This window comes from Drosophila obscura, unplaced genomic scaffold, assembly GCF_018151105.1.
Source record: "Drosophila obscura isolate BZ-5 IFL unplaced genomic scaffold, ASM1815110v1 contig_87, whole genome shotgun sequence".
Taxonomy (NCBI): domain Eukaryota; kingdom Metazoa; phylum Arthropoda; class Insecta; order Diptera; family Drosophilidae; genus Drosophila; species Drosophila obscura.
Genome location: NW_024542880.1, coordinates 2882005 through 2940492, shown reverse-complemented (window position 1 = coordinate 2940492; position 58488 = coordinate 2882005). Strand labels below are relative to the sequence as shown.

General features: G+C 43.4%; 2 protein-coding genes across 2 annotated transcripts; both read left to right on the top strand.

The window, feature by feature from the left end:
- Nucleotides 1-14942: 14942 nt before the first annotated feature.
- On the top strand, nt 14943-15956 carry LOC121405260. Its single transcript, XM_041595879.1, has one exon. The coding sequence runs from the start codon at nt 14943-14945 to the stop codon at nt 15954-15956; it is 1014 nt and encodes a 337-aa protein (XP_041451813.1).
- Nucleotides 15957-34125: 18169 nt separating this feature from the next.
- Nucleotides 34126-48649, top strand: LOC121405259. Its single transcript, XM_041595878.1, has 4 exons — nt 34126-34190; nt 34676-38433; nt 45971-46578; nt 48500-48649. The coding sequence occupies exons 1-4, from the start codon at nt 34126-34128 to the stop codon at nt 48647-48649; spliced, it is 4581 nt and encodes a 1526-aa protein (XP_041451812.1).
- The last annotated feature ends 9839 nt before the right edge of the window (nt 48650-58488 follow it).

Here is a 58488-nt window from a genome sequence, read left to right as displayed (position 1 = left end):
TCTGGGTATCAGCGTCCTCTCCTTGGCAATCTGCGCGAAGGATACATTCGGTATAACCCTGGATCGCTTCGCGACAGGTCCGGGCGTCTCTTGAGAGCGCTGCCTCTTCGGTTGGGCGGCCACCTTCTGTGGCTCCACACTGAAGTTGGGCAACACCACCGAGGCCCATTCCACTTTCTTCAGCCAGTCTGCTGTTGGACTGACTTCCTGGCTTGCGTTCTGCCGACGGAGTATGTGCCCAGCACTCCTCTTTTCGGCATAACTGAATTTTTTGGTTTGGACGCTGGTTGATGGTAAGCCATCACCCGCCGCTTCACCAGAAGGTTGAGCAGCCGCAATATTGCTTAGCTGCCCTACCATGGTATCAGTTTTGGGTGTTGTCTTTCCACCCATCCCAGGTTTGGGATGGGACCCACCCGGATTCATACCCGCGTCCTTCACCGTGCAGGTCTTTCCTGCTTCTGAGCGGATTTGGCCAGGCCTTTGGGCCGTTGCCTTCTCTCGCTTGGGATTGCTTCCTGTAGGCATTTGGGGAGTGCCTCTCTCGTTTTTGTTGTTGTTTATATTGTTGAATTTGTCCATATAATTCCCACGAGCTGCAGAGAAGGGGAACGGTCCACCCCGGCAGAGCTCTGCGTTACCCGGGTAAGGCATACTTAGAACAGGGGGCTGCCAAGTCCCTGAGCTCTCCGTTCACGACTGGGCTAGTTTTTATACCGGGCCCCCAGCCAGGCTGACTCTTGGCACGGGTCGAGTGACACCTTAGTCCGGCCCGGTGTGAGGTGAGTGTTGGGGCTGGGATGTGGGTAGGTGTTGTGTAGGGATGGGATTGTGTGAGCTACTTAATGAGAGGCGGCACCACAAGCGCATCGTCAGTGTTGCTGCGTCGCGAACACCCGCTGGCTGTCCGGGACTGCTTATTTCGGTACTCTCCCTCAGAGCCAACTTAGTTGGTACTCTTTAAGATGCCCGCTTATTCGCAGCTGACCTACCCACTAGGGTAGGCCGTTCGCTATCCGCAACCAGCGACCCGTCCGGTGGCCTCAGCTAGGCCCCCTCTGAGCCACCTCAAAGCCCAATAGGATCATCGGAAAGGGGTAACATAAATGAAACAAAAATACAAGTCAATGACGAACAAAACTATCGATCAGTTGCGAAATACCTCGAAAATTAAAAAATGAATTACTACACCTACCAACTTAAAAGTAGCAAAGGATTACAAGTGGTTATCAGGAATCGAACCAACAGTCCCAATCAATGAGATAATAGATGGACTTAACGATAAGGGCTTCGAAGTCAAAATGGCTATGAACATAATAAATATAAATAAAATTCCCCAGCCAATGTTCAAAGTAGAACTGACACCTGAAAGTATGCATATAAGTTAAAATGAAGTTCACCCAATATACAAGCTTCCATATCTACTGCACCGTATGATCATGAGGAACCACACAAACGAAATGGACCGGTCCAATGCACAAATTGCCAGGAATATGGACATCCGAACCCTATTGCACTCTACGGGCAGTCTGCGTTGCCTGTGGTGATGTTCATCTCACTGAGGCCTGCCCCGTAAATAAGGAGGACCCATCTGCCAAAAAATGTAGCAACTGTGGGGCAAACCATACTGCCAACTATAGAGGTTGTCCTGTCTATAAAGAATTGGAAAATCGCCTATACCAACAAATAACTGCAGCTCGAGACCCGGTCGTCCGACAAAACTTAACATATATACCATCAACTACGACTCCAGGAGTTTCTTTTGTTCAGGCGTTAAGCTACAACAACGGGTCGTACGCCTCAGTCTCTAAGCCGACACTTCAACCAACCACAGCTGGAGTAATGCAGAATCAGGCATCAAATCAGATCCCAGAAATCTCTGCCCAACATACACCTGCTAATCCATCCCAATTGCCTAGTGGAATTGAGTCAATGCTGGTAAATATAACTAACACAATGGTAGCAATACAACAAACGATGCAGGAGCTTATGCGCAAACAAAATCTCCTCCTGGAGCTCCTAATCAAACAGAAATCTGTTTAAATGGCCTGTCTGAATATATGTTTCTGGAATGCAAATGGCATTTCGCAGCACAAATGCGAGCTCTTACAGTTCCTCGCTCAACACGACATTGACGCCATTCTCATATCAGAGACTCACCTAACAAATAAATACTATTTTCACCTCGATGGCTATAACTTCTATGCAACAAATCATCCCGATGGTAAGGCACATGGAGGTACTAGCGTTCTGATCAAGAATCGCATTAGGAATTATCCATTGCCTTCATTTGATACACCTTATCTACAGGCAACAGAAATTCATATTGAAATTCAGAACGGCTACCTAAACCTAGCCGCAGTATACTGCCCACCACGCTTCTGCATTTCCGAAACAGAATTTGTAACATTCTTCGACCTACTAGGTGACCGATTTAAAGCAGCTGGTGACTACAATGCCAAGCACACCCATTGGGGATCTAGACTTACCAACCCGAAAGGAAGATAACTATATAACGCTATAATAACCCCACGAAACAAGCTAGACTTTATCTCTCCGGGCAAGCCCACATATTGGCCCACAGATCCAAACAAGCAACCCGACTTGATTGATTTTGCAGTTACACGAAGGGTGCTCTAAGCTCAGATTAATGTAGATCACTTAACAGATCTATCATCGGATCACTCGCCCATTCTACTTCACCTTTACGACCATCCACAGCTTTTGGAACGCCCACACTTTTTAACTGCTAGCAAAACAGATTGGCTCAAATACAGGAATTAATAAGCTCTCATATTGATAGCTGCCCAAACATTAATTGTAAAGATGACATTGATAGGTCAGTCGAAGCATTGGTATCCTCAATGTCACTGGCGGCAAAACACTCAACACCAATATTAGCATCTAATAAACTTTCCAACAGCAGTCGTATTTCTAGGCACATTGAAGTGCTGCTACGCGATAAAAGAAGGCTTCGCCGAGAGTGGCAAGCACACAGATCACCTGCCTTGAAAAAGCGGCTAAAAATAGCCAACCACCTACTACGCAAAGCCCTAGAAGATGAAAAAAACCGAGCTCAAATATCCTATATGGAGCAACTTTCCCCAACTAGCAAACGATTTCCACTGTGGAAAGCAAAATCAGGCGTATGCCCACCAATCGAGAGTGAATCACCATTGCGTACACAAACAGGACAGTGGGCTCGCAGCAACAAAGAGAAGGCAAATACATTTGCCGTCCATCTAGAAAACGTCTTCAAACCACACCCAGCAACAAATAGCTTTGTGCTCCCACCAACCAACAATCCCGAAGCTACTCCGCCTATCATATTCCAATCAGGAGAAGTCACAAGGGTCATTAAAGACCAAACCTCAAAGCAAAAGAAAGCTCCGGGCCACGATTTCATCTCCCCTAAAATGATCATAGAATTGCCGAGCTGTGCAGTGTACTTCCTTACTGTGATATTCAACAGCATGATCAAATGGGGCTATTATCCTCAAGAATGGAGGAAATCAGTCATCACAATGATCCATAAAGCCGGAAAAGACAAGTCCAAGCCATCATCATATAGACCTATCAGCCTACTGCCTTGCCTATCAAAGATATTTGAGAAGCTGCTCCTGAATCGTATCAAGCAACACCTACACATCAACGGTGCCATCCCGACTCACCAATTTGGATTTCGAGAAAAACACGGAACCATTGAACAAGTAAACCGTATAACCTTTGAGATACGAAATGCATTTGAAAGACGGTAGTATTGCTCCGCTGTTTTTCTGGATGACGCCCAGGCTTTCGACCGCGTTTGGTTAGATGGCTTAATCCACAAAATCAAAATTTTACTCCCACAGAACATCCATGGAATATTGGAGTCATACCTACAGTAAAGAAGTTTCGCAGTACGATCAAAGATTTCCTCTCTGAATATCATCCAATTGAAGCTGGTGTACCGCAAGGCAGCGTGCTTGGACCGACACTGTATATCATATTCACAGCAGATCTACCGACAAACAGCCTAACAACAACTTCGACATTTGCTGATGATACTGCCATATTAAGTCGCTCCAAGTGCCCAAGAAGAGCCACGGAACACTTATCATCTCATCTCGTGGGCTTAGAAACATGGCTAGCAGACTGGCGGATACATGTAAACGAGCAAAAGTGCAAGCATGTCACCTTCACGTTAAACAGACAAACTTGCCACCTTCACGTTAAACAGACAAACTTGCCCTCCATTATTTCTGAACAATATCAACATTCCACAAACCACCGAAGTAACATACCTTGGTGTTCATCTGAATAGGAGGCTTACTTGGCGTAAACACATCGAAGCGAAGAGAAGTCTACTTAAATTTAAAGTCAGTAATCTACATTGGCTAATAAACACCCGTTCACCACTAAAACTGGAGTACAAAGTACTTTTGTACAATGCAGTTCTCAAGCCCATCTGGACATACGGCTCCGAGCTATGAGGAAATGCTTGCGTTAGTAATTTAGAAATAATCCAGAGAGCTCAATCGAAGATACTAAGAACTATCACTGGCGCACCATGGTATATACGGAATGAAAATATCCATAAAGACTTAAATGTAGGATCAGTTAAAGATGAAATTGCCAAAGTGAAAGCAAAGTACCAGGCCAAGCTTCAAGCCCATCCTAATAGACTTGCGCAGTCTTTAACTTGGCACACTAGCCATACACGACTCCGGCGAAGAGACCTCCCCACCCAGCAATAATACTTAGCTAGGGACGTACTCTAAGTAATTAATGTAATTGATTAAATAAATATATATGAGGCTAAGATTTGTATACTTGTCGTAAGTCTCTAATAGGGAAGACTCGATAAATAAAAAAATCCCGTAATAATAAAAAAAAAAAATAACAAAACATTTCTAAGCCCCAAGTCTTTAAGAAAAAGTTGGTTTTGTTTCTTGAGGAAAACTCGTGTCGAGTAGTGTTGTTGATCATAGAGATGGAATTCAAGCCCTGTTGGTATTGCAACTGATTTTGACCATTGTGAGCGTTTTATAGTTTCTTTTAACATTATATGTTAAGCACAAAGATATACAGGGGTGCCACAGAAATCACTAGTGAAATGGGAAACCGCGCAGAGGATTTCCGCTACAAAATTTCCGCCGTGCCACAGAAATCCGATCGATTTCATTTTTCTTAGCATTGTCACAAACCAAATTCGAACTAAGGCTACTAAGGCTGACACCTTTAAAGATTTAATTCGAATAGGGATCATTTTGCAGTTTTTTTTTTGATTTTATCATATCAAAACAATTGTTTTTTAATTTTTTTCCTTTTATGATATAAAATAATTGATTTTTCAAAGCTGTACTTTTATAATTTCAAAGCAAAAAAAAATCCCATAACAATGTAATCGGAAACTCTAGCAGTTGTCTGGAAACTCTGCACGCATGGTAGCAATCAGCTGTTAAAAAAAAACACACATCTAAATTTTACGGTAAACTTAATTAAAATGTCTTTAACGGGACTGTTGGCCATCGAAGAACCACGGAGGCAACATATTAGAATACAAACCTTGCAGCGCAGGCTTCTCAGATGCGCATCGGACTCGTTTTCACGTTCAGACGATACGTATGTGGTTTTTGTGATTGTCTTCTCAAACTACTGCTAATTTCGTTCATTACAATTACCAATTTTTGGTATAATGAACCCTATGCTTCTATTTGTGCTGCCATGGGTCTGCGCTTAGCCGAACAGGGGTTTTTGACATAAATGCAATGGCAATAATGTGTAAAAATGCTTTGCTAGTTTTGTTTTGGCATTTTTGCCACCTGGTAGAACTACAAATAACTACAAATGTAAAAAAGGTGGCATTACTGTATTAATTTCGAAAGTCCGAATCGCCCTAGGTGGCCACCTCGCTCTGGAGCGGATTGAGAGCGGAATCGTAAAGTGGTCACTTCCGTTTGTGCCTTGAAGGTGGTTTGATGTGTTTTGCTCGCGCTCCGGAAAAAAAAAAAAAGGAAAGAACAAAACTTTGGTTCAAAATTAAATCCATCAACACGGAATACTAGCCGGTTGTTTGTTTAATCGAGCTTCTTATATAAATATTGAATAAATTTGAAGGATTACAATTTTATTAAAGGATTAAGGTGAGTCTTGTGAATTGAAAGTTTTGGTGAAGCAGAGTGTGAAAGTGGCTGACGCCATGGCGTCGAGCCAGAATTGTGAGTCGATGGAGGATATCTCGTCTGATATGGAAGAGTCATCTGATTTCTCAGCACCGGACAATTCCGGTAAAGCAATTAAGAGAAACGCGATAATTAAAAAGGCAATTTGCAAGGCTCAGCGTATGGACAAAAATGTGTCAGGAAGTAAGGTTAAGGTGAGCTCTTCAGACTTAAAAGACATGCTTCATACTGAAGTTGTTCAGAAAAGTGGTGTTCTAGATGTTGAGACAAGGATTAAGCAAGGGAATATAAATACAAGTGATGACTCAGCAAATCAAAAAAAATGGACGGAATATAAGTATGACGTTAGTTTTGTTGGCGAAGCGGCTGTCATTTTTAACACTGGTCAGGTGGAAAATATTCAAAATATTAGGGTTAAGAATGGTCTGTTCTTCTACGAAAAAATTAAAGGGCTAAAGCTGCCAGGGCTTTGCAATATTGTTGCTTTAGGCATTTCGTCTTACAAGGTATATTTCCAGAATGGAAAGTTTGCAAATGAGGCTGTGAGGAACGTTAATTTAAAAAGCATGAACATATCAGCGTATATACCAGGGGATTATGTAGAAACATATGGAGTTATTAACGAGAAGGAACGTACTCCCGTACTCAGTCTGTATATACATTTTTGAGCTAATGATTTTTTACATTTTACATTTTTTTGCTACATCTGTTATCTACATCTACATCTACAATGTATATTCCACATCTAACATGTAGATTGTACATGTACCATTTATATTCTACATCTCCTCAGCTAGCGGTTGCTCGCGCACTGAACGCAGAGTGTGCGAGCGAGAAAGAGAATCAGTAGCGTCAGCAGCGCTGGAGAAGGAGAGGGAACCAACAGAAAATTCAGGTAAAATCAGAGACAGGGGCTACTGAAGTAGTGTGGGAACCCACTCTATCAGTGAAAATTGGTTTTTCAAATGTAGAAATCCCATCTCATGTTGTTTTGAATTACTGCAGACTAGAAGTTTCTCATTTTTTACGAAATATTTTACAGTGTTTTAACTGTGGACGGATTGGTCACGGTTCAAGAACGTGTAAAGCAAAGAAGCGTTGTCTACGTTGTGGTGCGCCGGAGTGCACATCTCCGAATTGTCAGGTGCACAAATGCATTTTATGTAACAGTAATGAACACACGGCTCGTGATAAGAACGTATGTCCAAAATGGGCACTTGAGGAAAAAATAATGAAAGTTATGTGTGTAAAGAAATTGTCGAGGAAAGAAGTGACATCCCAATACTCGATAAATAACACTACACTTTCAGAGGTAGCGCTTGTTTTTTTCACATAGCTCTAGTATCTTACGTCTGGTTGTAAAGAAATTTACTATTTTTAAAAGGTAATTAAAACAGCTAGAAGTTAAGCCCAAATACTTTTTCAGCTTACCGTCTGGGAAATATAAAGCATTGAAATGCAAAAATGATGATTTTTGTGCGGTATTTTTTACGAAATTTTGACTTTAAAAACTCAGGAAAAGTCGAAAAAAAATTATATCTTGTGTCCTCTATTTTTTTGTGTATAGGTGCGTTAATTTGGCGTCGTTTAAGGTATCGCTCATTAAAATCTATGGAGAGACTTTGGAGCTAAAATTCGTTAACCAAACCTAAAAAATGGAAAAAATTAACAAACGAGAAGGAACGTGCGAGTCGCTTCTGGGGACACGACTCTACTTATACCCGTACTCAGTCAGTATATACATTTTTGATCTTATGATTTTTTAGAATTTTAGAAAAAAAAAAAATTTTACATTTTACATTATTTTCCTACATCTGATATCTACATCTACATCTACAATGTATATTCTACATCTAACATGTAGATTGTACAATGTACATGCTCCATTTAGATTCTACATCTCCTCCGCTAGGGGTTGCTCGCGCACTGAACGCGGCAGAGTGTGCGAGCGAGAAGGAAAATGAGTTTCGTTGTCGTCGTCGGGAGGGGGGACAGGGGAAGCAACTGAAAATTAATTTCTTCATTCTGGCTATAATTATGATCCGATCTGATTCAGATTCGGCAGTCTGGTAGGTATGGGCATTTTCTACGATACTGCGTTTTTAGTTTTATCGTATCTTTAAAAATGTGCCTGCCACAGATTTTCGTCCTTTGTGGGGGCGGAAGGGGGCGGGGCAAAATTTTGAAATACACTTGTAGCAGTTTCATATCACATGAGTGTGGAAACCAAATTTGGTTGCCCTAGCTCTTATAGTCTCTGAGATCTAGGCGCTCAACAAGACGGACAGACAGACAGACGGACAGACGGACAGACAGACATGGCTCTATCGACTCGGCTGTTGATGCTGATCAAGAATATATATACTTTATGGGGTCGGAAACGTTTCCTTCTCTGCGTTACACACATCCACTTTTACCACAAATCTAATATACCCCTTAACTCTTTTTTGAGTACGGGTATAAAAATACCTTTTTGAAGGCGGCGGGCCCAACTGCCAATTGGGAACAAAGCAAACAAAAAAGGGTTGTACATTTGGAACCTGATCGACCAACCTTCGAAAAGGTATGTGAAAAAAAAAAAAAAAAAAAAAAAAAAAAGCGGGGGGGGGGGGGGGGGGGGGGGGGGGGGGGGGGGGGGGGGGGGGGGGGGGGGGGGGGGGGGGGGGGGGGGGGGGGGGGGGGGGGGGGGGGGGAAAAGGGGGGGGGGGGGGGGGGGGGGGGGGGGGGGGGGTTGCGGGGGGGGGGGGGGGGGGGGGGGGGGGGGGGGGGGGGGGGGGGAAAGGGAAGAAAAAGAGGGAAGAAAAAAAAAAAAAAAGGGGGTGTTTTGGGGGGGGGGGGGGGGGGGGGGGGGGGGGGGGGGGGGGGGGGGGGGGGGGGGGGGGGGGGGGGGGGGGGGGGGGGGGGGGGGGGAGGGGGGGGGGGGCCGGGGGGGGGGGTGGGGGGAAAAAAAAAAAAAAAAAAAGGGGGGGGGGGGGGTTTTTCTTTCTTTGTTAAAAAAAAAATTTTTTTAAAAAAAAAAAAAACCCCCTTCATTTTTTTTAGTACGGGTAAAAAAAGCGCTACCTCTGAAAAAAGCTTAAAAAAAAATACCAGTTTTCAAACATTCTTCAAAAAAAGTTCTGCCATAAAAAAAAAAAAATATCATCAAACCATTTCTAAGCCCCAAATCTTTAAGAAAAAGTTCGTTTTGTTCCTTGAGGAAAAATCGTGTTGACTAGTGTAACCGTAACAAGCCAAAGCACAATGGAGACCACATTCGTCATACGCTCGGTTCGGAGAAAATTACATCAACAAAACATCAACTGAACGTCGATACAGCTTGCACACGAGTTTTGCAGGCTGGCTTTAGAGCTGGCTCCAGGCTCTCTTGAAATTTTTTAGAGCCAGCTCTAGAGCCAGCCGCTCTCTTGTATGCATACAGCATACGAAGACACACGAAGTTGGTTCTTTGCCGCTGCGACAGCCGAGCCGAGTAGTCGCGACGACTGTATGTGTGCACATGCATAGGTTTTTTACAGCGCTGTCGAAATATATCCTTCACTTTATAAGTGTAAGTTAATTTTGCAAGACGCTTACCACCCCAATATTAAACGAGAAGGAACGTGTGAGTCGCTTCTGGGCACGCGATTCTACTTATACCCGTACTCAGTCAGTATAAACATTTTGAGCTTATGATTTCTTTGAATTTAAAAATTGAAAAAATTTGTTTGCGACATCTGTTATTTACATATACATACACAATGTATATTCTACACCTAACATGTAGATTGTACGGGGCGAAATTTTGAAATACAGAGTCTGGAAACCAAATTTGGTTTCTCTAGCTCTTATAGTCTCTGAGATCCAGGCGCTCATCGAGACGGACAGACGGACGGACGGACGGACAGACGGACATAGCTATATAGACTCGGCTATTGATGCTGATCAAGAATATATATACTTTATGGGGTCGGAAACGTTTCCTTCTCTGCGTGTGCAGCACTTTTACCAAAAATCGAATACATATACCCCTTAACTCTTTGTTGAGTACGGGTATAAAAATACATACATATGTAATATATTTAATACATGACTTCACATTGGAATAATTGTCATTAGGGCGTGAGACGTATTCAACGACTAAATAAATTCGTTTCTCAACTCATAAAAAGGTTTTCGTCTCGAAAATCGTCCGCTTCGCCCAAGTACCCACACACATACGCAGTTGCTGCCCTGCAGTACGGATAAGCGATGTGTAAGCAACCACACATCGATGGCAACGTCATGCAGCTCGATGACATAAGCGATGACCTGCCATACGATGGGCTGTTTACTTTAACACAGGGATGTCCTAGGAGCATAATCGATGACATAGTAAGCGAGAATTAGCCGAAAGTCAGGCCTTAATAAGCGATGAATTTCCCTTAAAAAGTAAGGCCCTAATAAGTGATGTATTTAAGTAACAAATTTTGATTTTTTGATGAAAAAGGCATGGGTAAATTCTGTTTTAAAATATTAAATTTCTTTTATTTATTATTTTTTTATAAAAATGTATACATATTCACATTTTTGTGCTGTGTGTTTGTTGCCGACGAAATTTAAATTTAAACCATAACAGCCACGTAGGCGCATACGGCAACACTACCATTCATAAGCACCACCATTCGGCAACTCTAAAACAGAGAATTGAGGTTAAACCAGCGAAGCAAGAACACAAAATTTTTTAAAGCTCTCTCTTATTATTATTATTAAACTCACATAATAAATTGGAATGCTATATAAATTTGTTTACCCTTTATTGCTTCGAAATATTCAACGCCAGTGCCTCAACATTTCTTTAAAAAACTTTTAATTACGCACAAACAACAAACATAATCGTGAACCATGCTTGGATTTCAACAAATTGCGAAATACACAAGACGCTCGCATACACAATAGCCTACATACACACACATAAGTGTAAAAGCCTTGTATTTGTAAGAACCTTGCTGTAGTAGATCGCGCCGAATACAAGGAACGTGGGAACACACAGTAAAACCAAGTTATAGTGCACAAGTCAATTACATATGCGTATATAAACATGCCTATAGAACGAGATGATACGGTCTGTGGCGTTTGCAGAAAGAACCGTATTTCAGAAGGCATCCAAAACTGGGTGCAATGCGACAAATGCAAGATTTGGCACCACTTTGACTGTGTTGGTGTGAACAGCACCATTGCGCAATTGGAATGGACATGCCCAGCATGCAAGGCCCCAGCAAGTGATCAAGCTTCAACCAGCAAAGGTGGCAGACGGCCGCAAGCTCCGGAAAACTTCAATCCCTGGAACATCTTGCAAGTCGACCAAGTCAATTGCAATATATCAAAGCCACCTCCAGAAATAAATCTGCACAAGCTGACCGAGCAAACACACACACATACTAGCTCGAATTCCTTGATGTTGGCAATGCTGGAAGAGACACGCGAAGTTGAAAACAGGTACATAGAGAAGAAATACATGGTGCTTGCACAGGAGCAGAGAACACAGGCTATTTCATTCCCACCAATTGGACCAAGTGCCTCCCAGTTAGCCGCAAGACAAGTGCTACCACCAGATCTACCCACCCTTAACGGCAAGGCGGAGGACTGGCCGATTTTCATCAGCATGTACGAGAACAGCTGCGCAGTGGCCGGCTTTTCAAATGCAGAAAACATGCTTCGGCTCCAGAAGTGTCTTAAGGGCAAAGCTTATGAGTTGGTGCGTGATAAGCTGCTGCTGCCAGCATTAGTCCCAGAAGTGATCGATACCCTAAAAACCTTCTTTGGGCGACCGGAACAAATCCTTGACCGTTTGATTGATTAAATTAGAAAAATCAACGTACACAAAGACAAATTGGAATCTCTTATAGATTTTGCAATGGCAGTACGCAACGCGTGTGCAACTATGGAGGCCTGCAAATTAAACTCACACCTGGACAACCCCTTACTGCATCGCGAACTCGTCGATAAGTTGCCCACTCAACAAAAATTAAACTGGGCCATGCACCCACGCAGTGACGGCATCCCAGTCATCAAATCATTCAGCGATTGGATATACAAGTTAGCCGAAGCAGCATCCACTGTTATACCTGTACCAAGCTCAAGGGCCAGCACCGTCAACACTCACGCACAGGTTCGCCATGGATTGGACAACAACGAAAACTCTCAGCCAGAAGAAGATCAGCAACAACAAGCTACTTCGTTTATCATATGTATAATGTGCAAGTCCGCCAAGCACCACGCCGCCCAGTGCGAGAAATTTCAGATGTTGACCGTCGAGGAGAGGCAGCACATTATCAACGACACCAAGGCGTGCTATAGATGTCTTAAGAACCACCGCCGCAAATGTTTCTCTAAACGAGATTGTGTCATCAAACTGTGCAACGAATATTCCCACCTCCAAGGATTGCCAATAAAATCGTACTCCAACGCACAACCAATGCTGCTAATTGGTGACAATAAATGGACTTTGGCAGTACCCCGTAAAATTCGTGAAGGACGACGAAATGCTATGAAGCGCCTTGAATGTCTACGAGCTAAAATCAGAAAAGACCCAGACCTGTTCGAAAAAATACAGGTCCAAATTAATAATCTGATATCAAAAGGGTACGCCTTTGAACTTGAGCCCATAGACGCAGCTAAGCAGATGGATCGCGTATGGTATTTACCGATCTTTATTGCTTTAAATCCGAATAAACCAGGTAAAATAAGGCTAGTCTGGGATGCAGCAGCCAAGAGCCATGGAAAATCACTTAATGATTTTATTTTAAACGGACCTGACTATCTTATTCCATTAACCGATGTTCTAATGGCATTCAGAGTCGGCAGAATAGCCGTGTGTGCAGACATTGCCGAAATGTTTCATCAGATTAACATTCAAGATAGCGACATGCATGCGCAACGATTTGTATGGTTCCACAAGGATAATCAGACTCCAAAAATATTCGTCATGCGCTCAATGACATTTGGAATTAGCTGCGAACCTTGCATTGCTCACTATGTTCGCGACAAAAACGCACAGGAATTCAAAAATCTAAATCCACCATCATACGTGTCCATTACAAAAGCGCACTACGTAGACGATCTCATTGACAGCTACGAAGACGGCGATGAAGCAATTGCAGTTGCATCCGCAATCCGAGACATCCATGCCAACCCCCCAATGTAGGGTTAAGGATTCACACATAAGAATTATCTGACTCGGGGCTCGACAACGACTAATAACGTTCAACTATACGCTTTGGAGCAACCACACAATTGGATAACCAACACCCAAAAGAATTAGGGGTGACCTGCCCCCCAAAAGGTGCTTGGTATGTACTGGGAACCCTCCAGAGACGTTTTTATGTATATTTTTAGATTTGCAAGATTGAAAAGAGACGTTTTGAATGGTGAAACAGCTCCAACAAAACGCGAAGCCTTACAAGTATTGATGTCCATATTCGACCCACTGGGCTTGCTATCATGCTACACTATTGGTCTGAAGATGCTACTCCAAAAACTCTGGCGAGCTGGTATAACATGGGACGCGGAAATTCCAAATACACTCCTTATTTTTTGGACACAATGGAAAAGCGTACTTCTCCAAGCTGGAAAGCTGGAATTCCCTCGCTACTATTCATACCTGCTGCCAAATGCAGACCAGATCGACTTGCATACATTCGTAGACGCAAGTGATGACGCCTATGCCGCAGTCACCTACCTTCGCATAAAGAGAGGAGAGGACATCGACACGGTATTAGTTGCAGCCAAATCTAAAGTCGCACCATTGAAACCCGTCTCAATACCACGCATGGAGCTTTTGGCAGCCGTAATGGGAGTGGGACTAGCAAAAAGAACCATGAACACTCGAGGACTTAGAATCAATTCAAGCACATCCTGGTCCGACTCTAAAACCGTTCTTCAATGGTTAACTATGGACCCTCGAAAATTTCAATCCTTTGTTATGCATAGAGTTGGTGAGATCATAGATAACACCAGCCGTAAACAGTGGCGCTGGATTCCTACGAAGGAAAATGTTGCAGACTCAGCTACAAAATTCTTCAAAACTCCCGATGCATCCAGGTGGATCCAAGGCCCACAATTCCTTAGACAATTGCTTGACAACAGGCAAGCCTCAAGCAAGCCGGTCGTGTTTCTGCATCGCTCTCGCATTTTTCGCCTAATCAAAAAAAGAAACTTATAAACTGTAATTAATTCAATTTGGTCTTAAGTATCGGAGTTACACACATATTCATATTTTATAAAGCTTGTGTATACTCAGTGTTTTAAATTGATTTATTACTTTTAATTTTTCTGTGGCTGCCGAACAAACATACATACATACATACATCTAACAGTGGATCGTTGCATTGCATTGTTTTTGTTTAGACAATTGTTATTGCTATTCGATCGGTTGCTTTGCTTTGCTTTGACTCATCAACTCATTGCTCTTTGGCACTCACCGTTCTCGCGCATAATCCGTTGCACTGCCTACTTACTCTCTGGATTTCACGCGAGCTGCACTCTGGCTCTCTCTCACTCTCACCATACGACGCCTGCATTCTTCGTTTATGGTCTAATATCTCGGCGCCTCTGCTTTGCTTTATTGGAGTTCGTCGTTAGCTTTCGTCACTTCGCTGCGCCGTCTGCCCTGTATATATGTACATACATACGTACATACATAACTGCTGATCATCGTGCTCTTTCTGCTGCTGCTGCTGCTGCCTGGTCTCTCATCTAGCTTGTCCTCTCAGTGCGTCTTTTTTCTCGCTGTGCACAGTGACCCAACAGCTGTTGAACATGGCTCTTATCTGCAGTGCAAAGAAATGCGAATTTGGTGGCACCATTAATGGTGATTCCTACCTCAGCTGCTGGCTTTGTGAAAATTACGCTCATATAAAATGTGCTGGAGGTGGTCACTTTGGACGTCTTAATGACTTAATATCGAAACGCATGGGTCTCACTTGGTCATGTTTGGCCTGCAGGGAGATTGAGGCGGAAATGCGCACCTTTATGAGACAAACGAGGAATGGTTTCCAAGATGTTCGGAAGCAATTCAATGCTCTCAACGAGAAGTTCCTTACGTTGGAATCGCAATTTCTGGGCCTCAAACTCTTGAGCGAGTCACCAAGAAGGAAAATACCGAACAACAACCTACTGCTGGTCTTACCTAGTGGAACGCCTGCCTCTCACCTACCACCGATGGACTCATTTTCTACTCCTAGTGGCCAACCTTCACCGATGGATGTCCATCCGCCATCGGAGGATCCAGCCTTTCTCACGCCTAACAACATATTAGTTGCCTCAAAAATCCATACCCCTGTCAATTTAACTTTGGACTCAGTTGCCAGTGATGGAATTCCTAACAGTAACCAGCTTCCAGTTGCAAATGATTTGCCGGTCTCTGTTACATTGAATGGTGATGGATCGGCAGCCTCTTCTAGCTCCTCAGCTCCCGCCCGGAGACTTTTAGGAGTAGCTCCACCAGCTCGCTTTTCCGGTGTTCCACTCAGCGCGGTGGTCCCCGCAAAGCAATCTTTGTATCTCGTCTTTATTCCCGAAGCCACACCGGATGATGTCAAACTACATCTAAGCTCTTATCTTCAATCGCCGCCGGATAACTTTATTATAACTAAATTTAATTTTACACATAAGCGTAATATCTCATCTTTCAAAATTCTTCTTCCTGATTCTCTTGTATCCAAAGCTTTGGAACCGGCTGCATGGCCTGAGCACACTATTATGCATGAATTTCTGCCTAGAGACTCTACCCAGAATCCTCGAGTTACTCTCCCTAAGATTTCAAAAAACTAAGGAACCATTTCTCCATCCAATATCAGAACGTACGCAGTCTTTTAGGTAAATTGTCTAAAATACATACGGACAGTGCCTCTTTTGAATTCGACGCTATCGCCATAACTGAAACCTGGCTTAACTCCTCTGTCTCCGATCATGAAATTCTCGTCCACAAGTTCACCACTTATAGAATGGATCGTCCATCATTCGCTGGTGGGGTTCTTATTGCAGTGAAAACGGCATTTGCATCCGAGCTGTTTCCATTCAATAACATCCATGGTATCGAATTCGTTGCAGTCAAAATCCGTATTGGAACAGCATATATCTTTTTGACCTGTTCTTATATCCCACCCAGATCTGATGCCGTTGTTTATTTGAACCACCTTTCTGCAATTCAATCTGTAGTTTCTGCTTTAGGCTGTGCTGATCAGATACTAGTTATGGGTGACTTCAACATCCCATCTCTATCTTGGCAACAGGATGATTCAAACATGTTGCTACCTGGAAGTCAACATGATTTCGTCGAGGGGGTAACTGACGTCTCGCTTGCCCAAATTAACTCTGTCAGAAATAATAGATAGACTGTTAGATCTCATCTTTGTCAGCGATGCCTCTCGTACAACATTTTTAAGAGGCAATCCGATATCTTTTCCTGAAGATCCGCATCATCCTACTTTATCTATATTTTTCGAGGTCTCTATTACTAACACCATTTTACCTCCAAAAAGTCGTATAAAATGTTTTCGCAAAACTAATTTTATCGATCTTTGTCTACATCTCTCGCAAGTTGATTGGTCCTTTCTTCAGTCCTCATCTCATATAGAGCCTACTGTCAATCTGTTTTACGAAACATTATACTCTGCCCTCGATACCTACGTCCTGAAGTCACCGTATTTGTATCCTCTAAGCCTCCGTGGTTTTCCAAGTATCTGTCTTACCTAAAAAATAAAAAATCTCGGCTCTACAAAAGGTACCAGATAACTGGTTCTTTGTCTGTCTTTGCTCTATTCTTCGGTTCGCTCTCAATTTCTTACGGTCAATAAGAAATGTTATAACGTATATCTTTCCCAATGTGGCAAAAATTTCCGTACAGTCTTCGAAGGGTTGTCATCAATTGACATCTGTTTCTCTGCGGGTCCAGATAAAGTTCCGAGCTGTATTTTAAAATACTGCGCTCAAGCCCTAACTCATCCTTTGACCTTCTTATTTAATTTATCCCTGGAGCATTCTCGCCTCCCCATGATCTGGAATGAATCCTACCTTATTCCTCTTCACAAGAAAGGGTCCAGATCTAATATCGAAAATTATCGTGGTATTGCTAAACTGTCTGCCATTCCGAAGTTGCTCGAGCACCTTGTTACTCGTCACTTGCAACACGCATGTTCTAGCATTATATCCCCGACGCAACATGGTTTTTTTAGACATCGATCAACATCTACTAACCTTTTAGAATTCTCGTCTCTAATCAACCGAGGATTTCAAAGTGGCTTGCAGACTGACGTCATTTTTACAGATTTCAGTAAAGCTTTTGATTCTGTTTATCATACTTTACTGATCCATAAACTCTCTTTATTAGGTTTTCCCACAAATCTTGTAAATTGGATATCATCGTACCTGTCGAATCGCACACAGCGTGTGTTGTTTAACAATGTCTTGTCGAATGTTGTCAAAGTAACCTCTGGAGTTCCTCAAGGAAGTCATTTAGGTCCGCTTCTTTTCAATTTGTTTGTGAACGACCTGCCCCAAGTTATTTTGCACTCAGTTACTTTAATGTATGCTGATGACGTTAAAATTTGTTTTTCCTTCTCCGACTGGTACTTGCATACTCGCCTACAACTTGACCTTGATGAATTAAGCATTTGGTGTTCAAATAACCTACTTTTCTTGAACCATTCTAAGTGCAAACTTATGACTTTTCACCGCCGTGCACCACATTTGGTCTCCTATTCTCTAGGACACCATGTCCTGGATCGAATCTCCACATCAAATGACTTAGGAGTCCTTTTCGATCACAAGCTATGTTTTAATAGCCATATTGCTTCAACTGTTAACAAAGCTAAGGGAGTTCTAGCGTTTATTAAGCGTTGGTCAAAAGAGTTTGACGATCCGTATATAACTAAAGCACTGTACGTCTCGTTGGTTCGCCCGATATTGGAGTATTGTTCTTGTGTGTGGAGTCCACAATACAAGGAGCAACAAATTATTATTGAATCCGTTCAAAAACAATTTTTAATATTCGCCCTTAGACATCTAAACTGGGACTCTGACAGACTCCTTCCACCATACCTATCCAGGCTAAAACTACTGAATCTACCCTCTTTACACCATCGCAGAATTTGCAATGGCGTGGTATTCATGCATAAGCTCATTCTCGGGATTGTGAACTCCCAAACGCTTTTGGGACGAATCGATTTTTCGGTTCCCTCCAGACCAACCCGTACCTTCCGCCCCATCCGATTATCCATATGTAGATCTAATTACTCTCCGGGTTTTATGCAATAATTATAATTACTTGTACCATTTAATATCCCCCGAATTATCCCTTGAAAAAATTATATTTAACATTTATCATTACCTTAGTTTAGAAAATGTGTAAATTGTATCTTTCCTTTCTGTCTTGTACATATATAATTAGTTTGTTTTTTTTTTTCCTTTTTATTCCTATTCCATAATTAGCAGATAATTGTTAATTGAAATAAATAAATAAATAAATAAATATAAATGGCCACAACAAGATATCGTTTTAGATCAAAATAACGACCAATCCGAATTACGTAAGCATGTTTTCATAATAACGAAACTAAAGCATTTTGATTTTGCAGTGGATTACTTTTCGGACTGGAGACGTCTATATAGAGCCGTAGCTACCTTCATCCTATACATCCAAAGGCTGAAAGCAAAATGCGCCAGAAAATCACTGCCAAAATTCCTAAGTCCTGAAATCATACATGCAGCAAAGTCGTGGCTATTTAAACAGTCGCAGTCTAAGGCGTATTCTATGGAAATCAGCGCCCTTAAACACCATTCAGCTGTGGACAAGTCAAGCCCATTGTTAATGTGTGTTTGTGTGTGTGTTTTGGTATGCATACGGTACATAAACCGTCTACAAATTTGTCGTCGCAACTAGAACTTGAACCAGTTGGACTGCGGAGAGGGTTTCCTACGTCGAGCAAATGAGGGTCTGAAGACACGGCGACAGCCTCTGTTGATTGCAGTTGTAGAGAATGAGTGAACAGGCAGTGATGGTACTGTTTCTGATACTGATTTTATTCAACAAACTTAATTTCTATTTATAGGTAACAAAAGGTACAGAAAGTGCTGAGTCTAGTAAGAATATGGTAAAAGGGAATTGGAATTAATATTGAATTAATTTGGATTTAATATGATTTTGTGTTATTGGGCAATTGTGATAGTCAGCAATTGCACCAGTGTTTTTGCCCTCTGACCCATTCGCATGGTTGGCAGAAATTGCTGCAGAACCGGTTATTGTTGACTCAGCTACAATGCTTTGTCGTTTGTTATTATGTCTCCCGTTACATGGGTCGACCTGACTTATTCAATAAGTGTATATTATGTAATATTAATTACTGCATAAATATGCGACTGAACATTCTCCCGGCCGTTGAACTGGTGTTCAACCATCGCCCCAATCGACTGAAAAGCGGCGTGGAATGGGGATCGGGGGTGATGATCCGCGTGGCTCTGCTTGGTTGATTGTTGACAGCCTTGGGTTCCATGATTGATACTTCTTCCGGAGAATGAACGCAATAATCAATAGCATTGTTATTGCTAGGGCAGCATAAGTAGCGATTTGATGATGCTGCACTGTGTTGAGATGGTGTTGGCAGCCTTTGTTGATTGATTGCCACTAATTGCAGGCGTAAATCTTCCAATTCTTGAAGATAGTCTGATGTCTGGTTCTCCAATTGTGCAGTTGCTGGCGAAGGGGGTGTCGTTGGTAAGCGTATGTCCCCAAATCGAGTGTAGGTTGATTTGACTTCACTGATTGTTGTGCTGAAGGTACTGATGCTTATTTCTGTATTGCGAGCAGTGCATCCAGGTGACAGTGAGAGCAAGCCAGTTCCTTCTAGTTGTATGGTTGATGGAGACCCGTTGCAAACTGCTTGAAGTCTCATTGTAGAGTGTGTTGCAAAAATCCATTTATTTGCTTGTATGTATATGTGTATAGGTGCGTTAATTTGGCGTCGTTTAAGGTATCGCTCATTAAAATCTATGGAGAGACTTTGGAGCTAAAATTCGTTAACCAAACCTAAAAAATGGAAAAAATTAACAAAAAATACCTTTTTGAAGGCGGCGGGCCCAACTGCCAATTGGGAACAAAGCAAACAAAAAAGGGTTGTACATTTGGAACCTGATCGACCAACCTTCGAAAAGGTATGTGAAAAAAACAAGCGCTACCTCTGAAAAAAGCTTAAAAAAAAATACCAGTTTTCAAACATTCTTCAAAAAAAAGTTCTGCCATAGAAAAAAAAAAAAATATCATCAAACCATTTCTAAGCCCCAAATCTTTAAGAAAAAGTTCGTTTTGTTCCTTGAGGAAAAATCGTGTTGACTAGTGTAACCGTAACAAGCCAAAGCACAATGGAGACCACATTCGTCATACGCTCGGTTCGGAGAAAATTACATCAACAAAACATCAACTGAACGTCGATACAGCTTGCACACGAGTTTTGCAGGCTGGCTTTAGAGCTGGCTCCAGGCTCTCTTGAAATTTTTTAGAGCCAGCTCTAGAGCTGCATACAGCATACGAAGACACACGAAGTTGGTTCTTTGCCGCTGCGACAGCCGAGCCGAGTAGTCGCGACGACTGTATGTGTGCACATGCATAGGTTTTTTACAGCGCTGTCGAAATATATCCTTCACTTTATAAGTGTAAGTTAATTTTGCAAGACGCTTACCACCCCAATATTAAACGAGAAGGAACGTGTGAGTCGCTTCTGGGCACGCGATTCTACTTATACCCGTACTCAGTCAGTATAAACATTTTGAGCTTATGATTTCTTTGAATTTAAAAATTGAAAAAATTTGTTTGCGACATCTGTTATTTACATATACATACACAATGTATATTCTACACCTAACATGTAGATTGTACATGTACCATTTATATTCTACATCTCCTCCGCTAGGGGTTGCTCTTACACTGAACGCGGCAGAGTGTGCGAGCGAGAAAGAGAATGAGTCTGTCTCTGGCTGGCGCAGGCGGGGGAAGCAACTGAAAATTAAATTTCTTTATTCTGGCTATAATTATTTTCCGATCTGATTCAGATTCGGCAATCTGGTAGATATGGTCATTCTCTACGATACTGCGTGGGGGGGGGGGGGGGCGAAATTTTGAAATACAGAGTCTGGAAACCAAATTTGGTTTCTCTAGCTCTTATAGTCTCTGAGATCCAGGCGCTCATCGAGACGGACAGACGGACGGACGGACAGACGGACATAGCTATATAGACTCGGCTATTGATGCTGATCAAGAATATATATACTTTATGGGGTCGGAAACGTTTCCTTCTCTGCGTGTGCAGCACTTTTACCAAAAATCTAATACATATACCCCTTAACTCTTTGTTGAGTACGGGTATAAAAATACATACATATGTAATATATTTAATACATGACTTCACATTGGAATAATTGTCATTAGGGCGTGAGACGTATTCAACGACTAAATAAATTCGTTTCTCAACTCATAAAAAGGTTTTCGTCTCGAAAATCGTCCGCTTCGCACAAGTACCCACACACATACGCAGTTGCTGCCCTGCAGTACGGATAAGCGATGTGTAAGCAACCACACATCGATGGCAACGTCATGCAGCTCGATGACATAAGCGATGACCTGCCATACGATGGGCTGTTTACTTTAACACAGGGATGTCCTAGGAGCATAATCGATGACATAGTAAGCGAGAATTAGCCGAAAGTCAGGCCTTAATAAGCGATGAATTTCCCTTAAAAAGTAAGGCCCTAATAAGTGATGTATTTAAGTAACAAATTTTGATTTTTTGATGAAAAAGGCATGGGTAAATTCTGTTTTAAAATATTAAATTTCTTTTATTTATTATTTTTTTATAAAAATGTATACATATTCACATTTTTGTGCTGTGTGTTTGTTGCCGACGAAATTTAAATTTAAACCATAACAGCCACGTAGGCGCATACGGCAACACTACCATTCATAAGCACCACCATTCGGCAACTCTAAAACAGAGAATTGAGGTTAAACCAGCGAAGCAAGAACACAAAATTTTTTAAAGCTCTCTCTTATTATTATTATTAAACTCACATAATAAATTGGAATGCTATATAAATTTGTTTACCCTTTATTGCTTCGAAATATTCAACGCCAGTGCCTCAACATTTCTTTAAAAAACATTTAATTACGCACAAACAACAAACATAATCGTGAACCATGCTTGGATTTCAACAAATTGCGAAATACACAAGACGCTCGCATACACAATAGCCTACATACACACACATAAGTGTAAAAGCCTTGTATTTGTAAGAACCTTGCTGTAGTAGATCGCGCCGAATACAAGGAACGTGGGAACACACAGTAAAACCAAGTTATAGTGCACAAGTCAATTACATATGCGTATATAAACATGCCTATAGAACGAGATGATACGGTCTGTGGCGTTTGCAGAAAGAACCGTATTTCAGAAGGCATCCAAAACTGGGTGCAATGCGACAAATGCAAGATTTGGCACCACTTTGACTGTGTTTGTGTGAACAGCACCATTGCGCAATTGGAATGGACATGCCCAGCATGCAAGGCCCCAGCAAGTGATCAAGCTTCAACCAGCAAAGGTGGCAGACGGCCGCAAGCTCCGGAAAACTTCAATCCCTGGAACATCTTGCAAGTCGACCAAGTCAATTGCAATATATCAAAGCCACCTCCAGAAATAAATCTGCACAAGCTGACCGAGCAAACACACACACATACTAGCTCGAATTCCTTGATGTTGGCAATGCTGGAAGAGACACGCGAAGTTGAAAACAGGTACATAGAGAAGAAATACATGGTGCTTGCACAGGAGCAGAGAACACAGGCTATTTCATTCCCACCAATTGGACCAAGTGCCTCCCAGTTAGCCGCAAGACAAGTGCTACCACCAGATCTACCCACCCTTAACGGCAAGGCGGAGGACTGGCCGATTTTCATCAGCATGTACAAGAACAGCTGCGCAGTGGCCGGCTTTTCAAATGCAGAAAACATGCTTCGGCTCCAGAAGTGTCTTAAGGGCAAAGCTTATGAGTTGGTGCGTGATAAGCTTCTGCTGCCAGCATTAGTCCCAGAAGTGATCGATACCCTAAAAACCTTCTTTGGGCGACCGGAACAAATCCTTGACCGTTTGATTGATTAAATTAGAAAAATCAACGTACACAAAGACAAATTGGAATCTCTTATAGATTTTGCAATGGCAGTACGCAACGCGTGTGCAACTATGGAGGCCTGAAAATTAAACTCACACCTGGACAACCCCTTACTGCATCGCGAACTCGTCGATAAGTTGCCCACTCAACAAAAATTAAACTGGGCCATGCACCCACGCAGTGACGGCATCCCAGTTATCAAATCATTCAGCGATTGGATATACAAGTTAGCCGAAGCAGCATCCACTGTTATACCTGTACCAAGCTCAAGGGCCAGCACCGTCAACACTCACGCACAGGTTCGCCATGGATTGGACAACAACGAAAACTCTCAGCCAGAAGAAGATCAGCAACAACAAGCTACTTCGTTTATCATATGTATAATGTGCAAGTCCGCCAAGCACCACGCCGCCCAGTGCGAGAAATTTCAGATGTTGACCGTCGAGGAGAGGCAGCACATTATCAACGACACCAAGGCGTGCTATAGATGTCTTAAGAACCACCGCCGCAAATGTTTCTCTAAACGAGATTGTGTCATCAAACTGTGCAACGAATATTCCCACCTCCAAGGATTGCCAATAAAATCGTACTCCAACGCACAACCAATGCTGCTAATTGGTGCCAATAAATGGACTTTGGCAGTACCCCGTAAAATTCGTGAAGGACGACGAAATGCTATGAAGCGCCTTGAATATCTACGAGCTAAAATCAGAAAAGACCCAGACCTGTTCGAAAAAATACAGGTCCAAATTAATAATCTGATATCAAAAGGGTACGCCTTTGAACTTGAGCCCATAGACGCAGCTAAGCAGATGGATCGCGTATGGTATTTACCGATCTTTATTGCTTTAAATCCGAATAAACCAGGTAAAATAAGGCTAGTCTGGGATGCAGCAGCCAAGAGCCATGGAAAATCACTTAATGATTTTATTTTAAACGGACCTGACTATCTTATTCCATTAACCGATGTTCTAATGGCATTCAAAGTCGGCAGAATAGCCGTGTGTGCAGACATTGCCGAAATGTTTCATCAGATTAACATTCAAGATAGCGACATGCATGCGCAACGATTTGTATGGTTCCACAAGGATAATCAGACTCCAAAAATATTCGTCATGCGCTCAATGACATTTGGAATTAGCTGCGAACCTTGCATTGCTCACTATGTTCGCGACAAAAACGCACAGGAATTCAAAAATCTAAATCCACCATCATACGTGTCCATTACAAAAGCGCACTACGTAGACGATCTCATTGACAGCTACGAAGACGGCGATGAAGCAATTGCAGTTGCATCCGCAATCCGAGACATCCATGCCAAGGGAGGATTCACCATAAGAAACTGGAGCTCCAACTCGACCCCTGTACTTCAATACTTTGGAGAACGACAATTGGATAACCAACACCCAAAAGAATTAGGGGGGCCTGAAAAGGTGCTTGGTATGTACTGGGAACCCTCCAGAGACGTTTTTATGTATATTTTTAGATTTGCAAGATTGAAAAGAGACGTTTTGAATGGTGAAACAGCTCCAACAAAACGCGAAGCCTTACAAGTATTGATGTCCATATTCGACCCACTGGGCTTGCTATCATGCTACACTATTGGTCTGAAGATGCTACTCCAAAAACTCTGGCGAGCTGGTATAACATGGGACGCGGAAATTCCAAATACACTCCTTATTTTTTGGACACAATGGAAAAGCGTACTTCTCCAAGCTGGAAAGCTGGAATTCCCCTCGCTACTATTCATACCTGCTGCCAAATGCAGACCAGATCGACTTGCATACATTCGTAGACGCAAGTGATGACGCCTATGCCGCAGTCACCTACCTTCGCATAAAGAGAGGAGAGGACATCGACACGGTATTAGTTGCAGCCAAATCTAAAGTCGCACCATTGAAACCCGTCTCAATACCACGCATGGAGCTTTTGGCAGCCGTAATGGGAGTGGGACTAGCAAAAAGAACCATGAACACTCGAGGACTTAGAATCAATTCAAGCACATCCTGGTCCGACTCTAAAACCGTTCTTCAATGGTTAACTATGGACCCTCGAAAATTTCAATCCTTTGTTATGCATAGAGTTGGTGAGATCATAGATAACACCAGCCGTAAACAGTGGCGCTGGATTCCTACGAAGGAAAATGTTGCAGACTCAGCTACAAAATTCTTCAAAACTCCCGATGCATCCAGGTGGATCCAAGGCCCACAATTCCTTAGACAATCGGAAGATAAATGGCCACAACAAGATATCGTTTTAGATCAAAATAACGACCAATCCGAATTACGTAAGCATGTTTTCATAATAACGAAACTAAAGCATTTTGATTTTGCAGTGGATTACTTTTCGGACTGGAGACGTCTATATAGAGCCGTAGCTACCTTCATCCTATACATCCAAAGGCTGAAAGCAAAATGCGCCAGAAAATCACTGCCAAAATTCCTAAGTCCTGAAATCATACATGCAGCAAAGTCGTGGCTATTTAAACAGTCGCAGTCAAAGGCGTATTCTATGGAAATCAGCGCCCTTAAACACCATTCAGCTGTGGACAAGTCAAGCCCATTGTTAATGTGTGTTTGTGTGTGTGTTTTGGTATGCATACGGTACATAAACCGTCTACAAATTTGTCGTCGCAACTAGAACTTGAACCAGTTGGACTGCGGAGAGGGTTTCCTACGTCGAGCAAATGAGGGTCTGAAGACACGGCGACAGCCTCTGTTGATTGCAGTTGTAGAGAATGAGTGAACAGGCAGTGATGGTACTGTTTCTGATACTGATTTTATTCAACAAACTTAAATTTTATTTAGGTAACGGTACGGTGGAAGGAAAAGGGAATGGAGTTGAGGGGGGGGCGTCGCGGGGGGGGGGAAATACAGAGTCTGGAAACCAAATTTGGTTTCTCTAGCTCTTATAGTCTCTGAGATCCAGGCGCTCATCGAGACGGACAGACGGACGACGGACAGACGGACATAGCTATAGACCGGCTATTGATGCTGATCAAGAATATATATACTTTATGGGGTCGGAAACGTTTCCTTCTCTGCGTGTGCAGCACTTTTACCAAAAATCTAATACATATACCCCTTAACTCTTTGTTGAGTACGGGTATAAAAATACATACATATGTAATATATTTAATACATGACTTCACATTGGAATAATTGTCATTAGGGCGTGAGACGTATTCAACGACTAAATAAATTCGTTTCTCAACTCATAAAAAGGTTTTCGTCTCGAAAATCGTCCGCTTCGCACAAGTACCCACACACATACGCAGTTGCTGCCCTGCAGTACGGATAAGCGATGTGTAAGCAACCACACATCGATGGCAACGTCATGCAGCTCGATGACATAAGCGATGACCTGCCATACGATGGGCTGTTTACTTTAACACAGGGATGTCCTAGGAGCATAATCGATGACATAGTAAGCGAGAATTAGCCAAAGTCAGGCCTTAATAAGCGATGAATTTCCCTTAAAAAGTAAGGCCTTAATAAGCGATGAATTTCCCTTGAAAAGTAAGGCCTTAATAAGCGATGAATTTCCCTTAAAAAGTAAGGCCCTAATAAGTGATGTATTTAAGTAACAAATTTTGATTTTTTGATGAAAAAGGCATGGGTAAATTCTGTTTTAAAATATTAAATTTCTTTTATTTATTATTTTTTTATAAAAATGTATACATATTCACATTTTTGTGCTGTGTGTTTGTTGCCGACGAAATTTAAATTTAAACCATAACAGCCACGTAGGCGCATACGGCAACACTACCATTCATAAGCACCACCATTCGGCAACTCTAAAACAGAGAATTGAGGTTAAACCAGCGAAGCAAGAACACAAAATTTTTTAAAGCTCTCTCTTATTATTATTATTAAACTCACATAATAAATTGGAATGCTATATAAATTTGTTTACCCTTTATTGCTTCGAAATATTCATTGCCAGCCCACATTCTTTAAAAAACATTTAATTACGCACAAACAACAAACATAATCGTGAACCATGCTTGGATTTCAACAAATTGCGAAATACACGGGCTCGCATACACAATAGCCTACATACACCACATAAGTGTAAAAGCCTTGTATTTGTAAGAACCTTGCTGGGCCGAAGCCAACGAATGCGTGGGAACACACAGTAAAACCAAGTTATAGTGCACAAGTCAATTACATATGCGTATATAAACATGCCTAGAACGAGATGATACGGTCTGTGGCGTTTGCAGAAAGAACCGTATTTCAGAAGGCATCCAAAACTGGGTGCAATGCGACAAATGCAAGATTTGGCACCACTTTGACTGTGTTGGTGTGAACAGCACCATTGCGCAATTGGAATGGACATGCCCAGCATGCAAGGCCCCAGCAAGTGATCAAGCTTCAACCAGCAAAGGTGGCAGACGGCCGCAAGCTCCGGAAAACTTCAATCCCTGGAACATCTTGCAAGTCGACCAAGTCAATTGCAATATATCAAAGCCACCTCCAGAAATAAATCTGCACAAGCTGACCGAGCAAACACACACACATACTAGCTCGAATTCCTTGATGTTGGCAATGCTGGAAGAGACACGCGAAGTTGAAAACAGGTACATAGAGAAGAAATACATGGTGCTTGCACAGGAGCAGAGAACACAGGCTATTTCATTCCCACCAATTGGACCAAGTGCCTCCCAGTTAGCCGCAAGACAAGTGCTACCACCAGATCTACCCACCCTTAACGGCAAGGCGGAGGACTGGCCGATTTTCATCAGCATGTACAAGAACAGCTGCGCAGTGGCCGGCTTTTCAAATGCAGAAAACATGCTTCGGCTCCAGAAGTGTCTTAAGGGCAAAGCTTATGAGTTGGTGCGTGATAAGCTTCTGCTGCCAGCATTAGTCCCAGAAGTGATCGATACCCTAAAAACCTTCTTTGGGCGACCGGAACAAATCCTTGACCGTTTGATTGATTAAATTAGAAAAATCAACGTACACAAAGACAAATTGGAATCTCTTATAGATTTTGCAATGGCAGTACGCAACGCGTGTGCAACTATGGAGGCCTGAAAATTAAACTCACACCTGGACAACCCCTTACTGCATCGCGAACTCGTCGATAAGTTGCCCACTCAACAAAAATTAAACTGGGCCATGCACCCACGCAGTGACGGCATCCCAGTTATCAAATCATTCAGCGATTGGATATACAAGTTAGCCGAAGCAGCATCCACTGTTATACCTGTACCAAGCTCAAGGGCCAGCACCGTCAACACTCACGCACAGGTTCGCCATGGATTGGACAACAACGAAAACTCTCAGCCAGAAGAAGATCAGCAACAACAAGCTACTTCGTTTATCATATGTATAATGTGCAAGTCCGCCAAGCACCACGCCGCCCAGTGCGAGAAATTTCAGATGTTGACCGTTGAGGAGAGGGCAGCACATTATCAACGACACCAAGGCGTGCTATAGATGTCTTAAGAACCACCGCCGCAAATGTTTCTCTAAACGAGATTGTGTCATCAAACTGTGCAACGAATATTCCCACCTCCAAGGATTGCCAATAAAATCGTACTCCAACGCACAACCAATGCTGCTAATTGGTGCCAATAAATGGACTTTGGCAGTACCCGTAAAATTCGTGAAGGACGACGAAATGCTATGAAGCGCCTTGAATATCTACGAGCTAAAATCAGAAAAGACCCAGACCTGTTCGAAAAAAATACAGGTCCAAATTAATAATCTGATATCAAAAGGGTACGCCTTTGAACTTGAGCCCATAGACGCAGCTAAGCAGATGGATCGCGTATGGTATTTACCGATCTTTATTGCTTTAAATCCGAATAAACCAGGTAAAATAAGGCTAGTCTGGGATGCAGCAGCCAAGAGCCATGGAAAATCACTTAATGATTTTATTTTAAACGGACCTGACTATCTTATTCCATTAACCGATGTTCTAATGGCATTCAAAGTCGGCAGAATAGCCGTGTGTGCAGACATTGCCGAAATGTTTCATCAGATTAACATTCAAGATAGCGACATGCATGCGCAACGATTTGTATGGTTCCACAAGGATAATCAGACTCCAAAAATATTCGTCATGCGCTCAATGACATTTGGAATTAGCTGCGAACCTTGCATTGCTCACTATGTTCGCGACAAAAACGCACAGGAATTCAAAAATCTAAATCCACCATCATACGTGTCCATTACAAAAGCGCACTACGTAGACGATCTCATTGACAGCTACGAAGACGGCGATGAAGCAATTGCAGTTGCATCCGCAATCCGAGACATCCATGCCAAGGGAGGATTCACCATAAGAAACTGGAGCTCCAACTCGACCCCTGTACTTCAATACTTTGGAGAACGACAATTGGATAACCAACACCCAAAAGAATTAGGGGGGCCTGAAAAGGTGCTTGGTATGTACTGGGAACCCTCCAGAGACGTTTTTATGTATATTTTTAGATTTGCAAGATTGAAAAGAGACGTTTTGAATGGTGAAACAGCTCCAACAAAACGCGAAGCCTTACAAGTATTGATGTCCATATTCGACCCACTGGGCTTGCTATCATGCTACACTATTGGTCTGAAGATGCTACTCCAAAAACTCTGGCGAGCTGGTATAACATGGGACGCGGAAATTCCAAATACACTCCTTATTTTTTGGACACAATGGAAAAGCGTACTTCTCCAAGCTGGAAAGCTGGAATTCCCTCGCTACTATTCATACCTGCTGCCAAATGCAGACCAGATCGACTTGCATACATTCGTAGACGCAAGTGATGACGCCTATGCCGCAGTCACCTACCTTCGCATAAAGAGAGGAGAGGACATCGACACGGTATTAGTTGCAGCCAAATCTAAAGTCGCACCATTGAAACCCGTCTCAATACCACGCATGGAGCTTTTGGCAGCCGTAATGGGAGTGGGACTAGCAAAAAGAACCATGAACACTCGAGGACTTAGAATCAATTCAAGCACATCCTGGTCCGACTCTAAAACCGTTCTTCAATGGTTAACTATGGACCCTCGAAAATTTCAATCCTTTGTTATGCATAGAGTTGGTGAGATCATAGATAACACCAGCCGTAAACAGTGGCGCTGGATTCCTACGAAGGAAAATGTTGCAGACTCAGCTACAAAATTCTTCAAAACTCCCGATGCATCCAGGTGGATCCAAGGCCCACAATTCCTTAGACAATCGGAAGATAAATGGCCACAACAAGATATCGTTTTAGATCAAAATAACGACCAATCCGAATTACGTAAGCATGTTTTCATAATAACGAAACTAAAGCATTTTGATTTTGCAGTGGATTACTTTTCGGACTGGAGACGTCTATATAGAGCCGTAGCTACCTTCATCCTATACATCCAAAGGCTGAAAGCAAAATGCGCCAGAAAATCACTGCCAAAATTCCTAAGTCCTGAAATCATACATGCAGCAAAGTCGTGGCTATTTAAACAGTCGCAGTCAAAGGCGTATTCTATGGAAATCAGCGCCCTTAAACACCATTCAGCTGTGGACAAGTCAAGCCCATTGTTAATGTGTGTTTGTGTGTGTGTTTTGGTATGCATACGGTACATAAACCGTCTACAAATTTGTCGTCGCAACTAGAACTTGAACCAGTTGGACTGCGGGGAGGGTTTCCTACGTCGAGCAAATGAGGGTCTGAAGACACGGCGACAGCCTCTGTTGATTGCAGTTGTAGAGAATGAGTGAACAGGCAGTGATGGTACTGTTTCTGATACTGATTTTATTCAACAAACTTAATTTCTATTTATAGGTAACAAAAGGTACAGAAAGTGCTGAGTCTAGTAAGAATATGGTAAAAGGGAATTGGAATTAATATTGAATTAATTTGGATTTAATATGATTTTGTGTTATTGGGCAATTGTGATAGTCAGCAATTGCACCAGTGTTTTTGCCCTCTGACCCATTCGCATGGTTGGCAGAAATTGCTGCAGAACCGGTTATTGTTGACTCAGCTACAATGCTTTGTCGTTTGTTATTATGTCTCCCGTTACATGGGTCGACCTGACTTATTCAATAAGTGTATATTATGTAATATTAATTACTGCATAAATATGCGACTGAACATTCTCCCGGCCGTTGAACTGGTGTTCAACCATCGCCCCAATCGACTGAAAAGCGGCGTGGAATGGGGATCGGGGGTGATGATCCGCGTGGCTCTGCTTGGTTGATTGTTGACAGCCTTGGGTTCCATGATTGATACTTCTTCCGGAGAATGAACGCAATAATCAATAGCATTGTTATTGCTAGGGCAGCATAAGGCGATTTGATGATGCTGCACTGTGTTGAGATGGTGTTGGCAGCCTTTGTTGATTGATTGCCACTAATTGCAGGCGTAAATCTTCCAATTCTTGAAGATAGTCTGATGTCTGGTTCTTCAATTGTGCAGTTGCTGGCGAAGGGGGTGTCGTTGGTAAGCGTATGTCCCCAAATCGAGTGTAGGTTGATTTGACTTCACTGATTGTTGTGCTGAAGGTACTGATGCTTATTTCTGTATTGCGAGCAGTGCATCCAGGTGACAGTGAGAGCAAGCCAGTTCCTTCTAGTTGTATGGTTGATGGAGACCCGTCGCAAACTGCTTGAAGTCTCATTGTAGAGTGTGTTGCAAAAATCCATTTATTTGCTTGCTGAGTTTTGGACCACACCATGTCCGCCTTCGTGTGGGTCACTTCACATAAAGGTGCTGTTTTATTGTTATACAACTGAAACTCACAGCGATTGTCGACATTGAAGACTGTTTTATGATCAAAGCAGATGTATTCTGCGTTGAGTAGTTTAAAGCAGCGTCGAAATTCTTCTGGAGTTAATCCCATGAATTGATCTCGGTGAGTGTTTACAGTGATTATGGTCGTTTTGAGATTGAACAAGCTCCAACTTGTTGAGTCCCAGACCGGAATCGGCATTGTTCGGAGCAGCAGCCGATAATAGTTCTTCTTAATATCATATAGTCATATATCATCTCTTATACTGCTTATACTTATCGCTCTCTCAGTACGCTCCCGTACACACGCACATATGCCAGTACTGCTTATAGTGCATTGCTTCGCCCTGTTCTCGGTGCAGTCCAAATATTCGTCGAACGCATCGAGTCGTAGTTCACGGCCACGGCCTCAAAACCTTTGTAACCCGTCGTGAAAATAAAAAACATTTGTAAACTTAAAACGGAGTAAATTATTGTAAATGTGGAGTCAGAGTTGCCGAAAAAGCTCGGCAGCTTCCAACATTTTGGTGACCCCGACGTTATTGCCGTGGACTTACAGTGCGTTAAAGGTGTTTAAACCATTCAATCAATCCAAATTTGAAGGTTTAACATGACATTTGTAAAAAAGGAGCGAACCAAAAGTCGTTGTGACCGACCTTAGCAGTTCTAGCGGCCCGCTATTCGTTTTCGTATTCTCTTTCACCGTCTGCTTCAGACCGCGCAACGCACTGTCGAGACTGGCTGCATAGAGTTCTAAGCGTGGTCCGTTAGTTTTCTTCGCCGCCTCTTTGGTCGTTTGCTTCAGCCAGCTCTTGTGAGAGGCTGCAGTAATAACTCTCTGATATTCGAACTCGAAAGCAGAGTACATCTCTCTTTGCATAAGTGTTGGTTGTCCATCGTCGCTTCGTTGCTTTTACCGGTGCATACCTATCGCATATATAAGTGCCAAAAAAGTAAACGCAAAGGCGTTTGAACTCGTTTTGAACTCGTTTGAACTCGTGCGTTGCGTAATTGTGATCGACTAGCACCCTCCGCGTCAACCGTTTTCTATAACCAAAACCATGGGCAAGAAAAGGAATAGCAGAAAGAGTGGATCGTTTACTATGGACAATGAAAGTGATTCTGTGACATTTGGCGCTGCTCCATCGGGCGGAAGTTTTAGTGCGAATGCAGCCAGCACCCAAGTCCCTGGTCCGGTATCTCGCATTTCCTTCATGAGACTGAAGGCTAGAGCTATTTTCGATCGGCTAGAGTCCATACGCACAGAGATGGATAGTGAAAAGTTGCGTCAAATGGATGAATACGACTTGCGAGGGGTGTTGGAATCATTGACGGAGCTTAAGTCAAATTTTGTTGTGGCACACACCAGTTTGGAGGATTTGGATTTCGAGTCGATGTCCAGTGAAATTCCTGCCAAATTCGACTCGTCGATATTGTCGTTGAGGACCATTCTTCAGCGCGAGCTTGGAAGTCGCTCGAGCAATAAGCATTGTTCCACATTCAACGCCAACTCTAGTGAATCGCAGTCAATCGTCATAATGTCTAATCGATCTCGGTTACCTCATCTGGAGCTGCCCAAATTCAGTGGAATTTATACGGAGTGGGCCAATTTCTTCTCAATGTTCACCGCGATTATTGATAAGGAGGCTGAGCTGAGCCCTATCGAAAAGCTGCAGCATCTACGTTCCTGCTTGAGTGGCGCAGCCCTGAATACCATCAGCTCGTTGGAAATAAATGAAGCTAATTAAATCATAGCATTAGACATTCTGAAGTGACGCTTTGATAATAAACGTTTTATTTTGCAGGCACACATCAGAGGGATATTTGGGTTGGAGAAGGCTGACGCATCGGTGGGCAGATTGAGGGAATTGACCGACAGAGTTACATCGCATATTCGTGCTATGGAGTCGCTTGCAAGCAAGGAAGAAGTGGCGGATTGCATTATCGTGCAGACTGTTCTTCAGAAGCTGGACAAAGCCTCTCAAAATAGATGGGAGGAGTCTTCGTCGAGTCAAGAGCTGCCATCTTGGGAGAAACTGTCTGGATTCTTGGAAAAAAGATGTCGCACGCTTGAAAATGTGGATCAAGGACAAGGACAAGGACAAGGACAAGATGGTCAGGTTGGCAAGTCCGGAAAAACCGTGAGTACGCATCAAAGAAAGACATTTGTAGCATCGAACGCTCCAGTTTCTTGTGAACTGTGCGAGAGTACTCATCACATGATTGCCAATTGTCAACGGTTTGCAATTCTATCGCCGAATGATCGTCGCCTGGAAGCCAAGAGGCTCTTGCTATGCCTAAATTGCCTACGAAAAGGCCATCAATTGAGAGATTGTAGATCAGGTCCCTGCCGCACTTGCCGATCGAATCACCACACTCTTTTGCATTTCATTCGTCCAACAGAGGCTGCCCAATCTGTTCCTCCAATTGAAGCCTCACCAGCACAACCAAGTCGTAACGCCATGGTTGCAGTATCGCCCTCCTTGCCTCAAGCCTTTATGTCCCACAGTCCATCTGATGCTGTGCTTTTAGCCACTGCCGTCGTTCTCGTAAAAAACAGCGTTGGAACTTTCGTACCCTGTCGCGCATTTTTGGATTCGGGATCGCAATTGCATTTCATAACTAGGCCTCTAGCTAATCAGCTAAAACTTCGAACAACCAAATCGCTTACCGCTGTCTCTGGCATAGGAGATGCTAGCTTCCCAACAGAAGGTATCTCGGTGGATCTCGTTCTGAAATCGCGGATTTCAGAGTTCATTACTAGCATCACTGCCGTCGTTGCCCAGAAGATCACGGACCATCAACCTAGCATCACAGTTAGCACTGCTAGTTGGCCTATACCGTCGAATATCCAGCTTGCTGACCCTTCGTTCCATAAGCCACAGCGGATTGACCTGCTCATCGGAGCCGGACTTTTCTTCGAGTTGCTGTGTGTGGGGCAAATTCAGCTGGCGCCTGGACTACCGTTGCTGCAGAAGACACATCTAGGATGGATTCTTTCTGGTGGCGGGCACTCGGCCCTCAATAACTCGTCGTTCATCGCAACCCAATCTTCGGATGACATCAATCACAGCACTCGGCTCGATGAGTTGGTTCGTCAATTTTGGGAAGTGGAGCACATCTTTGAGCCAATCGTTAGAGCAACAAAGGAGGAGCTGCACTGCGAGGACCACTTTGTCAAACATCACACTCGATTACCCTCAGGAGAATATTCTGTTAGCTTGCCCATGAAGCGAAGTCTGGAGTCCTTGGGCGATTCCTACTTGCAAGCAAAGCGGCGGTTGGAAAATTTGGAGCGCAAGTTCGTGCGTAATCCAGTTTTATATTCGAAATATTCGGCATTTATGAAGGAGTACCTGTCCCTTGATCATATGTCTCTGGTTCCAAATGAAGATAGACACAAGTGCAGATATTTCTTGCCGCATCATTGCGTCATTAAAGATGATAGCTCCACGACAAAGCTGAGAGTCGTATTCGACGGCTCTGCAGTTACCACATCTGGTCTCTCGTTGAATGATCTGCTTATGTCAGGTCCCACCATTCAATCCAAGCTGTTTCACACTCTCCTTCGATTTCGTACATTTTCCATTGCTCTTACAGGCGATATCGGTAAGATGTATAGGTGCGTGCGTGTCTCAATGCCCGACACCATGCTCCAATGCATCTTGTGGAGGGACTCTATTGACGACGATATAAAGATTATCAAGCTAAACACCGTCACCTATGGGACTAAGCCTGCATCGTTTTTAGCTATTCGAGCTATGCATCAGCTGGCCATGGATGAGTCGTCTTCGTATCCATTGGGTTCGGAAACCATTCTACAGGACTTCTACGTAGACGATATGATTTCTGGAGGAAATTCAGTCGAGGAAGTGCTGGATATTATGCGTCAAACCACGGAGCTTCTTGCTTGTGGCAATTTTCAGTTAAGGAAATGGTGTTCAAACTCTCCTGATGTTCTTCGTGAAGTCCCTGAGGCAGAAAGGGAAAGTTTTCTGAAGCTCGATGATGGCAGCGATGTGACCAAGGCGCTTGGGCTCATCTGGGAACCCCAGAGGGACAAGTTCCTGTTTACTTTTGCACCTCAAATCGGTGTTGGCAAGCACACTAAGCGTTCGGTGTTGTCAACCATTGCACGGTGCTATGATCCTATGGGATTGATTGGACCCACATTGACCAGAGCGAAAATCATCATGCAGCGCATGTGGAGAGACAAGCTGCATTGGGATGAAAGTATTTTTCAGCCACTGGAATCGGCTTGGACTGAGTTTTGCAAGGACTTCGCTACTGTGGGTAACGCTACATTTCCGCGTTATATACTTCAACCTAAGGCAAGGTTTGAGTTGCATGCCTTTTGTGATGCCAGCCTCCAGGCCTATGGGGCTTGTATCTACGCTCGTTCGTTTAGGGATACCGCCGATGAGGTACATTTGCTTTGCTCGAAGGCTAGAGTTGCACCATTGAAAACCCTCACGGTGCCTAAGCTTGAGCTATGTGCAGCGTTCCTGTTAGCCAATTTACTTCGCGAAATTAGGAAAATCGATACCTTCGACTGCCCGATCCATTGCTGGTCGGATTCAACTGTGGTACTGTCTTGGTTGCGAGAGGAACCATCCAAATTCAACGTGTTTGTGTCTAACAAGATTTCCGCAATACAGCAACTTACGAGGGGCATGGATTGGCGCTATGTACCAACTGAAATGAACCCGGCTGACATTCTTTCAAAGGAAGCAGCGCCTCAGGAGCTCTTGCAGTCTAGGTTGTGGATGAATGGACCTTCTTTCTTGCAAGGCGAAAGAAGTAGCTGGCCTGAACGTTGTTCGCCCGAACTCAGTCTTCCGGAAATTAGGCATCGAGTATTGCTGTCGTCTGAGCGTGTCGACATCTCGCTTTCGTTTAAGCACATTAACTCATTCGGAGTCATGATGCGCATTTTCGGATATGTTCATAAGTTCGTCAGCAAGAAAAGGTCACCTGATCTCTCGTCTGAAGACCTTCGCAAAGGATCGCACTTGTTGTGTCGCATCGTTCAACGCGCCCACCTTTATCCCGAGTACCGTTCTCTGCGGAAGGGGAACTGTGTGGAGTCCTCCAGCAGCATTATATCTCTCTCGCCTTTCATAGATGACGTTGGTTTGATTCGTGTTGGTGGTCGCTTGCGGCACTCAACTCTTGGCTTCGATGCACGCCACCCAATAATTTTGCCCAGGGATCATCCATTGACGTTCGCCATCATCATCCACTTTCATCGGAAGCATCACCATGCTGGGCCGCAGTCTCTACTGGGATCTATTCGCTTGCAGTTCTGGCCCATCGGCGGCATGAAAACTGTTGCTCGAGCGTTGCGGAAATGCATCATCTGCTGCAGGTCCAGACCTCGTCTTGTGGAACACATAATGGCTGACCTACCGAAGGATCGAGTGCAGGATTCGCCTGCATTCAGCGTCACTGGAATCGATTACTGTGGTCCCTTCTATTACAAGCCAGATGGCCGCACTCGAACGCCTAAAAAATGCTACATCAGCGTCTTCATCTGTTTTGCAACAAAGGCCGTTTGGTTGGAATTAGTGAAGGACCTCACAACTGCTGGATTTTTTAGTGCCCTCAAACGCTTCGTTGCCACGCGCGGCATACCCCGATGCATTTGGTCGGACAATGCCACCAATTTTGTGGGCGCAAGGAACGAGTTGGAGGACCTTCGGCGGCTGTTTAGGAGCGAGAAGCATCGTGATGCAGTTCATAATTATTGCATCAACAATGGCTTCAATTGGAAGTTTATCCAGCCTCGCTCACCCCACTTCGGGGGCTTGTGGGAGGCAGCAGTGAAGATGGCCAAGCAGCATTTATATCGCTCCCTGGGATCGTCACTCTTTGGCTTTGACGAGCTGCGAACATTGGTCTGCCAAATCCAGGCTGTAATAAATTCTCGTCCTCTTCTCGCAATTTCAGAAAACCCTGAAGATCTTGGCGTCCTTACACCAGGACATTTTCTAATTGGTCGTCCGCTGATGGAGTTTCCCGAGCCAGATGTTACAAATCTAAACTTTAACAAACTAGATTGCTGGCAAAAAGTCGCCTGTGCTCAGCAGATCTTTTGGAAGCGTTGGAGGGAGGAGTATTTGACTCTGCTACAACAACGTGCCAAATGGCGCACACCGCAGCCATCGATCCAGGTCAACGACATCGTCTGTATAAAGGACGAAAACTTGCCGCCGTTGAAGTGGCCATTAGCACGGGTGATCGACATCATCGCTGGAGCTGATGGCACTGTGCGAGTTGCCGTCCTGAGAACACCATCTGGAACCACTCGTCGAGCTGTCAACAAGCTGTGCGTCCTACCCGTTGAGGATCCTGTTAAAAGCCCTAGTCTTTCAACGGGGGGGAGTATGTTCGGAGCAGCAGCCGATAATAGTTCTTCTTAATATCATATAGTCATATATCATCTCTTATACTGCTTATACTTATCGCTCTCTCAGTACGCTCCCGTACACACGCACATATGCCAGTACTGCTTATAGTGCATTGCTTCGCCCTGTTCTCGGTGCAGTCCAAATATTCGTCGAACGCATCGAGTCGTAGTTCACGGCCACGGCCTCAAAACCTTTGTAACCCGTCGTGAAAATAAAAAACATTTGTAAACTTAACCAACGGAGTAAATTATTGTAAATGTGGAGTCAGAGTTGCCGAAAAAGCTCGGCAGCTTCCAACAGGCATGATACTGAAAACTTCGAGCTGAACTGTTGAAACTAACGGTAGTGTCACCTTGAAAATGACGTGTGTGGTAGTTAGTGTTCCTTCGGCTCGCATTAGCATGTATAATTGTATCACATTTTGTGTTGTGACAGGCAGCATTTGATCAGCTGGCAAGTGATCCCGGATTTGGTCTAGTTGCTCTCTTAATTGCTCAGGAGATACTAGCGTTGGGCTTATTGTCCGATGGTGAAAGCCGATTAATACATCAGATATGTCAGACTGCATACGTTGAAGACTCGTTGTCAGCAGAGTTAGTTGTGCTGTGAGCCCTAGGTATGACTGAATTAGATGATTGCCATGATATGTTCCTCTTTCTCGGCTGATGGTTGCCACTTGTTGTTCCAATACCTTTAGGCGGTTGTCCATGGCTGACTTATCCTTCCTGATCACGTTCATTGTGGAGTCGACAATTGACGTTTGATTTCGTAGTAGATGTAGCAGAAAGTCTTCGTTGGTTTGTACCTTTTCGATTACTTTGGCCATTTTCTCAGCATATGTAGAGTCAAGTACACCGAATAGCTGGTGTGCCACGTTTCCTACTATATCCAGCGGTGATCTGCGTTGTCGAGAGGCCTTTATTAGCATATTTCCTGTTTGTAGTTCTTTTTACAAATGTTGAAAGTGTTGAAATATGGAGTTGCACGCTGGAACATTTTTTAGTTCAGGGCACATGTGTCTTAGTTCGGACATTCCGGCTGACATGACTTGCATATCCTTCCAATATGGATCCAAGTCGTAGTATACAATCATGGTCCATTCGGAAGTGGTCATTCTTGAGATTCCAAGTTTCTCATAGAATATTCCAGGCTTGTTTGCAAATTGCGTCACATTTATTGATTGTGAAAATGCTAATGGCAGCATGAGAAGTAGCACTACCAATGTGGATGTTAGTGTAGGTAATGCTAACCTTTTTCGCTGTGTTGGTGGCTCCTCTATTTCCGCAATGTCTTGAATAGCATTTTTGGAGTTGCTACCTCCTCTGAGAATAATGGGGCGAGACGACTGATGGGGCGTTTGTATACGCCGGACGATGTTTTGACATCAACCACTCGTACATGGTTGTCTTGCCCAGGATAAGTTTTGATGATGCGACCCATTGGCCACTTCATTACTGGAAGGTTGTCTTCCTTCACCAAAACTAATAATCCTTCGGTCACGTTTGGAGCGGTGGTTTTCCATTTATTGCGAGTTTGTAGTTCGTGGAGGTATTCCGTAGACCATTGTTTCCAAAATGCATGTTTTAAGCGTGAAACCAATTCCCAGCGCTTAACCAGAGTTTTCTCTTGACGATCGGTGTTGACGTCAGGTGCTGCGGTCAAAGGTTCACCGATCAGGAAATGTCCTGGAGTATGTCCTTTAGCTTGTTATTTGCACCGACGAAATTTGTTGCGTTGTCGCCTGCATTAAGGAATGGGCGTGCTTGCGTGACTCTTTGTGCTGGAAGATTGCCCATGATCTGGTGCATCAGCTTTGGTCTGGCTCTGGTGCATCTAATACAGCTATGTATGATGCTTCTAGCCATCGTCTTGTCGTTGATAATCCAATATTGTTGTCTTGCGATTGCCCTTAATGCTTGGGCACCGCAATGCAGATTTTCCTCATGAAGCTCTCGCATAATCATTTTGATTATTGGGTCGTTGTACGATAGCAGGATTGGATGTTTTGCGTTGAACGGAATTTGAGCTTCTTCGAGTCTTCCGCCAACTCGGATGAGCTCATCATCTCCTAGTAAGGGCGATAACGAAATGATCGAACTCTTTTTATCCACTGTTTTATAGCGTTTTAATTGTTTTAAATCCGGTGTGAACTCAACTTGTTGAATCGTTCGTAGGATCATAGTGCGAGCACGCCTTAGTTCTCCTGCGCAAAGTGTCGTTGTAGGTGCTCTATTAGTTTTGTAGCAGAAGCGAAACATGTACGCTACAATACATTGTAGTTTGTTGAACGAGTTGCTATGTCTGCATGTGTATAACTCTTCTCCGAGAGAGCTAGATGCGATTGGCAAGCTGACATGCTTAGCCTTTCTCTCGATATTGCTGGGCTCAATGATGGGTGGTTTTGTCCATTTATCTCCTGATCCGTGCAAGAATAATGGTCCGTATAGCCATAGACTATGATCCCTTAGCTTGCTTGCTAGGATTCCTCTTGAAAGGACATCTGCTGCGTTGTTGGCTGATGAAACATGACGCCATTGTAATTGGTTAGTCAATGCCTGGATTTTGGTGATCCGATTTGCCACGAATGTGTGGTATTTGGACGCTGATGCGTTAATTCAGGACAGTACAACGGTGGAATCAGTCCAGAAGCTTTCTGATACTGCGTCAAGATTCATATGGAGATCCTTTCTAACTCGATTGGTGAGTTCGGCACCTAAAACTGCAGCGCACAGTTCTAGACGTGGTAGGGATTGTTTGGCGATGGGTGCTACTCGAGATTTTGAGCATAATAGCCGTACAGAGACCTGATTGTTTTTGTAGGTGGCTCGTACGTACACTGCCGCGCCATAGGCTCGTTCCGATGCGTCTACAAAGGTATGTAGATCCTGGGTGATTGGCACTTTTCCATCATATACGTGCCGGGGAATCTCCATTGAGTTTAATGATTGTAGGTCCTCCCGGTACTCCTTCCATTCGTTTTGGAGTTGTAATGGCAGTTCATCGTCCCAATCGAGTTTAATCTCCCACAGCTGTTGCATAAATATTTTTGCCTTGACTATCACTGGGGCAAAGAGACCCAGTGGGTCAAAGATTTGGGCCAATTCTGAGCACACGACCCTTTTGGTGATGCGTGTTGCTTGGCTTTGTGTGGTTCGTCCTCGCAATTGGTCTTGTTTTGGCATCCAAATGAGACCCAGCGTTTTCACGCTGTATTGCTCTAATGTTTCACCTAGTTTGACGTCGTTGACAACGTCCTCTTTGGGGATTCCTTGCAAGAGCTGGTCGTTGTTGGAGCACCATTTGCGAAGTTTAAGGCCGAACGGTAGCAATATTTTATTAAGTTCTTGTTGAACTTGTATCGCTTCCTGAATGTTATCCGCGCCAGTGAGACAGTCGTCCACATAGAAATCGTTCTTCAATGCAGCAGATCCAATCGGTAATCTGTTTTGGCTCCGAGTTGCCAAATGATCCAGACATTTCGTTGCCAGGAATGGAGCAGATGTGGTCCCATATGTGACTGTTTTTAAGCGATAGTACCTGATATCTTCAGATGGATTGTTTCTCCAGACTATCATCTGATGAAACTGATCCTCTGGATTTATCCACACTTGTCGGTACATTTTCTCGATGTCCGCTGTTAATACGTACTTATGTATACGAAAACGTAGTAGAATGGACATAAGTTCACTCTGAACTGTGGGTCCGGCATGCAGAATGTCGTTTAGAGACTTTCCACTTGTTGATTTACATGATGCATCAAACACGACCCGTAACTTTGTGCTGGTGCTCTCAGGTTTGAGTACACAGTGGTGTGGTATGAAGTAGTGTCTCTGCACCCACTTGAGTTGCTGGGACCATCTTCATGTGTCCAAGTCCTTCATATTCATTCATAAATTCCACATAGCCTTTCCAGGTGTCTGGTGAAATCCGTCGCTCTAATTCCAGGAATCGTTTCGTTGCAGTTTCCAAAGACCCCCCCAGGGCTGAAGAGTGTTCGGAAAAGTTGAGTTTTACTATCAACCTGCCATCCGATGCTGTTTGTAAGTTCTCTATAAAGTAAGCTTCGCAATGTGCTTCGATTGGCGTGCGTGGTTTTTCTTCCGTCTCTAAGTTGTCCAGAGTCCAGAATTTTTCCATTAGCTCGTTGAGTCCAATTGCACAAATGGATGCGGAGTTGTGTGCAGACCTGATTTTTCCTGCCACAATCCATCCCAATTTTGTATTTTGCAGCAACGGACCTCCTGACTTTGGCTGTTTTTGGTCTGGTAGTAGTAGCGAATAATAGTGTTCTGCTCCGATGAGCATGTCGACCTTTCCCGGTTTATAGAAATCCGGATCTGCCAATGGGCAATTGTTTGGTATGTTCAAGTTCATTTCATTGAGTGCCTGCGCTGGTTGATCAGCAATTATCTGAGGTAGTACGAATGCTTCAATTCTTTGCGTAAATCCGCCGTGAAGGGATTTTATTAGAACATTTACTCATGCTCTGGTGGTCTTTGACTGACCTCCAATTCCTTCGATGCGTAATGTTGTATCATTAAGTTTTACTGACAACATTGATGACATTCGTTCAGAGATCAGGTTGATCTGTGATCCTGAATGCAGCAAGGCTCTGAAATTGGCTCTCTGTCCATTGTTTGCTTCTACTGCTACTTTTGCTGTAGCTAACAGGTTGTAATTATTGTTACTTGCTGCGCCAACCGTCGGTGCTCTTGGTTCTGTACTTACGCCCGATGGTATGTCCGAGTGCAGCAGTGTATTGTGTTTTTTGTCGCACTTGAAACATGTCCGACCTGGGCATGCATTTGTTTTGTGGCTTGTTTTAAAACAGTTGACACACAATTTCTGCTTTGTACCCAATTTAGTCGTTCTGATGGTGATTTGGAGCGAAACTCATCGCATCCGTAGAGCCAATGGCTTGCCTTCTTGCAGAATGAGCAGAGAGGCGTCTTCGATTTTCCAGTGTTGTGCCTTTTGGCTCTTTCCTTGACATTTGTGTCTTTTTGCCTGTTCCTAGAAATCGAACTCTTTGTTCTAGGAACTGAAGCATTGTGTCCAAGGCCTGTATTTCCTTTGAGCTTCCCAATGATTGCTCGTACAAGGCTCTGTTAGTGACATCCAGCTTATTTTTGATGACGGCAATCAATATTGGATCCCATGTGCATATATTGATGCCCAATCCCTTTAGTGATGCCAGGGATTCGATAGTTGTAACGTACAACTCTTTTAATGACTTGGAGTCGTCATTAACTGTGTTATAATTTAGGAAGCGGTTTAATACCGTGCTAGCGACGTCGCTGGGATTGTTGTATGTATCAATCAGAATTTCCCAGGCGCTCAAATAGTTTTCTTCCTTTAGATCGATATGTCGGATCAATCTTTCTGCCTCTCCAGTTACGGTTGTTTTCAGATACCACATCTTCCGAACTGTGGGCATGTTTGTTTCATGTATCATACATGAAAACAGGTCATAGAACTGGGACCATTTCAGTATGTCCCCATCAAACTTGGGAATGTTAATGCGTGGAAGCTGCACGTCATTATTGTATGATGTGTCTGGTTTTGCCAATGCACTTTGAACCTCTTTTTCCAGGGTCAGATAGGCTTCCATGTTGTATCCTCCTTCCTCTGGGTTATCGTATTCTTCGTGAATAGTAAAATGGACTTCTTGTACTTGAGTCCATAGTGATTTTATCAAATCACTTGATGTACGTCCTCTCGCCTCTGAGAATTGTCTCAGAATGCGTTTTATGGGCGCTACTATGGCCTTTTGTCGGCGACATAGTGAAGGCAATTTGCTGTAAGTCTCCGTGGTGACAGCGTGTTCCTCCTTGTGGGAATCCATTTCGCCTCTTACTTATACTTTGACCCGTAGGGAGTAGTTTATTCGCTTTGCAGCTGGATACGCTCCTATTCGCAACCGATGTGGTACAAAGTATAAGTACAGACGACGTACTGGATGGAGGTTTTGTGCTGGTGAAACGCACTTGTGATCTTGATATTATTAATCGTTGATCTTGTTGGCTGATGATCTGAAAGTGACAGATCTGCCAATTTGTTCTACTTATTGGTAGGAGATTCTACCGTAAGTATGTGGCTTGTTGCCAGTTTGTGTTGAAAAGTCCTGGTGACTTCTTCAGTGTGATCTGCAGGTTTTCCTGCGTCGGGGTCACCAAATGTTAATGTGTGTTTGTGTGTGTGTTTTGGTATGCATACGGTACATAAACCGTCTACAAATTTGTCGTCGCAACTAGAACTTGAACCAGTTGGACTGCGGAGAGGGTTTCCTACGTCGAGCAAATGAGGGTCTGAAGACACGGCGACAGCCTCTGTTGATTGCAGTTGTAGAAAATGAGTGAACAGGCAGTGATGGTACTGTTTCTGATACTGATTTTATTCAACAAACTTAATTTCTATTTATAGGTAACAAAAGGTACAGAAAGTGCTGAGTCTAGTAAGAATATGGTAAAAGGGAATTGGAATTAATATTGAATTAATTTGGATTTAATGTGATCTTGTGTTATTGGGTGTAGTAATATAAATAGAGTACTGTAAATACTTATAGAGACACCATTTAAATATTAAGGAGCGCGCGTAGGTATCGTTCACCAACTCGATACATGCAGTGGAGTTGCGAGTAGAATATATTAGAATAGATCGTAGAAATAATATCGATAGGGGAGGAAGCGGAGATCGTGATCGAGGCTGGACTTTTGATTGAAATACGAGCGGCTGAAAACGGACGAAGCGGATTAAAAAAGATAATACGGACTAATTTGTGTGGAGTTTTGTAATTCGTGTACCCCCCCTACATGGGCAATTGTGATAGTCAGCAATTGCACCAGTGTTTTTGCCCTCTGACGAGCATTCGCATGGTTGGCAGAAATTGCTGCAGAAGCGGTTATTGTTGACTCAGCTACAATGCTTTGTCGTTTGTTATTATGTCTCCCATTACATGGGTCGACCTGACTTATTCGATAAGTGTATATTATGTAATATTAATTACTGCACAAATATGCGACTGAACACCCATTAATTGCTCTGAACGTTTACCCTAGATGCAGAAGACATCCTACGTGTACAAGGAAGAGCAGATCGCCTGAATCCAAAAGAAAAAGCCATCGTATTGCCAAAAAAGTGCAGAGTCGCCTTTTTAGTTGCAAAGTACTACCACGAAAAATCTCACTACATGCTCCACGAGTCAACTATCAACCTAATTCGAAGCACATTTTATATACCACGTCTACGAGTATTGTACAAAACTGTGCGTAAGGAATGTCAAAAATGCAAAATCGCCAATTCGACACCAAAGGTACCCCAAATGGCACCTGTACCAGCTGCCAGACTGGCTTGTTTCGAAAGACCATTAACATATACGGGTGTCGATTATTTCGGCCCCATATAAGTGAACGTCGGAAGGCACAAGGAAAAGCGTTGGGGAGCAGTTAAGAGCAGTACATTTAGAAGTGGCATTCAAGCTTGACCTAAGCTCTTGTATAATGTGCCTGAAGAACTTCATGGCCCTCCGTTGAACTCCAAAGAAATCTTCTGCGACAATGGGACCAACTTCAAAGCCACTGAAAAGATCGTAAAGGAGGAACTTAAGCAAATCGACTTTGATGAAATCACCATCCGCTACGAAGCTATTAAATGGCGCTTCAACCCACCAGCTGCACCCCACATGGGCGGAGCGTGGGAACGACTAGTTAGATCTGTGAAGACTGTCCTAAAATCGATCTGGCCATCAAATAATTTTAATGACGAGACCCTCCGAGCCGCTCTAATGGAAGCTGAAACCATTATTAACTCCAGACCATTAACCTTTGTCTCCCTAGATTCAGCAAACGATGATGCCCTTACTCCAAATCACCTGCTTCTGGGATCACCAAATGGCTACAAACCAATGGCAGAAGACAACACTGATCTAAGGTTGCGCTGGCATCAATCGCAAATTTTCGCTGATAAATTCTGGAAGCGTTGGGTAAAGGAGTACACACCAACTCTGACTAGACGCAGCAAGTGGTTCACCAAACGCCCAGCAGTGGCTATAGGAGACATAGTCATCGTTATTGACGACCAGCTGCCTAGGAACCTGTGGCCAAAAGGGCGTATTAGTGACGTAATAACAGCCAAAGATGGACAAGTTCGCAGAGCTACAGTATGGACACCCAAAGGGATAATGGTCCGCCCAGTGGCCAAAATAGCAGTTTTGGACGTCGGCTTTAAAGAAGGTGAAGATCCGAATGACCTTCACGGGGGGGAATGTTGCCGACGAAATTTAAATTTAAACCATAACAGCCACGTAGGCGCATACGGCAACACTACCATTCATAAGCACCAACATTCGGCAACTCTAAAACAGAGAATTGAGGATAAACCAGCGAAGCAAGAACACAAAGTTTTTTAAAGCTCTCTCTTATTATTATTATTAAACTCACATAATAAATTGGAATGCTCTATAAATTTGTTTACCCTTTACTGTTTCGAAATATTCAACGCCAGTGCCTCAACAGTGTTCTTTTTTCCACAGAACCTTTTTAGTTTTTTTGATTTTCTCATGTTCAACTGAATCGCCTTTAAAAAAAGATGGGTTAATTAAAATATTTTTCAATTTGTTAACAATGCTCTCAGTAGATCAGCAGTGCATTTACGCCAAAAACAAAACACTCGCCAATATATGTACCTGTTCCACTCAAGACTCGCAAGAACCAAAACGCAATTAATTTCGCAATAGCATATTTTCTTAATTTTTTACAACGCACAATAGACTATTTTTAATTAAATGAAACACTGCACTTACCTGATAATAATTTTGCCCAAAATAAACAAAACCTGCGTCTCACTTTTCACCGCAAAATTCTAACAACGTTGTCGACGCCGACGGCAAAACCGAATTTTGTTACGGCACGAGTCGTAACAGAAAGAAACAAAGAAAAACGAGAAGGAACGTGTGAGTCGCTTCTGGGGACGCGACTCTACTTATACCCGTACTCAGTCAGTTATACATTTTTGAGCTTATGAATTTTTAGAATTTTATAAAAAAAAAAAATTTTACAATTTACATTTTTTTGCTACATCTACAATGTATATTTTACATCTAACATGTAGATTCTAGATGTACCATTCATATTCTACATCTCCTCCGCTAGGGGTTGCTCGCGCACTGAACGCGGCAGAGTGTGCGAGCGAGAAGGAGAATGAGTTGCGTTGTCGTTGGAAGGAGGGGGCAGGGGAAGCAACTGAAAAATAGTTTCTTCATTCTGGCTATAATTATGATCCGATCTGATTCAGATTCGGCAATCTGGTAGATATGGGCATTCTCTACGATATTGCGTTTTTAGTTTTATCTTATCTTTAAAAATATGCCTGCCACAGATTTTCGTTCTTTGTGTGGGCGGAAAGGGGCGGGGCGAAATTTTGAAACATACTTGTAGCAGTGTGATATAACATAAGTCTGGAAACCAAATTTGGTTTCTCTAGCTTTTATAGTCTCTGAGATCTAGGCGCTCATCAAGACGGACAGACGGACGGACGGATGGATGGACAGACGGACATGGCTATATCGACTCGGCTATTCATGCTGTTCAAGAATATATATACTTTATGGGGTCGGAAACGTTTCCATCTCTGCGTTGCACACATCCACTTTTACCAAAAATCTAATATCTAATGATCTACCCCTTAACTCTTTTTTGAGTACGGGTAGTGCTGCCCATGCAGTGGTCTCCAATTCTGCGGGTTGTGCAGACGCAGTTGATGACCGGCGGATGTTTATGCAACATAGTAACGCGATGCCGGCACTCCACTTCAGCACGGTATCAGCGTTCTTTCGAACGAGAATTCCTCTGATAGCCTGCAGCTGGTGTTAACTAGCCCCCTCTTTAAGAGTGGTCGCCCCCGACCCTCTCAACGGAAGCCGTTAATGGTGGCAAAGTCAGTGAATGCGACTAGTTGAGTCCCGGTAGGATTGACCAGCGTGTCGGAGTCGCATCTGATCATGGCGGGTCGGTGTTGACGATCACAATTCCGTCGTTCACTAGGGTGACGGGTTCCAGGTGGCTGGGTTGAGAGCGGCAGTGCCTCCAGAATGCATCACCTGCGCACAGGAACCACTCAATTCCTTCTTGCAGAAGGTGGTGGCAGTGGTGGAGGTGCAGCCCGTAACGGCCCACACCTGGCTTTCGCACTAGGCTACGATGTTCTCCATTAGTTGTAGTACGGTGCCGTTGTGCTCAAAATGATTGTAATATATAAATTAAGGATAGTAAAATAAAAATGAAACCACCTGTTAAGAATAAGGCCAACAAGAAGCCAAGGCAACTGTAAGGAGTTCAGGAGCACTCCGGTCAGGATGGCCGAATTGTAGTTATATAAGTAGAGTACTGTAAATACTTATAAAGACACCATTTAAATAGTAAGGAGCGCGCGTAGGTATCGTTCACCAACTCGATACATGCAGTGGAGTTGCGAGTAGAATATATTAGAATAGATCGTAGAAATAATATCGATAGGGGAGGAAGCGGAGATCGTGATCGAGGATGGACTTTTGGTTGAAATACGAGCGGCTGAAAACGGACGAAGCGGATTAAAAAAGATAATACGGACTAATTTGTGTGGAGTTTTGTAATTCGTGTACCCCCCCTACAAACTCAGAAGTGGGATCAGAACCAAAGACGCCACCAGCAAATCACACATTTTTTTTCTCGTCTGCAACCCTTAATCGCCGCCGGCTACAATTAAAGAAAAACTAAAAACTCAAAGTAAAAATGTCTGATTTGGTCGGAGCAGAGCAATACTCCGCGGCACAGCTGCGGGAGTGGCTCGAGTTCCTTAACTTGCCAAAGAACGGAACCAAAGCCGCCATGGCAGCCCGTTTAAATGAAGTCCCACTGGAAACACGCGGATAGGGGCCGCCAGCAGCAGACATGTGCGAGAGCGAGACGGAAAACGAGTTGTGCCAGAACAATCCAGATTCGACAAAAAAACTCGATGGCAGTCAGCATTCTAACGGTGAGGACAAAGGAGAGACCGATGAGGCGACGTCGACTTTCGTATCGCCGACAAACGACAGCTACAACAACGAACCAGAAGCACAAAAGGAGCAACGAAAAGCAACGGATCTAGCAAACGAAATCGAGGCCTTGAAGCTACGAATTGAGTTGCTAAAGCTGCAAAAGGGAGGAGAGAGCGAGAATATTCCGCTGTGTGCAGGCACGTCTGTCAATATTGAGTCTACCCTCGCGCGACTCAATGTTGCGAAAGACATGTTGCCAAACTACCACGGCAACACCTCTGGCAACAATGGTGACGTCACTGCTTGGATCGCGCAATTCAGAGCGACGGCAAAGATAAACAAACTGTCGTATGAGCAGCTACTGATGCTGCTGATGTCAAAGCTGAAAGACAATGCCCTAATGTGGCTGCATTCTGAGGTACAGCACATGTCCATGCCAATTGATCAACTATTAAATATAATGGAGAATACATTTCAACTCAAGGAAAGCAAGCTGTCACTCCGCCGCAAGTTTGAGTCACGGTCGTGGATGCGCGACGAGGAGTTCGCCGGCTACTTCAACGACAAAATGATGCTAGCGTCTCGCATAGCCATCGACGCCGAAGAGTTAATCGACGGCATCGTCGAGGGTATCCCAGATGAGACACTGCGCCGTCAGGCCCATATGCAGTGTTTCGTCGCGCCGTATCAGCTGCTGAGGGCTTTCGAGAAAGTCATGCTGCCGAAGAAGTACACGCCACCAGGAGCAAGGAGCAGCTCGGGAGAGTCTTCGACACTGGTCCGCTGCTATAACTGCAACTCGTTGGGCCACATGGCAGTGGATTGTCGCAAGCCCAAGCGTGAAAGAGGAGCATGCTACGGATGCGGTAGCATGAACCACCAGATAGCACATTGCGGTGAACGGAAAGATAAGGTACAGAACGAATACATCCGTAAATTTAACATATTCATTAAGAATTTTAGTAATAAATGTTTTTTCTTAGACTGCCTCATCGACTCAGGGAGCCCAATAAGTTTTGTGAAGATCTCTTGCCTCTCAAATGGACACAATATTAATCAAGTAGATTTAAGTTCATATCACAACCAAGAAACTAAAATTAAGGCGACAGAAGTCCGAGAAGGCGAGTTAAGTTCATGTAATTCACAGAATGGCAATGAAACGAAGAAGCCTACATTTGTTATTAATAAAAATACGAGCCACACATACGTTGGTCTTAACAACAGTAGACTTCGTGTTTTCGGACAAGTTTCCGGTTTTGTAATTTTTAATGAAGAACAAATTAACTTTGAACTATTAGTAGTGGCAAACGAGTCGATGGGCCATGAGGCTGTATTATTTCCACGTTATGAGATTATGTAAATTTAAGATTGTAAGTGACATTTGCAAGGAAAATGAGAGTGGGGAAGAGAACGTTGGCAAAGCTGAAAATGACGATTACGAAGAAGAGGAGTGTGAAACGGAAGACGAAGAAGAAGAGAGAAATGAGTGGTTAGGGAAGAATGAGTGTGAAATAGAAAATGAGTGCGACATAGAAAATGATTGGGAAAGAGAAAATGAGCGTGAAAGAGAAAATGAGTTTTAGAGGAAGACGAGTGCGAAGAGAAAATGAGTGTGAAAGAAAAAACGAGCGTTTAGAAGAAGAGTGTGTAATACATAGTGAGTGTGAAGTAGAGAACGAGTGTAAAGGAGAAGAAGAAGGTAAAGCAGAAGACGAGTACGTAGGAGAAAATGAAGGGGAAGGAGAAAACGTGTTTCAGTGTTTCGGAGGGAAAGATGGTGCAGCAGGGGGGCGGGAACATGCGGGTCAACTTTTGCGATCTGCCGCACGAATATCCCGCAGTAAAGCATGAGTGTGAGCTGAAAGTAGGTACAGACTGTAACCAGGAACTCGTAGAAAGGCTTATGAAACTGTTCAGAACGGACTATGTGGACGCAATCAGACCAGATTTACCGGAAACAAAGTGGGAGATGAAATTAAGTTTCGAACACGAAAAACCGTTCCATTGTCCCCCCCAGAAGGCTGTCGTATACAAAAGATGTTAGACGAGTACACAGAGAAAAGCTACATTAGAGCCAGCGAGTCGGAGTATGTCTCACCCATAGTACTAATAAAAAAGAAATCAGGAGAGTTAAGGTTATGCGTCGATTATCGCACACTCAATAAGGGAATGATAAAAGACAACTACCCGACTCCATTGATAGACGACCTGTTGGATGAACTGGCAGAAAAAAGACCGTTCACTAAATTAGACTTGAAAAACGGGTATTTCCACGTTTTCATGCACAACGACTCAGTCAAATATACCTCTTTCACGACGCCGATGGGACAATACGAGTGGTTAAGGATGCCATTTGGACTGCGCAATGCGTCCGCGGTTTTTCAAAGGTTCACTAACAAGATTTTCGCTGACATGGTAAAAGAAGACAAAGTGATAATATACATGGATGACATAGGGTTCGGAGCGATACTAATGCAGAAGAAGAGCGATGGCAAGATGCACCCAGTGTTTTATTTTTCCAAAAGGACGACAGTCACCGAAGCAAAATATCACAGCTTCGAACTAGAGACTCTAGCGATAATTTACTCCCTTCAACGGTTCAGAATATATGTTCAAGGCATACCATTTAAGATAGTGACAGACTGCAATGCACTAACCATGACACTGAACAAGAAAGAACTGAATCCACGCATCGCCCGCTGGGCGTTAGAGTTACAGAATTATGACTACAAGTTAGAGCACAGGGCCGGAAGCAGAATGCAACACGTGGACGCTCTTGGCAGAGTTACACAGATACTGACGATAGACACGAACACTTTTGAAGAAAATCTAATAATATGCCAGAACAGAGACGACAAATTGTTAAAGTTAAAAGAGATATTGCAGAAGTCCGAGCACAAACATTACGAGATGAGAAACGGAGTGATATATAGAAAGAAGGATAACGATACCCTCCTGTTCTGCGTACCCGAGGAGATGGAAAGCCATGTACTCTATAAAAACCACGATGAGTTAGGACACATTCGAATAGACAAAATGACCGATGCGATATCGAAGAGTTACTGGTTCCCAAGCGTTAGGGAAAAAACCAAAAAGCACATAGAGAACTGTCTCAAATGCTTAGCGTATTCAGCGAAGCACGGAAAGGAGGAAGGGTTTTTGCACAAGGTACCAAAAGGATCGGTTCCATTCGATGTGGTACATATCGACCATTTTGGACCGGTTGACAAAAGTAGAGCGAACAAGCATATATTAGTAGTTATAGACGCGTTCACCAAGTTTGTAAGGCTTTACGCAACAAAAACCACTAACTCAAGGGAAGCAGTTAAGGCAATGAACGATTATTTTCGAGCTTACAGCAGACCGAGATGCATCGTATCAGACAGAGGAAGCTGTTTCACGTCTAAAGAGTTCGGGGATTTTTTAGAGCAGAACGACGTTAAGCACATAAAGATAGCTACAGGATCGCCACAAGCCAACGGCCAGGTAGAGAGAGTTAACAGAAGCTTAGGACCAATGATCGCAAAGCTCGTCGACCCGGAGAAAGGTTTACACTGGGATACAGTGGTACGAACAGTTGAACACGCAATGAACAACACAATTCAAAGGACCGTTAATGAACACCCGAGTCGTATGTTATTCGGGGTCAGGCAGAGAGGCGAAGTGTCAGATCTACTAGGTGATTGTTTAAAAGAGCTAACCGAGCAACGAGTGACCAGTGATTTAGAAAAAATTAGATCAGAAGCAAACATTCATCAGGAAAAGGTACAGGACTACAACAAACAGGCAGCAGACGCAAGACGGAAAAAGCCACATGTATACAAAGACAACGATCTAGTCATGGTGAAAAACTTCGATACCCATATAGGGGTATCTAAAAAACTTATTCCGAAGTTCAAAGGGCCGTATAGGATAGCTAAAGTGTTAAGAAACGATAGATACGTATTGGAAGATGTAGAAGGATTTCAGCGGTCTAGGATCCCGTATAAAGGAGTGTGGGCGGTAGCGAATATGAAGCCATGGCTGGGAAAAGGAAACGAGGCAAATGTCACAGGGAAAAATGACAGACAAAATGATTGTAATATATAGATTAAGGATAGTAAAATAAGAATGAAACCACCTGTTAAGAATAAGGCCAACAAGAAGGCAACTGTAAGGAGTTCAGGAGCACTCCGGTCAGGATGGCCGAATTGTAGTAATATAAGTAGAGTACTGTAAATACTTATAGAGACACCATTTAAATATTAAGGAGCGCGCGTAGGTATCGTTCACCAACTCGATACATGCAGTGGAGTTGCGAGTAGAATATATTAGAATAGATCGTAGAAATAATATCGATAGGGGAGGAAGCGGAGATCGTGATCGAGGCTGGACTTTTGATTGAAATACGAGCGGCTGAAAACGGACGAAGCGGATTAAAAAAGATAATACGGACTAATTTGTGTGGAGTTTTGTAATTCGTGTCCCCCCCTACATGGGCAATTGTGATAGTCAGCAATTGCACCAGTGTTTTTGCCCTCTGACGAGCATTCGCATGGTTGGCAGAAATTGCTGCAGAAGCGGTTATTGTTGACTCAGCTACAATGCTTTGTCGTTTGTTATTATGTCTCCCATTACATGGGTCGACCTGACTTATTCGATAAGTGTATATTATGTAATATTAATTACTGCATAAATATGCGACTGAACACCCATTAATTGCTCTGAACGTTTACCTAGATGCAGAAGACATCCTACGTGTACAAGGAAGAGCAGATCGCCTGAATCCAAAAGAAAACGCCATCGTATTGCCAAAAAAGTGCAGAGTCGCCTTTTTAGTTGCAAAGTACTACCACGAAAAATCTCACTACATGCTCCACGAGTCAACTATCAACCTAATTCGAAGCACATTTTATATACCACGTCTACGAGTATTGTACAAAACTGTGCGTAAGGAATGTCAAAAATGCAAAATCGCCAATTCGACACCAAAGGTACCCCAAATGGCACCTGTACCAGCTGCCAGACTGGCTTGTTTCGAAAGACCATTAACATATACGGGTGTCGATTATTTCGGCCCCATATAAGTGAACGTCGGAAGGCACAAGGAAAAGCGTTGGGGAGCAGTTAAGAGCAGTACATTTAGAAGTGGCATTCAAGCTTGACCTAAGCTCTTGTATAATGTGCCTGAAGAACTTCATGACCCTCCGTTGAACTCCAAAGAAATCTTCTGCGACAATGGGACCAACTTCAAAGCCACTGAAAAGATCGTAAAGGAGGAACTTTAAGCAAATCGACTTTGATGAAATCACCATCCGCTACGAAGCTATTAAATGGCGCTTCAACCCACCAGCTGCACCCCACATGGGCGGAGCGTGGGAACGACTAGTTAGATCTGTGAAGACTGTCCTAAAATCGATCTGGCCATCAAATAATTTTAATGACGAGACCCTCCCGAGCCGCTCTAATGGAAGCTGAAACCATTATTAACTCCAGACCATTAACCTTTGTCTCCCTAGATTCAGCAAACGATGATGCCCTTACTCCAAATCACCTGCTTCTGGGATCACCAAATGGCTACAAACCAATGGCAGAAGACAACACTGATCTAAGGTTGCGCTGGCATCAATCGCAAATTTTCGCTGATAAATTCTGGAAGCGTTGGGTAAAGGAGTACACACCAACTCTGACTAGACGCAGCAAGTGGTTCACCAAACGCCCAGCAGTGGCTATAGGAGACATAGTCATCGTTATTGACGACCAGCTGCCTAGGAACCTGTGGCCAAAAGGGCGTATTAGTGACGTAATAACAGCCAAAGATGGACAAGTTCGCAGAGCTACAGTATGGACACCCAAAGGGATAATGGTCCGCCCAGTGGCCAAAATAGCAGTTTTGGACGTCGGCTTTAAAGAAGGTGAAGATCCGAATGACCTTCACGGGGGGGGGGAATGTTGCCGACGAAATTTAAATTTAAACCATAACAGCCACGTAGGCGCATACGGCAACACTACCATTCATAAGCACCAACATTCGGCAACTCTAAAACAGAGAATTGAGGATAAACCAGCGAAGCAAGAACACAAAGTTTTTTAAAGCTCTCTCTTATTATTATTATTAAACTCACATAATAAATTGGAATGCTCTATAAATTTGTTTACCCTTTATTGTTTCGAAATATTCAACGCCAGTGCCTCAAAATTGTTCTTTTTTCCACAGAACCTTTTTAGTTTTTTTGATTTTCTCATGTTCAACTGAATCGCCTTTAAAAAAAGATGGGTTAATTAAAATATTTTTCAATTTGTTAACAATGCTCTCAGTAGATCAGCAGTGCATTTACGCCAAAAACAAAACACTCGCCAATATATGTACCTGTTCCACTCAAGACTCGCAAGAACCAAAACGCAATTAATTTCGCAATAGCATATTTTCTTAATTTTTTACAACGCACAATAGACTATTTTTAATTAAATGAAACACTGCACTTACCTGATAATAATTTTGCCCAAAATAAACAAAACCTGCGTCTCACTTTTCACCGCAAAATTCTAACAACGTTGTCGACGCCGACGGCAAAACCGAATTTTGTTACGGCACGAGTCGTAACAGAAAGAAACAAAGAAAAACGAGAAGGAACGTGTGAGTCGCTTCTGGGGACGCGACTCTACTTATACCCGTACTCAGTCAGTTATACATTTTTGAGCTTATGATTTTTTAGAATTTTATAAAAAAAAAAAATTTTACAATTTACATTTTTTTGCTACATCTACAATGTATATTTTACATCTAACATGTAGATTCTAGATGTACCATTCATATTCTACATCTCCTCCGCTAGGGGTTGCTCGCGCACTGAACGCGGCAGAGTGTGCGAGCGAGAAGGAGAATGAGTTGCGTTGTCGTTGGAAGGAGGGGGCAGGGGAAGCAACTGAAAAATAGTTTCTTCATTCTGGCTATAATTATGATCCGATCTGATTCAGATTCGGCAATCTGGTAGATATGGGCATTCTCTACGATATTGCGTTTTAGTTTTATCTTATCTTTAAAAATATGCCTGCCACAGATTTTCGTTCTTTGTGTGGGCGGAAAGGGGCGGGGCGAAATTTTGAAACATACTTGTAGCAGTGTGATATAACATAAGTCTGGAAACCAAATTTGGTTTCTCTAGCTTTTATAGTCTCTGAGATCTAGGCGCTCATCAAGACGGACAGACGGACGGACGGACGGATGGACAGACGGACATGGCTATATCGACTCGGCTATTCATGCTGTTCAAGAATATATATACTTTATGGGGTCGGAAACGTTTCCATCTCTGCGTTGCACACATCCACTTTTACCAAAAATCTAATATCTAATGATCTACCCCTTAACTCTTTTTTGAGTACGGGTATAAAAATGATAAACCCAAAACTGACCCCCCCCCCCTGCTCGGGCAGTGCTGCCCATGCAGTGGTCTCCAATTCTGCGGGTTGTGCAGACGCAGTTGATGACCGGCGGATGTTTATGCAACATAGTAACGCGATGCCGGCACTCCACTTCAGCACGGTATCAGCGTTCTTTCGAACGAGAATTCCTCTGATAGCCTGCAGCTGGTGTTAACTAGCCCCCTCTTTAAGAGTGGTCGCCCCCGACCCTCTCAACGGAAGCCGTTAATGGTGGCAAAGTCAGTGAATGCGACTAGTTGAGTCCCGGTAGGATTGACCAGCGTGTCGGAGTCGCATCTGATCATGGCGGGTCGGTGTTGACGATCACAATTCCGTCGTTCACTAGGGTGACGGGTTCCAGGTGGCTGGGTTGAGAGCGGCAGTGCCTCCAGAATGCATCACCTGCGCACAGGAACCACTCAATTCCTTCTTGCAGAAGGTGGTGGCAGTGGTGGAGGTGCAGCCCGTAACGGCCCACACCTGGCTTTCGCACTAGGCTACGATGTTCTCCGTTAGTTGTAGTACGGTGCCGTTGTGCTCAAAATGATTGTAATATATAAATTAAGGATAGTAAAATAAAAATGAAACCACCTGTTAAGAATAAGGCCAACAAGAAGCCAAGGCAACTGTAAGGAGTTCAGGAGCACTCCGGGTCAGGATGGCCGAATTGTAGTTATATAAGTAGAGTACTGTAAATACTTATAGAGACACCATTTAAACAGTAAGGAGCGCGCGTAGGTATCGTTCACCAACTCGATACATGCAGTGGAGTTGCGAGTAGAATATATTAGAATAGATCGTAGAAATAATATCGATAGGGGAGGAAGCGGAGATCGTGATCGAGGATGGACTTTTGGTTGAAATACGAGCGGCTGAAAACGGACGAAGCGGATTAAAAAAGATAATACGGACTAATTTGTGTGGAGTTTTGTAATTCGTGTACCCCCCCTACATGGGCAATTGTGATAGTCAGCAATTGCACCAGTGTTTTTGCCCTCTGACGAGCATTCGCATGGTTGGCAGAAATTGCTGCAGAAGCGGTTATTGTTGACTCAGCTACAATGCTTTGTCGTTTGTTATTATGTCTCCCATTACATGGGTCGACCTGACTTATTCGATAAGTGTATATTATGTAATATTAATTACTGCATAAATATGCGACTGAACACCCATTAATTGCTCTGAACGTTTACCTAGATGCAGAAGACATCCTACGTGTACAAGGAAGAGCAGATCGCCTGAATCCAAAAGAAAACGCCATCGTATTGCCAAAAAAGTGCAGAGTCGCCTTTTTAGTTGCAAAGTACTACCACGAAAAATCTCACTACATGCTCCACGAGTCAACTATCAACCTAATTCGAAGCACATTACCACGTCTACGAGTATTGTACAAAACTGTGCGTAAGGAATGTCAAAAATGCAAAATCGCCAATTCGACGCCAAAGGTACCCCAAATGGCACCTGTACCAACTGCCAGACTGGCTTGTTTTGAACGTCGGAAGGCACAAGGAAAAGCGTTGGGGAGCCCTATTTACATGCCTCACATTAAGAGCAGTACATTTAGAAGTGGCATTCAAGCTTGACGTAAGCTCTTGTATAATGTGCCTGAAG

Excerpts from the sequence above, each read along its gene's own strand:
- LOC121405260 (XM_041595879.1), top strand. The coding sequence starts at position 14,943 with ATGGCTCTTATCTGCAGTGCAAAGAAATGCGAATTTGGTGGCACCATT.
- LOC121405259 (XM_041595878.1), top strand. The coding sequence starts at position 34,126 with ATGTGGATCAAGGACAAGGACAAGGACAAGGACAAGATGGTCAGGTTG. Across the intron at positions 34,191-34,675 it reads TTGGCAAGTCCGGAAAAACC|GCCTCTAGCTAATCAGCTAA; the intron begins GTGAGTACGCAT and ends TTTCATAACTAG. Across the intron at positions 38,434-45,970 it reads TAGTCTTTCAACGGGGGGGA|AACTTCATGGCCCTCCGTTG; the intron begins GTATGTTCGGAG and ends ATGTGCCTGAAG.